The sequence below is a fragment of the Dermacentor albipictus genome, chromosome 7, assembly GCF_038994185.2.
Source record: "Dermacentor albipictus isolate Rhodes 1998 colony chromosome 7, USDA_Dalb.pri_finalv2, whole genome shotgun sequence".
NCBI lineage: Eukaryota > Metazoa > Arthropoda > Arachnida > Ixodida > Ixodidae > Dermacentor > Dermacentor albipictus.
The window spans coordinates 99151260-99223348 of NC_091827.1; the positions used below are offsets into that span (position 1 = coordinate 99151260).

A 72089-nucleotide genomic window follows, 5' to 3' on the forward strand; every position below is an offset into this window, starting at 1 on the left:
GGTTCGAGTCCCGGACCAGGGCAAAGTTTTCTTCAACTGCGGGCTTTTCTTTCGAGGAACCCGTATGGGTTTCCTTTGTAGCATTTCGCTACGAACGGGTGGATGTCTGATTTTCCCTTTATTAATTACTTCTCTCCACCTAGCGGGATTCCGCAGAACTATTACGTCATTTAGTGCATTCTAAACAGCGAATCTTGGTATATTTTGTATTCTGCGCTACTGAATGGTTATCAGGATGAATGAATCGATTCCCCATGTTTTAGACGCTGCGAAACATTCACAATTACAAAAGTGTTCTACAGCACTCAAGGAAATGTGCTTTCTGCCCTCCTACACTATCTACATGTTACGCAGCAAATTTTAACGCGCACAAAGAAAGCCAGCGGATTGTAAAAAAAAGGCTTCATCACCGGTTTTCGTAATATGCCTACCATTCGTTGCTCTAAAACTGACTATATATATATATTCAAATAAAATTCAAGTTTAAGGAGCTTGTATGCAACTACCTTGCACCTCTCTGACGGCACAGCTTCTATTCCTGGCTCTGTGGAAGGGTGCCGATATCGCCTTGTCTTGATTCTGTCCGATCGGGGTGCCGAAAAAATGGCTTTTATACAAAGTCCGCCGCGTCGTAACGCGAAAGACGCCGGCAACTTCGCCCATGCGGCTGCAATCGTAGGGGCAACATCTTCGGCTGCTTACGACAGTGGCTCACGTCCCGATTTGCGCATGTTGGCAGTGGTGAAAGTAATAAGGTCGCCTAAGCGTGTACGCAACGTAGTGACTTCTAAACAATTTCGCAACGCGACACCGGTAGGCGTTCACTCCATTCTTCTTTCCGGATTTGGTTTCGTCAAGGTCATCCCACCGAACCAACGCAGCATGGGGTACGACGCTCAACGGAGAGGCGTTACATCGATCAACACACTCCGCGTAGTGAGGCTGAGCGACCGCAGTTCCTGGCGGCGGTGCTACGGGATTATAGGTACAAATACTCCATAAATAGTCTCGTCGAAGACGGAGAACTGTAAGGTATTTGTTTGTGCCACGCTTGCTATAAATTTTTGTAATTTGCTGTTATGTGCTTGTAAGATGGTGCCCGAGTGAAACACTAGTGAGACATCGTCAAACAAAAAGCACTGCTCAACGCCGTGCTGTAGTTCAGTTGTCCAGACATCCTCTTGTTAACCAATCGAAATACACTTTAGAAAGCGGTAACTTAATTCGAAGCGGCCAGCTGCAGCCTTCCCTCCTGTCGCCCGTTTGCACTGTTTCCAACACCTCGTTACTTCATCGTAGGCACTGTTCCGCCTATATGCAAAAAAAAAAATTGAGTCCCGTACTCAGTCATTGCCCATGTGCAATGACGCCCGCCTCTTAATTATATGTTTAAATAGGCATTATCATGTAGCGTTAAAAATTAAATAAAGAAGGCAGTTGATTTTGCGTGCCTGTACTACCATCTCATTATGAGGCTCGTAGTGAGGGGGGGGGGAGGGAACAATTTCCACCACCTGGAGTTCTTCAATATGTACCTAAATCTATGCGCATGACCGCTTCTGCATTTCGATGCCGCCGAAATGCGGCCGGGGCTGCAAGAATCGCACCCGCGACCTTCCAGCTCGGCAGCGCAACATTCAGCTTTCCGTCTGTAGCGGCCAACGATGTCGCGACTGGCGTCCCGTATTTCCGAGTAGAGCGATGGTACGGCCGTTCCACGCACACGCCGCTACTGTGGCTACGTCATCGAGTAATTGCCGCATGTTGGCACCTGCTGCTGGTCCAGCATTTTTTATTGCGCTTCGTGTTGTGGTTGCTGTCGTTGCCAGCGCGTCACAAGTGCATCGGCACCCCTTGGCTGCGGCAGGTAAACCAGCGGCTGACCCTGCATCACCTCAGCACGTACGTGCGCAAAAAAATAAAAAATAAAAATAAAAAATAAGAACATCTTCAACTATACTGCAGCGTATTTTTGAAGGATCAGACTCATTTTTGTACGCCCATCTCATTGAAGCAAACGAGACGTCGTGTTTTTGCCAGAGTATTTCGGCCCACACACGATTAATCTTAGTATGCGCTTGCTTTTACAGCCCCCGCGCAATGAAATGCGAGCGGTAATTTATCTTTTCCGTGACGGGACCTCTTGGGTATATGGGCTGTGGAGACCATTATTGCGGATAATTCGAGAACATTGGCCCTATAACGTAAAACTATTCAAATATGTTTTTATTCCAATCTCGTGAGCACGTTAAAGAACCCCAGGTGGTAGAAATTTCCAGATTCCTCCACTACGGCGCGCCTCATAATCAGAAAGTGGTTTTGGCAGGTTAAACCCCATATTTAGTCTTTTTTCCACTCCCGTGACGTCAAATTTGCGTAGCCGCCGACGCAAGCATCGGGCGGTCACCCGCGGGGTTATCTGCACAGACCAATGAAATGCTCCCCTCGTTCATTGGAGGTCGGTTTGGTTTGCTTGAAAAACGAATGACATTGCCTACACGGAGCGGCTTGTCTTATCTAATTGGCTGACAATAGGCGAGGAGCACGCTCAAATTGAGAGGGATTCGATGGGGCCGAGCCACTGCTCGCAACGTCGATAACCGGATGAAGAGGGTGGTGCCGGCGTCTGCGATTGGTTCACTTTCCCTTACTAAGCTTGAGGTGGCTGGTCGAAAATCGCAGCGGCATGCAACGGAAGCTTAAGAATGCAGCTAAAAAGGATCCTCAGGAAAGAAAAGTTGGATGAGCGAGGTCGTAAACGTGCCGAAAGTGGTCGATAACGTTACACGGCCACGCAAGAAGCTTTATTGTACACACATAAACCCATGCTCTTGGGCAGGTGCGAGTAGCCAGTGCCTGAGCGATCGGCGGCAGCCATCTTTTATTCTTTTCGGAATGGGGCAGCCTGCGGCTATTCAGAAGAAAATTCAGTTTTGTTCGACATATTAATGCATCTTTAACGCGTAGACGTCACTTTGACGTGGGGAGATTTTGCGGTTTTGTGACGTCGCGTGACAGACAGGTGAACAGGGTGCGGCGCGAAAACTTTGGACCAATAGCCGATGGCTAATGGTGAAAAGGTGTCAAAAAGGTGTGTGAAAAGGAATCAGAAATCATTATTTTTCATTTGTTTGGTCATATCATGCATATTAAGTGTGTACACGTCATATCAGATGGGGAGCTATCACGGTTTTCGTGACGTCGAGCGACAGACAGGTGAAATGTGGGTGGTCAAAAAACGTTTTTGACCAATCTCGGAGGGCTTATTGCAGAATTAGAACAGAAAAGTGTGGAATAGTTTTACGTTATAGTACCCCATAACGCGGTTATTCAAGGCGGCATGCCAATCCGGTGGCTTCGATATCATTCGTAGGGATACACCACTCCTTATTTTTTCGCTTTTTAGACAAGGAAACAAAATCCATCTCAAGACTGTCTGAATAGAAATACCAACGACGTTGTTTGCTTCTTCATAGTAATTCTTTAGCGCGCACAATTGACAAGGACACAGTGAAGGGGGACACACGAGCGCTCCCCCTTCACTCGCTAACTATTCACTCGCTTCACTCGCTAACTCGCTAACTCACCTAACTATCATTTATGTAGGGCTCGGGCGGTTACCCTTCGACTTTTACAAGCCCGTGCGTACCCTAACCTCGCGGTTTTTCATGCCATATACCCCGAAAGATATCCCAGTGCGGACGGCCCTGTCTGTGGACTAAGGGCAACATTGGACCATGTGTTGTGGGAGTGTGAAGCCATCGGCTCATCCTTCAGCGAGGATAGGTGGGCTGCGCTCTTGGGCAGCCCCGAACTCAAAGACCAAACCTTGGCCGTCCAGAGTGCCCGCGATCGGGCTGTCAAGCTCGGCTTGGCGGTCCCTACGTGGGACTAGCCGGGTGGCGCGGGTTCTCCCCTGCGTCTTCTCTGGACAAAAATAAAGCTACTTCACTCACTCACTCACCTAACTATCAGTTCTGCTGCAGTCGTATGCTTCTCGCTCAGACTCACCAGTCCTCTAATCCTACGTCGGTGTAATATTTTCTTCGTGCTTCTTTTTTTATTGGTGTGAGCTGTGAGGGCTCATTCATGGTTGTTCACTATGCTCTCTGGCCCCATTGACCAAGTGCCTTGCAATTTTCGAGCGATAGACGAAGGTCGAAAAGGCCGGATATCGAACATAATCTATGCAGCAGTTTTGCAGACTTTGAGTAGGAAAAAGGCGAACACCGCAACTAAGTGGCAGCGTTCGTTCTGTGTACTTCTGTTCGTGTTGGCCCACTCCTTCATCGGTAATTCAAAGCTGACATTCGTTGCAATTACCTAATTGTAATTATAAAACTTGCAATAATCATTGCGCGATGAGTAGCCGTTAGTTGGCATACTCACTCACTAGTACGCTGACTCGCTCCACAGTGATTCAACAGGCGTGAAATGTGTGAGTGAAGAATGGTGTGAGTGGACGGGAGTGGGAACGAGGAGAAAGCGCCGGTGAAACTTGAGCACAGATAAAAAGTGGTGTCTGTTGGCGAGTGGAAGAGCACGAAAGTGGAAGGGCCCGAAGTGGACGCGAGCATGAGCGTGTGCGGGTGCCCATCACTGGTCACTCAAATCACTATGACCGCGAGTGAATGATGGCTCAATATGCCTGGCCGCCTGTTGGAACTTGGTAGTGTCTGCCAACGACTAGAAGCGCGCCTTAGTGTGAGGAATATGGTAGCCTGCTCATATATTGGTGAGCGAATGTGTGTATCTGCGTATTCTGCCGACCTATGTGTGAAAAGCGTAAGCGCACATCGGCAAGGGAGACTAGCACACTAGCGCCGTTTCCTAGTGTTGCCTGTCGTCTTTCGTGCCCTGTGGTCACTCTACCTCTCGCAGTACCATACCAATAACCCGTGAATATTTCCTTTTGCAGCAGTTGTATCCGGCAGTACCTAGGTGGGGGAAATCTTTAAACGGTCGACATATGCAGACAGAAAAATTATCGACTTCCAGGTACTGAATATACCTTTAGTCAACATTATGAAATACCATAAATACAGCGCGGTAAGATGCTATAACCAATTATTATTCCCTAAATTTTGCACTGAAGCTTATTGTAGGGAGTGAGCGCCACGGTAAACCAGCGTAAAGCCCTTCCAATCATTCTAGCACACTGTACAGAAGCACGTCAAGTCTTGAGTGAACACTTTTAAACTGCCACATTAGGAAAGAGAGGCTAAGAGTTTTCCTACAGCATTATTTCTTGATGGTTGGGAAATGCTGACTAAATATTATATGCAAATGCTCTTACCATTTAAAAGGCTGAAATTAAGTGTATGGTTAAAACAAAATTTATCCTACCACCGCGAGTGGCGTTGTAACTCATGGCACTGCTGTAATGTGCGCTTCCGAGCATGACCCCTGAACACTCCGCTGATGTGCAGCAATTTCTGCAAGGTGTAAGTCGAGCCTCACACAAACTGTCAGACTGGAGACGTTTTTGGAGGTATGGTGGAGGCCATCACAGGTAATAATTCACCCAAAAAGACAACTTTATGGACGTTGTGCTAATATTGTTCTTCCGGTGACAGCAATGTAAGCTGCGAGGTCCTGCTGCCGTCCCCATTATATGTCTTCGGTGCTGAAATATCGCTGAAGTACGTATGCAGATGTTTTCGCGCAATTAGCATTCTTCGCTTATCGAGGCACTTTTAAGTCTATCTATTTTACCCCTTACAGTGACCATGTAACCCGCGTTCTCTACTACATTGGACCACTAACTAGGTTCGAGCCTGAGGTCGCGATACCATCGTGATCATTCTATCGTCGTCATTTCAGTTTCGTAATCAGATTCTCCTGATGCCATAGTCGTCATGCCATCGTGGTCATGCAGTCATCGTAATCGCATTATCGTCATGCAATCGTCGTCATTAGTCGTCGTTGCACAACCATCGTCATACGTCTGTTGTCGTCATGTCTTCATGGTGCCGTCGTTGTCAATTCATCTTCATTTCATTCCAGCTTCTTCAACCTTTTCCTGTGATACCGTCGTCGTAAGGCAGTCGTTGCCAGTCATCATCGTTGTGCATATGTTGTCACACAATTCTCTACATGCTATCGTCAACAGTCTGTCGTCCTTATACAATCGTCATTTTTTTCAGAATAATCATTCCACTGGCATGAAGTCGTCGTCGTCATGCCACATTCGTCATTCTACCAACCTCATTCTTCCTCCGTCTTGGCATCGTCGTCACTGCGTCGGTGTCATACAGTCTTCGTCATGCCGTCATGGTAATGACATACTCTGGCGAGCGAGTGTCATAGAGAAGTTGACTGATGCTGCACACTGTGCATTGCATGTGGCCTAAGTAATGGATATCTAAGAACGACTGTTACATATGTTATGTGAACATGTCTCGAGGAATATGGTGTTTCGCAACATTGCTCGAGTGCTAACATCTTTAAGATCGACCATCAATGGTTGATAGGTCTTGTCGCAATTTTTTTTTCTATAAGGCTATATCGATTTCGTCATCTACGACTCGGGCTATGTTCAACCGTCCCACTTTCGCTTACGGTCTATTCGTTGGTCTCAAAACACATCAACGGGTGTCATGTCACTTAAGACTTTCTCTGTAACGCAAAACGAGTGCAGTGTAGATTTTGTAATATTTACCTGTTTTTGAAATATTAGAATACCGCACTCTACTCAGTTTCGATTAGTTCGAGAGCCCAATTTACCATTCTTTCTTTCCCTGAAAACATTATTTTTACTATGCATAATGGCTGTTGCATAATGGCTGTTGCATATGCATAATGGCATAATGGCTGTTTAATGCATATTTATATGTTCAGTTATTCTACTTTAAAATCGTTTTTCTTTTTTGTAGTTCTTGGCGTTACAGCTCGGCATATAACGTTATAATGACACGCATTATCACCCTTTTGTCGTGCTTAAAAGCACCGCTGACCACGCTGGCGTGGTACTTGCTTGTAATGCAGAGCCAGACCCTTCACTTGTCTTTCACTGTTCAGTTGCCTTTATATCCATGCTCAACCACGGCGCTGTCCTTCCGTCAGACGCGACAATGAAGGAGTAGCTATTAATGAAAGGAAAAGGAGGATACGTCAGCCTGGAGAGCATGTCTCAAGCCTGCTACTGCTCACCGCGGAAAGCTGAAAAACACGACAAAATCCCCTTGTAACAACTCTGTCATTTCTTGAATACACAACGACACCCTCTCTCAGAGCAGCCATGCTGGGTACACACCGAGGAACTAAAGCATCAGCATTGTAAACTTCCTCCGTGAATGCCACCTATTTGATTAATGAATTGGCTACAGTTAGTATTCACAGTATGGATCGCGGAGAGGATGTTCTAACGGAAAATATTGATATAAATTACACGTGGCAGATAAGGGACTAATTGGGTGGTTGCTATGAGAAAAAAATATAAATCAAATTACAAGACAAATCAATTGTAGATCAAATAATGTAATGGGAAATAAGGCTGTTTCCCGTTATTTTATTTGTCAACCTTAAAGGGCCCATGAAACATTTTGGACAAATTTTGTAGACGTGCAGGGTACAGATAAAGTTAATCATTCGCACCACAATTTGTGTTAAACGTCTCATATTAAGAGAGCTACGAACGATTAGAAGTTACCCTCCTCCATAGTCATGCATTTTCTCTTCAACTCTTTCGCCGAGTGATCGGGGCTAAGCTCCGCCTTCACTGGCCCTGCCTCATCGTGGCACGTCCTGTCGTCTACTTCCGTTTCTCTAGCAGTGAGCGCGCGTAGCCTCTCCAAACTCTCCGCCAGCTGCTTGGCAGTCGATCCCGAGCGAGAGCTATCGAATCAGCGTGCGATGCGAGCATTCTGTCGCAGCGCCGAATGTGTCTGGTATTCTGGTAACCACAGGCTAGCCGGGCATTTAGACGGAAAGGTGGAGACATAAACTCAAGTTGATTAAGAAACTTTAGCGTAGACGTGCCTTAGCTGCCTCATCGGTTCCACGGTCCAGCCACCCGTTGGTGCAGAGCTTAACCAGCCAAACAAACAGCTAATATTGCTCTAGCCAAGTGTAAAACATTTGAAACATTTGCGAAAACAACATGTTAACGACTACACTCCTGCGAAAAATTTATACCAGCAGCAAAGAAGAATACGTTTTGTTAGTGCTCCTGTCTGGTTGAGCGCTGTGCCACCAGGTGGCTGAACGGTGCAGACCATTCACGTTTGAGCTTCTGCTCATCCCGTGAAACGACACGTAAGGGGACACGGCCAGGCCCTGTTCCCTTGCGCTTGCGTTTACCCTAATACCGGACTCGCGAAACGCTATTGCGTTAGTAATCTTCCGGTGTAAAGTGACGGCCGCAAACGCGCAAGTCCTTGCGCCGATCGGATAGCGGCAGTCCGATGCGCTGCAGCCAGTCCTCTCGTCTGCTGCGTTGCAGAGGGACACGATGTCGCAGATTGACATATTGCCAGTCGCTACGTTTGCAGTCCACAAGGTAACAAAGTCGAATCATAGCGGTTGCGAAAAGATTGAGACCGACTCTCACCGCGGAGCTCTCGTCAATATGGAGCACGTTGTAACACAAGCAGATGACGCTTGCAGTGTGCCGGAAGTTTTTAAGTGTAGTTAGAAATTGTTAATTTCTTTTTATAGAAACAAATTAACTAACATTTGAACTATTACGAACATCATTTGTTCACCGTAAAGGTGGAAAAATTATAGATGACGCGCCCTAGGCAGCAAATCGGATAGCTCGCCCACATGACGTCAATTGGAAGATTATGTCATATGGGTACGGGCGGCTGAAAATTCCGCCGAGCAGTGGGCTGCAATCCACAGGGATGTACATTTTAAAACATCATAATAAATTACACGCCTTACGCGGAGCACTTGGATGCGTCAATTATTGATCAGAATGGCCTACTCTAACAACTCGCTACGTTTGTAGGAAATTGTCAAAATCGTTTCAGGGTCCTTTTGAAACCACGCCTACAACAAAAAAAGAATATGCGCCACTATTGCATCACTCACTTTTCAAACAAACAATTCTTAGTCTTCGGTTTTTATGGGATATGATTCCTAGTGTTAAGTCAAACATGAACTGAAATAAGGTCTGACTGACTACTTCGCATGATATATTTACTCTTCTTGGTTTCGTTCACTTATCATCAGTATTATGAGTTGGCTACACGGGAAATTGATAGGATTACGATGAGAATTTCCAAGCGCAATATACTGGCCCTTTCATGGTACACAAGCCACCAAAAGGGTGGTTCCTACGGGAACAAAAATATAAAAAACATACAAAAAATGGGTCATCGTAAATTATATAAAGTAATGCATAGTAGAGTAGTCAGCCTTCAAACAGCAAAAAAAAAAGAAATTTGCTACGTGGATTTGCTCTTTCGCTCTAGTCACAAATAAATCTTAGTACCTTAAACTAACAAGCCTCGAGAAAAACAAAATAGAAATCCCCGTTAGGAAAGGAGTTAAAACAGCCTTAAACCTGCCACCATGCACATCTACGCAGAGGATACTAAACATGGACATTTCAAACACCCTAGAAGAGTTCATCGAAGCCACGCTAGTCTCCCAGCAACAGAGGCTAATGAGAAGCAAAGCGGTATGAGAATTCTAGAGAAACTAGGATGCAAAACCCACAACATTGTAAGAAACACGGAAGCCATTCCATGACAAATCAGAGACAAGATACGCATACCACCACTCCCGAAGAACATGCATCTCAGTCACCACGAGGATAAGAGAAAAGACAGGGTTAAAGCATTAAAAAAATCGCTAGATAAAAAGCAAGGGGTGTTCTACACGAACGCAGCAGGATATGAAAGCAGAGCAGGTTTCGTCTCAGTGACGACACAGGCTAACAGTGAGAACTCAAAGAGCTGCAGTACCACGCAAAACGGAGTGGAGGTTGCAGAGTAGGTGGCCATAGCCCTAAATTTGACTCAAAAAGGGGTCAAAATGATAGTGTCAGATTCTAAAGCATCCATCATGAATTATACCGCAGCGAAAATCTCCAAAGAGGCACTCAACATATTGAAGAAAGGACCAATTCCAGAAGAATTAGTAAACCTTATATGGACTCCTGCCCATGATGGCTTGCCCGGTAACTACAAAGTGCACGCATTGGCCCGAGAGGTTATTTTCCGGTACACCAATGCAGCCTCTACAGCCAGGGAGCCCCACAAAAGAAGAAGGCATAAACACTTACAGCGAAATTCTCACTTAATATAGAATGGGAAGGAAAACACTGCCAGAGGTGCATAAGGACCTAAGTAAGCAAGAAGTGATAGCATGGAGGCAACTCCAAGTGGGGGTGATCTGCATCCCCTACATTCTAAAGAGATGGCACTGTAACACTCAGGACATGAATTGCAAACACTGCGACTCAAATGCGGACGTGATCCACATAATATGGACATGTGCTTGACACAATAAGTCAGATAGGGATACACAATCCTGGGAGACTTTAATGACTAGCTCAAAGGAATATGATAGAACAGAAGTCATCCGCATGGCCCTGGACACCCCTGAGCTCCAAGGAGCATCAGCCAGCTGTAAAGGGAGGAGGAAGCCGAAGAGGCAGGAAGACTCGACTCCTAGGGACTCTTTTTGCGCGTGAAAATAAACGTTTATTCTCTCTCTCTCTCTCTCTGTTGCGTTTTCAGACGATTTCATTGTGTTGATTCAAAACTAAACTGAAATAAGGTCCCACTGACTACTTACTGGGCAGATTTGTATACTGCTCTTGCTTTCATATATCTATCATTATTATTATAAATATCTTAAACGTAAATAATAAATTGCGCTAAAGAGTGGCACCAGATACTTGGCCAGTAGGCCATAGTGGGTCTGCTAGTTAGGTCTTCACTATCGCTTCGCTCTAACCATTGGTGTTTTTCTCTTTGAATGCCCGACTTTACACCAGCCTTCCAAACAGTTATTGGCGATGATTCTACTTCCACGAACACGTTCCAGATCCATTTCTTCAGCCCTAATCATAACCGAATCTTTATCCCCTTGTTCTACTCTATCAGTGCGGAATTCATGTACCATCCTCCGAGAATTTTATTCGTCTAATCCTCATAATTTATGCCTCATCAATCATAGCTCCGTATAGGTACCTGGACCCATGGTACTCACTAAACCAATCAACAGACACACACTGAGGATCGTTAGACCTTCGACTTAAATCCCTGCTGCAAGATTCAATATATATATATATATATATATATATATATATATATATATATATATATATATATATATATATATATATATATATATATATATATATATATATATATATACACATATATATCTATATATATATATATATATATATATATATATATATATATATATATATATATATATATATATATATATATATATATATGTCTCAATGTCTTTATTTCAATGGACCTCAGAGTGCCGAGTAGTTCTTTATAGAATACCATAGGTTCCACGTGCACAGCAAACGACTTTAAAAAGGTTCCCTTGGCCACTTGGATGGGTAACTACGCTATGATATTCTCTCTTAGGTCGTCGGCAGTAGGATACTGCAGTAGACAACTATGTGAAAGCATATTTATTTTGTAAGTGGAACAGGGAGACGGCCATGTCAATTTGATCTTTTTATTTTCCTCCTCTTGAAAACAAACATATTAACATCAAATATTCACATAATATTGCCTTAAGACTGATATTAACAATTAGTAATCATTTAGTACCTCCTTTCTAATTTACGAAACACTATTTAAGTGGTCTGATCTTTTTACCTAATGCCGCCCGATTCATGGCTGATGCCCGTAGCAGTTTGAGCCATACCCTTCGGGCACCACACCAAACCGAGCCGATGTTGCACAGTCAGGCCAGTTGCTGTCGCGTGAGAGGCCAGTTATGTGAGAAATCAGCTTTACCGCGGGAATGCCTGCATTTTCAAATTTCAATTTTCACTTCAAATTCGATGCCTCTGTGTGATTACATGGCGCAACTTACAACAGTGGGCAATTCCTTTCTAGCTACTTGTAGGAGGAATTTTCGTGGCGCAAGAGAATGTTATCCGCATTGCTGTCCTCGGGTTAAGGAGTCGCGCTTTTTTACATAAAAGCTGTTATTGTGATTGTATATCATAGACGATCTCCACTCCAAGACATGCAAAACATAGTTCGATGAAAATTTGGTTGGATGGCTTTTAAATCCAGCGCAGTCTAATTTCGAGGAGCGACAGGAATAGGTTAGGTTAAAAACGTCAACTGTGAATATCTGATGGTAGGCTTGAGAAACAATACGAAACATAGCAGAGTATTGATCACTGAGTTCTAGATTCATTGTAAGCCAATTGAGTTTGTCTAAAATTGCATTGAGATAGGTAAAATAATAGCGAGCGTAGAGCCAGATAACGGAAACGCGATTCGCAGACAAATAAAAATCGGGTGCTGCGCACACAACAGACAATATTGAGACGTCGCCGTGAAATAAATTCACGAGTTATACTCGGTCAAACAATGATCTGATCATGAGGACCGCCGTAATGGGGACGGTGGATTGAAATTTACCGCCTCGGTTTCGTTAACGTCCACCCAATGCCCAGTACACGAGCGCCATTCTATTCCGCCTCCCATAGAATAGGCAAGCAGAAGTCTGCAGTCCGGAGAGCAGCGCCGAATCCTTCACGCGCGGAGGTTCCGGCGTCGAGTTTCCGGCATCTTGTGTAGTGTCCGTGCGTGCGTGCGTACGCGCGCGCGCTTGTAGCTGATTTTCCGCAAGCCACGTGCGCAGCACTGATGTGTCGTTCAATCCCATATCGTCCTCAAAAACATGTGGGAGAACTGTCTATGTTCAGTGAGTGTCAGTTTCACCTCCGCCGCCTGGCAACCACTAGCGGCCCCTGTATGCCGCAAGAGGGCTTGTGTAAAATCAACATTGGTTCGTGTTGCGCGCGGACACGGGCGAGAGGCCACGCTCTTCCGAGGGAAACGGACACGCTCGCGGGGATTCTGCCACGCAGTCATGTGTACCTATTATATTATATAGTTAAAAAGTTCAATGTGACCATATAATCACCCTCTATATAAATGGTGACCCAGAGTTTTGAGAAGCGAGCGTTGGAGCCTTTAAAATTCTTGGACAGCTAGCCAGCACATCGAAAAAACGGCAGCGCTAAGCAAAATGGCGACCACCGACGCTACCACGACGGAGAGAACCTACGGAGCCCAGCAATATCCTGCAATCTCAGCCTTCGCTCTGAAGTTCCTGTGTTTCTGGCCTGCAGAGCCCGCTCTTTGGGTGGCGCGAGTGGAAGCTCAATTTTTAACCTGGACAATCGTGTCCAAAGAAACAAAGTTTCATTACGTTATTGCGACTCTAAAACGGAGCGAAGCAGCTGAGGTTCGCGACATTTGCCTCGCCCCTCCAACCCAGCAGCCCTACGATGCGCTGAAACGCGAACCGCCGCAATACCCTCTCCGAGAAGCGCCTGCAACAGCTCCTAAGGGCCTGCACACGCTCGAGCTTCCCATCGCTGCAAGCCACACCGCTCGAAGGCGGTCGGCGCAACGGGTCACAAAATTGCATTTATGCTGGGACCGCACGGTGCGGCGCTGCGGTGCGGTTCGCATGCGCCCTCTGGTTGGCCAAAGAGCCAACCAGAGCCTGGCAACATGCAACGTCGCGTTGGCAGCCTCGTGTGCTGAACGCCAGCAAAGTTTCACGCTATGCCAGGATTTTGTTCTTGAGTTTCCTTTCTTATCAGTTATTTTTGCGAGCTCAAGCGGTTATACATGCGAGCTCAAGCGGCTCGCATGTGCCGGCCCCCACACTGATTTGTGCACGCAACGACTTTTGATTGAAAGCTGGCAACCGTTCCGCAGAGCTAAGGAGTTCGAAGTCGGCAACTATCGCCAACAGCAGACGACTACTGGCATATTTTCGTCCATGTGAGTTCAAGCTGCCGCGTCAGGTCACCTGCGCGGCTTTATTTTTATCTTTGTAGCTACCGCACAATGTTGCAACATCAGTCATCGCTATGTACTCGGTTATGTCCGTCGTGATCGCACACTTTTTGTAAGTGTGCTAGCGAAAGTTTGCAAGAACGCGCGTGCACCCGAACACACATGCGTACATAAGGCAATGAAAAGGGGATCTGTCACGACAACAGCGTCGCTCACTGAAGCGCCGCAGTGTAAGATGTTTCTAGTATCGCGAAATACAGCTGGGTGTATCGACAAGTCACTTCTCTTGATCACCAACCATGTGTGTTAATTTTCAACTACGGCTTGTTAATTTACTTGCAATTTGCTGTTCACATTTGCTTTTGTACCTGTCAAGCCAGAAGTGAGTCTGCGATTTATTGCATGATGTAATTTTGTAGCGCACTTACAAACGATGACGTGACACAGGGAGAACAAACACGAGCGCTGTGTGTATATCACATAGAGCTCGTGTTTGTTCATTCTGTGTTACGTCACTGTGTCGAAGTCCGCTGCCCTAATAAAAGCTAACGCGCAAAACATATGCACCCCCACACAAGTCACTACCTAGAGAGCAGGAGCGATTCCTCCGAGCTCTACAGGTTAATACATTCCCGCACCCAACCAGAAATCACCTCATAGGCCCTACAAAATTCTCTCAGCAATGCCGCTTCTGCGCAGAGCCCGAGTCCCTCAGGCACATAGTAGGGGGTTGCAGAGCGGCACCATTAAATCCTCCGAACCCTTACCCCACTAACGAGCTTTTACCCACTTACCCTTACCTTTACCACACTAACGAGCATTAACGAGAGAGCCTTGGCCAGCTCCGACCTCGAGGATCAGCAACGGCTGATTGCGAGGGCCCAGGACGCGGCCCGAGCTCAAGGCATTCTGGAATGAGGACGCCTCTCCAAAGCTTCATTCACCGAATAAAAATGTTTATTCTCTCTCTCTCTCTCTCGCCGGTATTCCTCAGGACCATTAATAAAGTCCTTTGTCTGTCTGTCTGTCTCTCTCTCATGGCTAACCAACTCACCCACCAGTGCGTCTTAAGCCATTGCTCTCTCTTCCCCTTCTCCCATCTCCCATCGTTGGGTAGCTAACCAGACTATTTTACTGGTTAACATCTTTGCCTTCCTGCATTCCTCTGTCTCTCTCTCTCTCTTAATTACAATTGATTATAACAGACATAAAGGAGATATCTATGTATAATAACTACATTAGGCGGAGATGCTTCTCAGATGCATTTTCAAGAGCAGAATGTTTGCATGAAAACAAATATTAATTTTTATTGGTGAAGACTCCCCACATAGTTGCGAAATCAGGTAATGTAGACATTGATGCTAAAATATCCCTGCAAACAGAACTACTATTATCTCATTCATGCCTTAGGAGATGAGGGATGTTTACGAAGGCATGCAAGGCAGCAATGCCCGAGGAAAAAAGCCTACGTGGGCAATCTGCTGCCCCTTCACTATTTATCCATACCTCTGTCAGCATTTAAAAAATGTACAGCCTGTGGTCAAAGTGCATACCGGCATGTTTCCTCTCTCAGGAATGGTGACAGTGAAGGATGGTAGCCTTAAGACCATTTTCTGCGGTGAACGTGATTCATACACGTGTTCTCTTTCTATATTTTCCCTGGATAAAAAAGAAGCTTGCACACGATGCATAAAGTCAGTGAGCTATAGCAAACCAGTGAGGTTATTTGATGGAGTTGGGCATGAGCCAAATGGCAGTCATGTTGTGACAACCTAGCTAGCTAATGTAGAACCACATTAGAAATAGGAGGAGTGTATAGACTAACATAAACAGGCGCATAGTGTCTGTATTTCATCTCAAAGCAAACCAAGATTGAGGCCCCAAGCGCTTGGGGCCCCAATGATTGAGTCCGCCTAATCTAAACTTCTCTAATATGCTTTGTAATGAGTGCAGTGATATTCCATGCTAAATTTTCGACGTGTTGGTGATTTTTTATTTGATTTTCTTCATGAGTAACTGCTTAAATAGCTACATGACAGTGAAATGAAATGCTGGCTCGTATGGTGCACAAGACACAGAACCAAAAATGTGCCATGCCTGCAGTCACATCAATCCCAACATGCAGTAGTTTGTAGGCGATGAATGCATGTTCATTGTGTCAGTGCAACTTGCATCCACCTCTAATGAAAGAATAAAATGTCTGCATTATAGAGATTAGTTAATTAGCACCATGTGCAGGGCCGCACAAGAAAATAAGGGCACGTTTGTTGACTTTTTTTTTATTTTCGTAATCAACAAGTAGTTTCAGATAGTTTCCATAAGTAGTCACACACTTGCAGATAGCCCCATCAGCACTGTGAAACAGAACACACAAGCTTGCCATTAAGAAATCACAGTGACTCGGGCGCTGTTCTGTACATAAAATTGTTCTAGGATAAAAAATGCATAGTGGAAAATCGGTTACACATTCACACGTACCATACGAGTCCTTATATTACCAGTAATATTTCACTCGTTCTCGCATTGTTTTCAGCTGCACGAATCTTAGTGCAGCATTCTCTGTTGAGTAAAATAACCTTACAACTCAGAGCTACTTGTTCACTTTATTAACATATGTTAACCCCCAGGCTCTCCTGTATTCCGGCATGCATGGTACAATAGCATGGCTGTGCACAATCACATGTTTCCTTTCCACCCAAATGAACGCGTCATATATTTGCTACCAAAATGTGCTTTAAAGCATAACTGTTTATTATGCTTTAGGCCTCGGAGAATTAAGAATCGATGTTCAGCTTTGCTTGTTTGGCATTTCGTGAGTTCAACCGCACCATGATATTTTTAAACAAGGAATGAGGAAATTATGTAGTCCATCCATATCATTAGTATGACGGAGGTATTGCTTCCCCAAGAAATGCCACTGCCATCTTCTCGTATTCCGAAAGTACTTATACACTTTCAAGTTCTCTTTACAGAATGTGTGCAAAAAAATTTAACCAGATTAACAGAAGAGTCCATATATAATTGTCTTTATCACTATTATCTGGTACCTAGTCAGATTCTGTTTGTGTGTTTGATGAAGTGCACAAATCATTTTTCTTCCCTTCTGACCTGGTTGATACTGTCTTCTTTTATAATGAATGAGCAATACATTACTTAATGCGGTTCTGTGAGATCTCGAGCAATAACTAGCTTCACAGTAACATTGCACACGCACCCTCAGATAATATCATACGTATGTCTCTACAGATGTTATAGGCTGGCCACAATCAGCGTAATATTGAAAGCCAGGTGAACTGGGTGCGAGGTCATGGGCATCAAATGAATGTGCGTTACGTTGAGAGGCAGTGTATCTGTCTGCAGTATAATTATCAGTTCGCAATACATATGACACAAGAACACAATACACAAATCTACACAATCAAGTTCTCTCTGAAAAGCTGCTTTTCGCCACTATTACATGCCGCAAAGTATGACTTCAGAAAGCATAACTATGACTTGGATGCAAATTTGTGCACTGTATAAGACGTGGTGGTGGCCGATTCTTAATTTTTTCAAATACGAAATAAATAAAGATAGTAAGTATCATATACTGAATAGTCATACGATTACGTGCATACTTGCAGCAGCAATATCTATTTCCATATATTTAGGTACCACATCTTAACCAACTACTGCAAAAAGATGGCTAACTATCGGGGACAAAAGATTAGCTTTAAATTCGAGGCTACTAATTGTTATATTTAAAAAAATTCGTGAATAGTCTATCAACAACTTCTGAGCCTCATTCCAAAGAAGTTTTCCAAGAAAGAATGGCTGCTGTACGAAGAGCTTTCAAAAACGCGGAATAAATTAAAACCAGAAAGCCACTAAAGTCGGAGAAAAAAAATCTAATGAAGGGCTTAAGTTTCATTGCGCATGTAAAACAAGTTGCAAGGAAAACAGCACTGTCTTGTAGCATAAAATATAAATCCGCTAGATGAGGAGATGTGTGGCCGGCTTTTGCGCAAAAAAATCGCGTAGGAAAGTATTGTTGCCAATATGGCCGAAAGATCTTCATTACGTGCTTGCCTTTGGGAGGCTACATACGCTTGTTCACATAGAAGTACTTGTCACGTATTCGTTGTTAAAGTACTTCATTTCATATACGGACATGAGCGCCTCCTCCGATCATGGAAAATAGTAGTTCTGTTGTCATATATACAAAACATTTAGAACATCAAGGTACTCTTTTTCACATCATGCAAGTACTCTTGAGAGACTAGGCTACAAGAAACAGCACAACACTTTTTGCACAATCCATAACTGATTATGTCAATGAGCTTCCAATTTCTCGTGGCAATGTTGGGATGGCAGATGGGATGTCACATCGGTGATTCGGATATGCGTCATTGCGTCCGGGCACAAGTATTATACTGTTGGTCATTGTCTCAATAAAGAAATAACAAGCATCGATTCCAAGTATCTCATCATGTCACTTGCACCTGAAAAGTGACTATCATTTCAAGTCAAGCTTGCGCTTGGCAGACTTGTATTGAGCGTCCTGTTTATGTACCCATGTATGTTTACTCCATCTGTAATGAACCGTTGCTTTAATTTATGGCCAGTGTCATGTCCTGTACATAGTTGTAGTTTTGTATAATATGCCTATAAAACGTTTCATCATCATCGTAGTACTTTTCCTTGAACGTGCACATCGACTCTGTGTCACAACTCCCACTTCGCATCCATGATAAATGCTTCAGTCAGCAAAATAGAGTTTTAGACTAAGTTTCCTAAACTGCTTTCATTCCAGTAAACCCCAATGAAAGTTTAGGCTCTCGAGAACGCAAGTTATTTGCATCGTCTGTTTTAAGGCTGTTTTCTGCATGCAATGTTTTTAGGATTTCTGCTGTTTACACCAATGTCAACCTGATAAACAGTATGGCGGGCCAGGAATTTCAGTCGTGATACTAACTACTACAGGGGCCAGATTAACCTATGGTCTAAGAGACTGCAGCCCCACGCCCCTGACTGCTAGGGGGCCATATGAGAAAAGTGTTTCCTTGAGCTGAAATTTATTTCTTGCGTACAGCACACAGTAAAACAGCTGCACAAATGCATTTGGATCCCGAGTACAAGGGTAGTTGGTATCCTTAGCAAAACTATGTAAAGGAAGCAAAACATTTAAGATAGTATTAACACATGTACTTAACAAACTAAGCAACAGTAAACATTTTCCAACAGATAAATAAGTGAACACAGTACAAATAATGTTCCAAATGCAAACGGTAAATTTAACATTTAAAAATAAAGGAAAATTTCCGGGAAGAAAGGAAAAGGCAAGCGGTGAATATAAAAGTAAACATAGGAAAAAAAGATCGTGAAAATACACTTTTAATTTTTTTTGAAGATTAGCTGCATGTGTAAATTTTGTGAGGCAGAATGTTCCGCTCGACTATTCCAATAGTAAAAATTCTCCGCTGACATACACATTACGTGCTTTGGAACCAGAACATTTTTTTTGTGCACTGCGTGTAGAGCGTCTGGATTCGATAAAGTTTTTCGCAAACAGTGCGTAGTTGGTAACGATGTTATATTGATCATTACAAGAGTTTGAAATTTAGTAATCAGAAAGACGATAAAATGTTAACTTTTTGAAACAGCAATGTTGTGTTACCATTGTAATGTGAGGAAGTCGTAAAGCTGCCAGTCCTCTTTCGAAGTTTCGTAACTGGCTCAATGTATGAATTGCCCCTAGATCTAATAAAGTACGACAGATGGCTGTGGAAGAGGCTAAAATAAATTTCTCGAAGGGTTTCTGTATGGAAACAATTTTGGCACTTCAGCAGAATCTAAGAAGCGTTGCTCAGATTTTTCAAAGCTTATCAAAGTGAGGTATACAGTGAAACCACTCATGAAACAAGACCCCTGTATGCGTCCCTCAGCAATTTCAAAGAACCCTTCGCAACCGCCCGGTGGAAAATTTTAGCTATACTATAAAAGCTGTAAAGTTTCTTCCAGGGAGCCTTCTACCGTAAGAACTATGTGAAACAGCATAACAGTAGCCGGCAAGGAAGCAAAGAATATGTAGTATTAGGAGGTGACCTGCTCTTTGTGCACAGAGCCACTTTGTTCGTTCCTCGGCCAACATGCGAGGAACTTTCCCACTTGCCCATTCCCGAATAAGAGGCGAGGGTTTCCCTCTTCGACTTTATGCAAAACACCTGCCGCGTCCTTCTTCTTTTTTTTTCATTTAGGTCATCACAACGACACAATACAAACCCCTTATGTTCGCAAGTCGGCATGCAATGAGCTTGTTGACATGATCGCGGATAATTAACGTGAGGAGATGGATTGCTGCAGTGGAGCAAGAAGCTGAATATGTCTCCCTCGTCAATTTCACAGCATATATGTGTCTTATGTTCCCTAAGTTTCCGTTGTCCATTGGTACTGGCTACATGGTGGCGCTCAGAAAAGATTCAGTGGGTTTGTTCAAATTCCACAGTGGTGAACTCTTGGTGGCAAGTGTTTTGTTCAGGATAAAGGCATTTCAATCAATAGCTGTCATGGCCAGTCTCCTACGACGATGCCAGCCACATAGCTAGAGCATACTATACTATAAACGTGGCAGTGAAATACAAGGGCATGCAGGTGCACTTTGGATCACTTGGATTACCAACATGCCCAAGCGTACTTGCTTGGGCATGTTGGTAATCCAAGTGATAGCTTTCTCTTTTTTTGCGTACAAAAATTTCATGGGCCCTTCCACTCTGTGAAGAAGGATGAGCAGCAAAGCTGTGGGGTGTTTTACTTCAATTGACGCGTCTATGTATATTTAGGTACTACTACTACAAATTATTATTATTATTATTATTATTATTATTATTATTAGTGAATGACACAGACAATGACTACGTCTTTTGACTATGGAGTGATTTATTTTTATTCTTTTATAAAGTAGGGACCCGTGAAAGTACCGCCGCATGGCCGACGGGAATTCTGTAATGTTTACAACTTCACTGGAAACTAATTATGACAAGTTAATGAAGCTCGGCGTAATGATCGAGTCACCTTAGCGGCCAATTTCAGTATAATCTTTTCCCAGATAGCTACATTACATTGAGAGCTACAGAGCTTTGGCAAAAGGCTGGTGACGAAAACGTAGGTGGCATCCAACGCGGACGCTAGTGGAGAAAGCTCGAATTTTGTGTCGACGCGCGGACACAATCCTGGGGGATGTAGCCATTAGCCGGTCCGCTGAAAAAAGAACACAGGACGGAAAGGAAAGACGCGTACGTAGCGCTAACTTCCAATGGTTGGTGTATTTTCCGAAGTCATACACGCACACATCGGAAACAGATAGCAGCACATGCAGGAGTATTGGTGCAAGTTTTCGACTTTAAAAACAGCGAGGTGCATGTGGAGAACTAATATAAGATGAAGATGAAATCCTGCAGTCAATATACCACTGCGTTCACTTTGAACTAAGATTATTCACTTTGCAATTTGCATTAAGATTAGTAGGACACGGATTATATTAGGAAGAGAACGCTGCGAGTAGCACAGGTGGCGTGGACAACCTGTCTAGTGTGGCACATTACGAATGGAGTGACATGGCTAATCGGGAGATCGCGCGAAGCAGCGCGGGCAACCAGTGCGATTCACCAGAGCCGGCGCATATAGATCTGCGCTGATGCATTTGCTTTGTTTACATACGTTGCACAGATCGTCGCTGCACAACGCGTCTTGCACGGCACTACACTTCTCGCGATTTCAATCCACCAACGACAATAGCGGCCCCTCTTCGCAGGGAAGTCGGGCCACCAGTGTCAGTGGCAACCACACCCGAAGGAGCGTCACATCGAGCCTTACTCGCAGCCGCTCGCAATCACCCCGAGTAGGAGCAGTGATCCCTGTCACACACGCTGGCACCGCGGGCTGCCCTCATCAGCAGACGCCGCGGATGAGCCTAAAGCAGGAGACACACAGTACGATTCGGCGTCCGATCCGACGTGCCGCGCCGCATGCTCCGGCATGCGGCATACGACGATTCGAGGCACACGGTGCGTGCTTCCGAAAGATTGAGCGGCGCGTAAGCTTCGCCCAGATCCAGCTCCCCAGCTTGACTTCATAGCTACGTCGAGAAACGCAATATAAACAAGATGGGGGCGAAATGCGAAAACACCCGTGTGCTTAGATTTAGGTGCACGTTAAAGAACCCCAGGTGGTCAAAATTTCCGGAGTCCTCCACTACGGCGTGCCTCATAATCAGAAAGTGGTTTTGGCACGTAAAACCCCAAATATTATTATTATATTAATATAAACAACTCTGCACAACACTGCTTCGCTTTACGCGAACACCGTCATTAAAATTAGGCACCTGCGAGTGAAAGAACACTTCACGACGGCGCATTGTCCACTGACGACTCCGCTAACAGACAGCGATAGGGCCGGTAGGCCTAGCTAGGCAGACGCCGCGGCCGACTGCGCTTACGATCCAACCCGAGCTAGTCGAAGAGCGCTTATGTTTGCCAAAACAATTAACAGTGTACACTTAGGTCGCCCGTAATTAACTACAATTGGTTTACTCGACGCAGTCATTGCGAAGGGCAAACGTGCAAGCGAAGCGAGCAGCCTCGCTCAGACGGTCGATGTGTGCTGTCTGCCCGCGAAATGCCCTCGCGTCGCGGCTCCCGATCTCACCAGTAGCTTTGTGCTAGTGTACTAGGCGCTGCTTTGCATAATAGGCGCACGTTCGAGATAATTTTACTGAACTGGTAACTATTTCGTTTCGGAAACAAATTGCAGCAGGCAAGGAAAAAAAAAACTCTGCTAGAAACCGGCCAGCCAGCGCCGCCTCCGTGGAGGGAACGTCAGAAAACGTCACCTGCCAGCCGCGCTGTCATTGGCTGCGGCAAGACGACGGTGCGGTTGTCGGACGCGTCGGACGATGAAAATCTGCCCGGTTTGTCGCACGCCGGACGTCCGATCGGCGCTTCGGCACGGCAAAACACCTCGATTCCGGCTGCTGTTTCGGCGCGTTGGACGCCGGATCGGACAGCGGATAGGAACGTGTGTCTCCCCTTTGACCCTACCCTCCTCACGCTACCTTGGCCCCACCTCCTCCGGAAGCGAAGATGAGTATCCCACGTGCCTGCCGCCGCTAAATAAGCGCATGCGCACCCTCGGCTGTTCGCCTCATGCTTTCACTTTAGCCTCCTCTTCCGCTTTCCTCCTCACGTTGCCTTCGCTCTCACTCTCGAGAGCGAATAGTGTTCTGCTCGTTCGCTCGGTTACGCAGCCGACAACGAGGCTCGCCGGCATTCAACGCAGAACGGGCGTCTAAGACCTGCGCGATAAAGAGTTGCTACTGTACATTTTTCCTCGCTGTCAGCTCACTGATGAAGTGGAGCGGTTTTTGCCTACTTTCCGGGCTTTGGCATGGCTGCTTGACTGTTGGCCGTTGTAGCTATATTGCGGATATATTTCTGAAAGTATACACAACGCTAATATTAGTAAAGCACCACGGAAGTGGCTTAGTTAACCTTTGTATGCTTAGAAAGTACGCGCCGCACTTTTCTGTCAAACAAAAATGAACTGCTTACACAGAACATCAACACATAATCGCCTCACGTACATCTCTGAAGCACACTGATCTGTTAATCGAATGGCGAATCGTAGTTAGGAGATTATTTTGTTTGCTTTATTCTCTTTGATTTGAGAAGTCAGTTAATACTACGTTTATTGTCCAATCACCCATAACAGGCACGTAGCACAAACATTACTGCAGAAAATCTTGAAATACAAAGCTTGCTCCTAAATACCTCTAAAGCACACCGATCTGATATTCTAATGGTTACTTATATTTTATAAATACTATGATTAACATTGCTTTCTTTGACATGATTATTGGGTATGTCCCACGGAGGGCGTCCTGTTCATGGCCTATCCTCGAGAATGAATATGTCCCTCTGAGGTAGAATAGGTACTGAATCCTTAAATATTGATTCCTGCGTGTGGTACTTGTCTGTGTATATGCCAGCCAGGGTCATTATTCTTTCAACAAGTATGACAGATCGCTTTTCTGCTTGTGACATCGCTGCGTATGCGTCTCACGGTATGCATCCACCTTTCTTTGAAATTTGCATTTCGGAATGTCTTGTGAGAAATGCAGTGCTTAAATATCGGCACTATATGGCAACATTCCTGCGGCCTTTGAGGTGCATAAAGATAACCATTTGTTGACACTGCACGTAGTACATGATGAATGTAAACAAAATTGTATGTAATACAGTGAATAGAAAAACATTTGATTAGCCGCTTTACTTAAGCTTGGCTTCACATGGACTCCAACATGTGCATTCGATCTACATACACTTTATTTATTTATTTTATCTAGTGCGAAACAGGGTGCTGTAGAATAGCTGAAGGCACTGGGAGGTATTACCGATCTCAGATGTGAATTTGTACCCCCTCTCCTTTGATGTAATCACCCTAAGGTGTTCAGAAGCCTTTTTTATTGCCTGAATCAGTACGCTCAATAAAATAAAGACCGTCGATGTGATATGCTCGGGATAGTGCACGACATAGGGCCGGCCTGATCGACCAGGCCTATTGGATACCTGGAATTTTTTATTACGTTACAGGAGTTATGGCTGACGTTATTGTAGTCTCTTTCATACCTAAGTGAGACTGTGTGTGATTAGAAGGTGCAATTTGTTGTGCCTTCTAATACTTTCATATGTATTCTTTTTTTTGTGGGTCAACTGTTGCTTATTTTGCCACAGCAATTTGTTCTTTGTATGCGGCAAACCGTTCCTTTCAATCTTGTACTGTTCCGGCAACGTATTGGGAAGAAAGCCCGTAGGCTAGAACTGTTCGTGAGAGATAATTTCGGCGGCTCCTGATCCTAGACATATCACTACTTAAGGCGGTAGGCCAATGACACAGTCCAATTACAAAGAAAAAGCATAGTTAATTAGGCCAACTGCTTTTTCCCTCTCACCTGTCCTATTACGCTATGCATGCAACCCTACAACTTTTGCTAACTTTATGTTCTGGTAAGCTTCGTGGCTGTGTTTTCATAGATACTTTTGTCTGAGCATAGACTGCTGCCCGTCTTTTTCTTTCATGTATAATCATACTCCATAAACGTGAACAACACAAAATACAACGCAATAAAACAAGTCATCAGGTTAGTGGTTTATTGCGTTATTCCAAAAGTATACACAAAAATTCAGGGTGTACTTTGCTATTACCAATACAATCACCATCACCAAATAATAGGGAGCGCAACGCAGTGCCGCTAAATGTCGCTGCGCATTGTCTTCTGGCATATACATGACCTTAAGAGTGGTTCGAGGCTTCCTTGAGAATGTTTCTGAGCGTGTAACTGACTGTATCGTTCCAAAACTCCTTTGGAAGTTGCGGGATCAGCTTGGACAGGACAGCGACAGCGGTTCCCAAGAACTCTCCGGCGCCATTCAGGGACACGAAGGCATCGTCCACGTGCACCGGTATCGGGCCACTGTGGTGCACAAGTCTTGCTGCTCCACCGTTAGATTTTGCTTCCTCGCCATGGGGATCCACGACCTATGGGAGGAGCCAAAGCGCAGAATGCATTAGCAAGTTTGTGTCGTTTTGTTTACGGCAACCCTAAAAAAATATACTGCTAGTATACTATCACTTCTAATGATATTTAAAGCATGGATAATGATAGTAATAATTATGTGACTTTATTTTCTATTGTTATAATGAATGAGGTTTGGGATAAAACTACTAGTCAGAAAGCAGCTTGACAGAAGCTCAGAAACCCTTCTGTCCTGACATATCCAAACCATTGACGCAAAATGGTGAAACAAAATAAACCGCACTATATTAGCAAAAAAAAAAGAGAAACCTACAGTGGCTGTCACAACATAAATCTATGAAAACTGCATGTTTCTCATTTTCGTTTTTTGATATACTTGTAATAATTATCTCTGGAATATATTTCATAACTGACGCCCGAGCTTTTGCAATGGTCCGCCCGCATGGGAAAATGAGGCTGTGCAAGAGAACAAACTTGTCAGATAGGCTTGAACGGTGGCACTACGGGGAGATCCCGCGGGTCGCCGCAAGGTTTCATCACGTGACTAAAGATATGAGTAAGCCCGCATTTACCAGAAGGCTACAACATATTTAACAGCTTAGGCACAAAGGCGAACGGCCCCAGTGTTGATGCGTCATTCCTCATTTCAAATATTTGCACGTTGAATTTCGATTAATGGAGTCACGTTTCTATGCTGCGTTTATATTTATGTAAAAAAATTGTCAGTGCCACTGCCTGCCTATCCTCTCTGAAAACATATAGGTGCCATGGTGGTAGGCAAAAGCGAAAGCTGTCATTATATGAATGTGGACATATCATATTTGAAATTTAAATCACCCAGATGAGGTCACTGAAGTGCGCCGACGCTGTTAGGGCCGCATGCAGTCGGATACACATAGCGACAGACAAAATAATAGTGCGCAATTGTCCGGAACCCCATGAGTGTACTTGCCATCAGAGCGTGTTATGATTAGACTGGGACGTGCGCAACGAGTGGACGTGGGGGCGCCACCTTTTAACGTTGCGTTAACGCGTTCAGACTTGGCGAGAAGTAGGAGGCCTGGAATAATGGAAGAAAGCCCAACGTGTCAGTGCCATTATCGCAAAATTTTGCCAGGAAAATGCGACAATAGCCTTCGAGGGATCAAAAAAGAATGCTTTATCTTGATGGACAAGGCCGCGGAGTAGGTTGGTGAACCAAATGTGAGTCGAGTTACACAGACACATGCAGACTCATATCATCCCGGAATTTTAAATCGGCCCATGGAAGTCCCAGCGGGTGTGTGTGTGAGTATCAGGGAATCGGAGCGTGTGTGCGGTCAGAATTAGTTTATATATAGATTTGCATCAAGCATGACTTCAATTACAAGGTGGTAGCAAAACCTTTCCAGGCTACCTCCGCTTTCAGATAGGCACTATATTTATGTACAATGTCGCTGGACATAGTCCACTTTATCAGCACCACAACACTTTCACTATTTCTTGCTATTTTGTTAATATTGTATTGGAAGACTTTTGTTTTTTTTGCTCGAAATGTCCAGAACTTCCTGCGATGGGCACTTGATTTAGGGAATCTTGTAGGCGACCTTTCAGCTAGGTTCGCAATATTCAGGGGACAACAATATGAGTGGTTGTCAAATCTAGCAAATAAGCCGTCTTTCACTTCGATTAACATCATTGGGGATAGAACGTGGGCGTGCGCGCAGGGCTCCGAGACGAAGCAACATTTTATGCAGTGGAAAAGCCTCACGCCTCAACGACCGAAAAAACCCCTGGTAAGCCTGCAGCTAGACAAGCGTCATGTTCGTTCGTCTTTTCTCGACATCCGAAGCACTGCAGGTCGGTAATTTGTCCCGAATTGACAGACCGCGAAGAGCGAGTGTTACAGCCATGTTTAGGCGTGTCTGAGTGAGGTCGCTCAGCGGCAGAACAACACAATATATGATGCAGGATAATCTTGACGCTGCGCAACGACAGTTCACCTCGTCACAGAGCTTTCCACGCAAGCGGGCTTCTCGCAGAAAACGACGTGGTCTCTCTTCCGCACGCCCCAATGTGGACGAAATTGTCTCCTGCTGGCATCGCTCTCTTCTCAAACTTAGATGCTCCGCTCAAGGGTCGCCATTTTGAAACGATTTTTAAAAAAGCAAGTCATCTCAGAAACAGCTCGCCTCGCGCAGAAAAGGCCTTCCCGGAAATATTCGCTAAGTGGCAGAAACACTACAGCCACTGTAATTCCCAGGGGAGAGTGATTTAATATACATAAATAAAATGGCGTCTTGAAAACAGAGCCAGTCTCGAAATATTTTTTTGAACTGCGTAATTTTGCGTTCAGAACTCACGTCAGCCGCAGTGCACGTAAATACACGTCAATCTAACTTTCAGAACCCACACGCGACGTAGATTGGAACCTACATGCAGTTGAACTACTTGCTAAAGTTTCGTGATTGCGACCACGGAACGAAAGTCTAATGTTCACGCTGAGTATAAAACAATAATATCAGTGTCATTAACATGCCCTGACTAGGCTATCTTTCATGCCAATGAAATGTCTTTGAAAATTTTGTTGTTACTGAAATCCCCCTAGTATAATTTCATGAAATTAGTTTTTAGTATGGAAAGTAAGACTGAACAACTGAATAACCAGACGAAGCGATTACTTGCGTTCTTGCGAAGAATTCATATTTCTGTCTCAGTTATGAACTGCGCTCGGGCACGTTACTCTTTTTTTCTTTTATTTACCCTAAGGCCCATCGGGATCACGTAAGGAGGGAGGTGGAGGCTTATATACAATGAACACCGAAAGATTTAAAGCGCGCAGAAAACTTATAGCTGTGTAAAATTTTGGACTGCACTCCCAGGAAACATCACACAAAAACACCTGCATGCAGAAGTACAGGCTCACGTCTTCACTTACAGAGCTAGAAATTTACAAGAAAACGCTTGCATTTTAAAATGCCATAGAGCAATAAAAAGCAAATACAGAGGTACAATTATTTGATTGGAGCTAGAGAAAGAAAAGCTCAAAAATTCATCATGTAAGTTGCAAATTCCTTATCAACTCAAAGAGCTCAAAACCATCACGACACATTTTGCGTTTGTGCTTGCGGTGTCTTGATCCGCCAAAGAATTTGGTTCCGTGCCTATGAAAGTTTATCTGCATTCACTACATCACCTACTCATCGACCCAACTGATCCCACTCCAGCGAGATAAAGTAAAGGAACGATTATCAAAGTAGGTCATTACAGGCTCCTTCCTTTATTGTTGTTGTGGTATGACAGTAGAGTCCTGATACGCGCTATGAAAGAATGTTATTCGAGAAGTCGTCGGGTTGTTTTCTCGAGATTTAGGTACATAAATGAACAAGAAGAGTACACCGGTTTTGTTATGTGATGGTAATAATTTCTTCGTGAGATTAGTATAGCCTAACACATTGTCTCTGTTAATTCAGCATATGTATAGCTTTGGGTCCAATCAGGTAAGCGCCGCAGTGCTCTGGTTACAGACTGATGAAACCTCGACTGGTATACCCGAGTGGAGCAGTTGTGTAATGCAAATATGGCCCAGATGTCCTGAGGCTTCTTTCGCAATGCTGAGTCGCAATGTGCCGTGATTGTTCACACTAACCCGTTTAACGTTCACACCTGCTATTTCACTTACAGTTGGAATTGGATGTGACCCTTACATTTACACGTCAATAAACTTCAAACTTCGATAAGTGCCCCTGTGCATATATTGTTTCCAGCGTCAGGTAGCCTTTTCAATACAAGACATATTGCCAGATGAAATGTCCTCACTAGGGTTCGGAAGCCTGCAGCTTCCTCACGTGATGTCACTGTTTCATAAAGGTTTCGCCTACATACATGCAGAGAAAGTTTGTACATTGTCCCTTGTGCAGTCTATTTAACTTTACCACAACACTCCAGTTTAACTTAATGGGCTGCACTTTCAAAAAATTACACTTCGAAGGAGTCGGATAGTTTCAAGAAATTTTAAATCGCAACGTCGAGAGCACGCTCATTTTTACTACATGCGCTCACAAGTAAACGTTAGGGTAGGAAAAAGAAGAAACTTCTTTTCTTTGTCCTACAAAATATTTAGTTTGAGTGAAGTAATACTACATGAAGTGACAGCCTGGGTGTGTCTAATGATGCGCTGGTTATCGCTGTGGTTGCTTCGCAGCCGCGTACAACCGCAGCTTTCCTTGATTAACAGCAAAGTAAAAATCGTTGGCTTTTTTACTTTTAATTCACGTAAGCTTCTTGTAAAGTTGGTGAATGAACATGCCTTCAAGAGAACCGGCATCCAGTTTACTCTCGTGATATGTCCCCTTTTCAAACAGTTCATCTTTATACCTATGAGCACTTGCACATATTTTACGGCTGCGCGACAATAGTTTTAGAATAGGGGCCCAAAGTTTTGGGGCCCCAAAGGAATAGCGTCGAAGCCACTGCGCATGCGCGAGAAGCAAACTGCGTTTGGGTTTTGCGTTGGGAACGCTATTTCACCGATTTAGCGGGAGCCCAAACAGCGGCCCAAAAGGTTTGCGTCAGCAAACATGGCGGCACCCATCGAAGCGAAGGCTCTAACCTAGCATGAAACTGTGTTCGATTCGTGGTAACGCTTGAAATTCGCAAGCTAGGAAGTGTGAGAACGGTTATTGCTTTTTCTCAACTAGCGTGTGTTATGAAGATTGATTCATTAGGCGCCGCTGATTCCGAATTTGGTTGTGGATCTTAAGGCTCGTAGGCCTAACACGGCTAAGCTTGGCTGGTGAAGGCACGTAAAGTTGGTTAGCTCGAAACTAAGAGCAACTAATTGTTTGCTACTTATAGAATAATTAACCTCAAAATTGTAATTAAACGCGAATACACGCAAGTCAAGATTACTATTTCTATCACAAAATGGTATATTTTATTTAATTGTTTCTAATAGCTTTTCTTTGACGCCGTAGTGGCGCTGTCAGCGCAAGACGCTATCCCCAAACGTAAAACCCTATTGTAAAACTCTTCACTACAGCGTGCCCCAGCGACAACACCCGCGAAGCTCTTTGGGGCCCCAAACTATTGGGGCCCCTATTCTAAAACCATCTAATAACTGGTTTGGAGAGGTTACATTGATGAAGTGAAAGCAATTGGGAATGCGCACTCAAGAACACATATGTGCGTTAGAAATAGAATTCACGCCCCTTAGGGCTTCATTCGTGAAGTGCTCAGGGAACGATATGCGCGAATTTAGGCCTCACAAATTTCCGCGTCTACGTTTCCACCGTCTCCAGTTCCAGTTACAACGCTGTTTTGCCCTTATGCTTAGATTAGAGTTGATGCCACCTTCACCTACCAAATGCCTAGCAGCGTGACATTACGCTTTCGGGTTTGTGCAAAAACTTTCCTGCCACGTTTCGTTACATGCGTACTGCAATTCTCAGATTCATATTAAGTATTCGTGAAGCTTCCTTCTAAATATGTCGCACTACACACAAAAATACAACAAACCAATACAGTGGCTCATAAGCCCAATTTTGTATGCCTTTATGGTGCGCCTATGAGAGGACAAATTGAAACTTACCAGCTCGTAGATCCATGTCTCGTGCATTTACGCTCGAAATGATCACACAACACCCGCGTGGCGCAGGTACGTACGTTGTAATTACCTCGAATATAACGGTAACTCTGGCTCCCGTGTACGTCTCGATGGTTCCCTTCTGTCCTCCGCATGTCTTCCAAGAAATAATGGCTGCCAGCGGTCCGTGTGTGGTTGCCAGATCCACCTGTACCAGTCTGGTACCGTTGCGGCAGTAGCCCAGAGCGGCACCGTACGGTCGCAGTATGTCCACGCCCTTGAGGACAATGGAGCCCAAGTAGAGCCCAGGGACCACTTCGTCTGGCTTGGCGCTCTTGGTCGAGTATTCCGTAGGCAACTTGCCCATGATGTCATTCACCATAGCGTCGAGGTCCAAACCGGAGAAGTCGCAGTCACCTGGGGAATAGAAACAAAACCAGGCCTTCTTAATTAAATTATGGGGTTTTACGTGCCAAAACCACTTTCTGATTATGAGGCACGCCGTAGTGGAGGACTCCGGAAATTTCGACCACCTGGGGTTCTTTAACGTGCACCTAAATCTAAGCACACGGGTGTTTTCGCATTTCGCCCCCATCGAAATGCGGCCACCGTGGCCGGGATTCGATCCCGCGACCTCGTGCTCAGCAGCACAACACCATAGCCGCTGAGCAACCACGGCGGGTAAACCAGGCCTTCTGCTCACCGAGCGGTGCAAATGACGCCCATCAATAACAAAGCAGATGAGCTTGAGTACTGGGTGCGGCTTTGTCCACTTAAAAATATGCAAGAAAAAAATACGGATCCTTGAGACGATCAACAGCTGTCGAAATAGTGATTTCCCTGCAGTTAACGATTCTACAAAGGGGCGTGTCGCCATCCCTTTGCAAGACAAGCCCGCTTGTCGAAACGACGGCTATAGCGACATGATTTGTTCGACCATTTGTCCATAATGGTTTGATCACCATTGCATCAACTAGTTGAATTATCCTCCAGGCTATCAGGCGGGGCGCATATAACACTCGATTAAAAATGTATTCTACACTTACTCACCATGGGGCCTCATTGGCCACCTTTCATATTCGTTCTCTGACAATCGTATATATTACTCACTCTTGCTAGCTCTTGTAAGGCTGCCATATGCAAAATAAGTGAATGAATGAATAAATTATTACTTGGGTTTAAGATTGAATAACTTCAATCGCATGCAGTTCTTAAAGATGTGAACATATCTCACTTTTTGGAGCACTCTACAAACTGAATACAATTTTACACAGCGACATGAGATGCCGCTTTGCTGGGACTGCCAAACTGCGACCACGGAAGCCGTTCGGCTTCTTTAGACGAACGCCGCATCTATCATGAGGAAATGTAATCCTAGGGCGCTATAACGTAAAACTATTCCGAACTTTTCTATTCCAATTCTGCAATCAGCCCTCCGCGATTGGTTCAAAACTTTTTAGGACCAACCCACATCACTTGTCTGTCACGCGATGTCACGAAAACCGCGATAGCTCCCCATCTGATATGACGTGTACACACTGATTACGCATGATTTGACCGAACAAAAGAAAAAGAGTTACTTATCATTCGACGCCTTTTCGCCATTAGCCCTCGGCTATTGGTCAAAAGTTTTCGGGCTGCACCCACTTCACCTGCTTGTCACGCGACGTCACAAAACCGCAAAAACTCACCGCGTTGCAGTGACGCGTACGCATTAAAGATACATTAGTATGCCGAACAAAACTGAAATTTCTTTTGAATAGCCCCAGGCTGCCCCGTTCCAAAAGGAATAAAAGATGACTGCCGCCGATGGCTCAGGCACTGGCTACTCGCACCTGCTGGAGAGCATGCGTTTATTTTCATGTACTAAAACTTTTTGCGTGGCTGTGTAAGGCTAGCAAGCACTTTCGGCGTGTTTACGACCTCGTTCTGCCAACTCTTCTGTGCTGAGGGTCCGTTTTAGCGTCATTCTTAAGCTTCCGTTGCATGCCACCGCGATTTTTCATCAGCCACCCAAGCTAGCTGCTGACGCCGGCACCACCCTCTTCATCCGGTTATCGATTTTCAGTGCAGTCGCACGGCCCCATCGAATCCCTCTCCGCTTGAGCGTGTTCGTCGTCTCTTGTCAGCCAATTAGATAAGACAACCCGCTCAGTATAGGCTAGGTTATTTGTTTTTCAAGCAAACAGAAGCGACCTCCTATGAATGAGGAGAGCGTTTGATTGGTCTGTTCAGAAAACCCTGTGGGTGACCACACGATGCTTGGGTCGACCATTGCGCAAATTTGACGTGAGGAGATCCGAATAAAAACATATTGGAATAGATTATCGCAATAACACCCCTAGATACTATCTAGGGTCTAAGCTGTAGTGGTACAGCAGAGTAAACGTGGAAAAATTGATGGTCAAGACCAGTAAGTCGCACTTTGAGATTGGTTCCTACACTGTGATGATAACACTGATGAAAGCAGTGCGAGCTATTAAATTTTCCCTAGAACCTGGTGTGAACATTTTCCTATCTACACCAACAGAAATACACAAACATTGAACTATAAACGAAACACAAAATATTGTAGCTCGTATAGCCACCGTTTTTCAGTACGGATGGGCCTCGATCTTCTTACTGCACCATGTACCGAAACGTATATCGTGTTTTAGGAAGGAAAGTTCGAAATGCAGCGCTGAAGTCTTGGAACAACTGTGATGCCAGTCAGTTATTGTTTAATTTTCCTGCTCTGTGGCATAACATCGTTTTCAGACTCTTTTAGTGCCTTTTTGTCGTTATATAACTGGATTCGCGTGCAGCAGCTTCTATGTTTCTTTGCAGCAAGTATTGGATGTTTCACACCCAATTTCTTCTGTGGAATTTAGCGCTGCTAAAGTATATGGCAGAATTTGCGAGCCGGTGTGTCACTGAATCTGACTGGCATGTGAGCAGTGAAACACAGTTTCCATGCATTTATAATTTCTACAAATTTAAAAATGGTTGTACGTTTTATTGTTGAATAATAATCGATGGACAAGCTACATTTTAATGAGTTTTTTTCCTCCAACAACGATCGCCATCTACCGGGCAGGTATTTATTTTGTTAATGCGTCGCTCCCAGTTGTTTCACTTCACGAACGGCAAGCGCGTATCAGCGTCACATGGCGTTCATGACCGAAAAGTAGCTAAGAGTACGAAGAGCAAGGCATTTTATTATATTCGGCACAAGGCAAGCTTCAACGGGGGTAAGAATTTTCTCCTCTAAAGAACTCAAGTGAAAAGAAGGATTCTTCTAAATATTTTAAGACTCCAAGATGGCACAAAAAAGAAGTTCTTACTTTAAGCTTTTACATATGGCATGGTGCAGATTTGTAAATTATCCCGTTGTCTCGGTAGATCAGGGAGCTTGGCGCCATAACCTGCAAGAATACCTTGAGCTGGTTGCTGTGCGCTCCACAAGTGTGACATACGCCTGGATTCGCTGCGAAATTACGTTTGTTTCTTGCCTCGTTCGCATTTCTGCTTATATTGGCACGCGCTAGTTACGCGAGCTGTCGAGAAAGAAGAAGTGTGCGTGGTAGCTGCTGCGAAAAACGAACTGTAAACGGCCGTTCGCTTAGAACTGTCTGACTGGCTTTTCCTCTCGTGACAAACTGGTGGACGTGCTGGGTACGCATCCATCGTATGCCTACGGGTCCTCAACCAGAAGCTACCGACGCCAGTACCTCGGGGACGGCAGAAATCTATCGAAGCAGCCGTCGCCTCCAAGCTCTTCCACCGCAATACAGCCCCCTGGCAAGCTCCGTGAGGAAGATGTCAACAACTACCGCAAGCCAAACCGAGGGGATGCCAAATGCTGCCGTACCATGCATTCTCAGCGCGCCTCGCACGCCTAACCCGTTCCATGGCGACGCCTTTGAGGACGTTGAAGACTGGTTGGACCATTTCAACCGGGTCGCCGCCTTTAACGACTGGGACGATCGCCGTAAGTTGAATAACGTCTAATTTTCCCTTTTAGACGCGGCGAGAGTATGGTACGAAAACCACGAAGCCTCGTTTACCAGCTGGCAGGAGTTTTACCGACTGCTTTGCGAAGCCTTCAGCACTCCCGAAAGGAAAGAAAGAGCCGAACAGGCACTGTCTTCGAGGTTCCAAATGCCAAACGAAACCGTCGCCATGTTCGTCGAAGACATGACGCGATTATTCCGTCGGGCCGATCCACTAATGCCAGAAGACAAGAAGGTGCGTTTGTTAATGCGAGGCGTAAAAGAACAGCTTTTCGCGGGCCTCGTGCGCAATCCTCCTACAACAGTCTCTCAGTTCATTCGTGAGGCAACTGTCATGGAACGTATGCTTCGGCAGCGGCTCTCGCAGTATGAACGCCAGACCACCATGACTGCTGCATGCTCTCTCGTACCTGCAAATGATGACAGGGAGTCCCTTACCGAGCTAATACGACAAATCGTTCGAGAAGAACTGCAGAAGTCCTATGCATCAGCTCCGGCACCTACCAGTGCCGCGGTTCTTACGGATGTCATTCGGGAAGAAATCGGCAAAGTCGTTCATCCCTCGCCACCAACACGACCCGAACCTCCCACGTTCTCGTACGCGGATGCTCTTCGGGCTTCCGCGCCGTCGACGGGCCGTTTTTCGCAGCCGCCTGCTGGGATTTCTCGACGCTCCCCAAGTCCGATCCACCGCACGAACCCGCAAGCACCTTTTCATCCTGGTCCGCGCAAATCTACAGTATGGCGCGCCCCCGACAACAGTCCGTTGTGCTATCACTGCGGGGAGGCTGGTCACATGTATCGCGACTGCCAGTACCGACGGATTGGTCTGCGGGGATACCATCCGGACGCCCGTTGCCCGCGCTATGGCGAACGCCCGCACGACATCGAGCAATACCTAGAAAGTAACCGGCTTCCTCCTGCCCAACAGCGAAGACAGTCACGGTCGCCTTCACCTCGTCGGTACGCGTCACCAAACCGTGCTCGACCCGCCTTTGATTCCGCTGGAGTCAACGGTGGAAGCCCGCGCCGGGGAAACTGAAAACGGCGACCTCCGGGGGTGAGGCCGCTGTCATGCGAACCGTCAAATATCCTCCGCCGACGCCATCCCCTCGCGACGTACCGCTGACGCCTTCATTCGAAACTGCAAAAAGAACTTCTGCTGTTATTACTGCTTCAATCGACGGTTATCCGGTAACTGCACTTGTTGATACGGGAGCTGACTACTCGGTTATGAGTGCCTCACTGGCCACTCGGCTACGCAAGGTGCTGACAGCGTGGGACGGCCCACATCTGATTACGGCCGGAGGACACCTCGTGTCACCCATTGGACGATGCACCGCCCGACTTGCAATTTCTACTTCGACTTTCGTAGCGTCTTTCCTTGTGCTGCCCAAGTGTTCTCGACTAGTTATACTGGGCATGGATTTTCTCCAGGAGTATGGGGCGATCATTAACCTTCGTGACTTGTTCGTGACTTTTTCTAACTACGTTTCTTCGGATTCGAGTGTGGAGGATGAACATCACCGCGCGGCTTTACGCGTGGTCGATGACTGCGTGACGTTACCGCCTCGAAGTAGCATCTTCGTCCTCGTTGAATGCCCCCAAGAACAACTAGGAATAGGCATTGCCGAAGGTAACCTCGCCATATTGCTGGATCGCGAAGTCGGCGTCGCACGAGGTCTCGTAGAGCTCCAACATAGGCAAACCACGATTCTAGTTACCAACTTCAGTGGCGAATACAAGCACTTTGCGAGGCATACCACCATGGCCTACTTTGAAACGGTGGCCGATTCCAACGCCTGTGCTTCGGTAACGACAATCTCGATTCCGGAACCCAGCGATGTGGACTTGACCAGTCACATCAACGTCAACCCACAGCTAGACCAAAATGAGAAGCAGAGGCTCCTCACTCTGCTATCGTCATTTAGCGACTGTTTCGCCACCACGTCGAAGGTCAAACAGACTCCTTTAATCAAACACAGAATCATCACTGAACCGACCGTCCAACCTGTTCGCCAACACGCTTATCGCGTGTCGCAAAGAGAACAGGATGCTATTCGTCATCAAGTTAAACAAATGCTCGACGATGATGTCATTCAACCATCGACAAGTCCTTGGTCTTCACCTGTTGTATTAGTTAAAAAGAAAGATGGTTCACTACGCTTCTGTGTAGATTACCGCAAACTGAACAAGGTCACGAAAAAAGACGTTTACCCACTTCCTCGAATTGACGACTCCTTGGATCGCCTGCGACATGCCCGTTACTTTTCTTCAATGGATCTGCGTAGTGGGTACTGGCAAATTGAAGTTGACGAACGGGACCAGGAAAAAACGGCGTTTATAACACCCGATGGTCTCTATCAATTTAAGGTCCTCCCTTTTGGATTGTGTTCCGCTCCGGCCACATTTCAACGCATGATGGACACAGTTTTATCTGACCTCAAGTGGAACTCGTGTTTAGTCTACTTAGACGATGTAGTTGTTTTTTCCACCACGTTTGAACAACACATCCAGCGGCTTGAGGCGGTTCTTCAAGCTATCCGCACCGCCGGCCTCTCCCTGAAGCCCGAAAAATGTCACTTTGGCTACGAGGAGCTCAAATTTCTAGGTCATATTGTCAGCAGCACCGGTGTGCGCCCTGACCCTGACAAAGCCATGGCAGTCGCTCTGTTCCCGATACCGAAGACAAAACACGATGTCCGCCGATTTTTAGGGCTTTGCGCGTATTACCGGCGTTTTGTACCCAATTTTTGTGAAATTGCCGAACCTTTGCAACGACTCATCAAGAACGACGTCACATTTGTTTGGGGCCCTGCACAATCCGACGCCTTCCACGACCTTCAGCAACGTCTACAGACACCACCGATCCTTGGTCACTTTGACACCGAGGCTGACACAGAAGTGCATACTGATGCTAGTAACGTTGGTCTCGGAGCGACACTCGTACAGTTTCAAGCTGGTGTTGAGCGCGTTATTGCGTATGCCAGCCGAACCTTGTCTGCTGCTGAAAAAAACTACTCAGCAACTGAAAAAGAATGTCTGGCAGTCATATGGTCTCTCCAGAAGTTCCGCCCATACCTGTACGGACGCCCCTTCCGTGTCGTCAGCGACCACCACTCTCTCTGCTGGCTGGCGAATCTCAAAAATCCTTCAGGCCGTCTCGCAAGATGGAGCCTTCGGCTGCAGGAATTTGATGTGACCATCGTCTATAAGTCTGGCCAGAAACACACTGACGCCGACTGTCTCTCTCGCGCCCCCGTCGAACCCGCACCACTAGATACTGACGACGATTCGGGTTTTCTTTGTACTCTTCCGTCTTTAAACCTTGCTCAACAGCAACGCCACGATTCCGAGCTCCAGCCCTTGATTGAATACCTTGAAGGAAGCCGCCCACAACCCCCACGGCAGTTCGCGCGTCACTTGTCATCTTTCTGCCTACGTGGCGACATCCTATACAAGCAGAACTTTCACCCTACGGCAACCGCTTTCCTGCTCGTTGTTCCCGCTACTCTCCGCGACGACGTTATACGTGCATGCCACGACGAACCAACGTCTGGGCATCTTGGTTTCACGCGTACTCTCGCGAGGATCAAGCAGAAGTACTATTGGCAAAAACTCACAAAAACCGTGAAGCAGTACGTCAGAAGTTGTCGAGATTGCCAGCGTCGCAAAGTTCCACCTCTGAAACCAGCCGGTCTACTTCAGCCTGTCCGACCTCCTTGCTCACCTTTTGAACAAGTTGGGATGGATTTACTCGGCCCATTTCCCAAGTCTTCGGCTGATAACCGCTGGATCGTCGTCGCCACCGATTACCTCACTCGATACTGCGAAACACAAGCCGTTCAACGAGCTACTGCTTCAGATGTTGCTAACTTGTTCATCAAAAATATCGTCCTTCGACATGGTGCTCCCGCTGTCGTCATCACAGACCGTGGTACGGCCTTCACTGCCCAGTTGATCCGAAATATCCTGCAGCTGAGCGGGACAACGCACCGTACGGCAACTGCGTATCACCCGCAGGCTAACGGTTTAACTGAGCGTCTCAACAAAACGATCGCGGATATGCTTTCCATGTATGTTGCCACGGACCATAAAAATTGGGACGAACTGCTCCCGTATGTGACATTCGCGTACAACACTGCCCTACAAGAAACCACCGGGTTTCCTCCTTTTCGTCTGGTCTACGGACGCGACGTCACCACTATGCTCGACGTGATGCTCCTACCAACTTCGTCGCAACATACCGCACCAGATACAGACGCCTTTGTTCAGCGTGCCGAAGCAGCGCGGCACCTTGCGCGGCAACGAATTCTATCCCGACAACGTCAAGATGCTCGTCGATACAACCTATGTCATCGAGACATCACATACAACCCGGGAGATCTTGTATGGGTTTGGACCCCTATACGTCAAAGAGGCCGGTCAGAAAAATTATTGCGCCGATACTTTGGACCCTACATTGTTTTGCGTCGTCTAAGTCCTGTTAACTACGAAGTTATTCCAGCCGACAGTTCGCACCACTCCCGTAGACCACGTTCCTCTGACATTGTTCACGTTACCAGGATGAAGCCCTACCATTCGCGCTGACTCTCATCCACAAACTTTGTGATTCGGCCCCTGTCGTCTCGTCCGTTGTCTTTCTCATTTCTTTTATTTTTTCTTGTGGCATTTAACATCTCCCCAACTTTATTTATTTATTTATTTATTTATTTATTTATTTTTGTTTTTTTGGAGGGAGGGGTAATGGCACGCGCTAGTTACGCGAGCTGTCGAGAAAGAAGAAGTGTGCGTGGTAGCTGCTGCGAAAAACGAACTGTAAACGGCCGTTCGCTTAGAACTGTCTGACTGGCTTTTCCTCTCGTGACAATATGTTTATGTGCGTTAACAGAAAGTAAATGCTGAGCAATGGCTAAGACTAAAAATATCTCTACTCAGACGTAGTTACTTCTGAGTGCTGAGAATAAAAGAATAATTCACTTCGGTGTGGAACTTTTGGTGCTCGTGTAAATTGCCATTACGCGTATCTCATATGCACCGTAAGCTCCAAAAGATAATGGAGGCAACATCCAACACAGATGAGTGGCGCTCGACAGTATTAATCATTTGTTTGCATTTTTCCTCTTAAGAAAACTCGGGATAGTTTTACGGGGGCATTCGGAGAATAAAATGATTTCACTCGGGCGATACGCCAAATTTCTGAGAACTAATCAGCTTCGTAAAGATAAACAAGAACGCCAGAAATATGCAGACTCTTTCATAAGCAATAATTTTAAACAGATATACAGGTTTTGCCACCTAATGTGGACAGAACTGTTACAAAAGCTGGTAAAATATATAATTATGAAGCCTACGGCGCTCGGCCATCATTCCTTTAAAGCCAGTGGAATAATTATTGTGCCACTAACTGCATGACCAATTCGACAAAAAAGTACCAATATTTGTGTCTTTGAATTAAGGGTGTGAGTTCTAATGTGAAGCTATAATGCAAGCTAAAATCCTGCATTAAGTCGTTGGTATTGCGCCATATCCTGTGTAATAAGTTTTTGTGCGCTTTACCCTTAGCGCAAGAACTGCAAAAACTGCCGTGTGATTGCACCCCTACGCGGCGCATCCCTGCAGCGGCTCTTACCGTGAGCTGAGGGTACTACCTCCGATTGTTGCCAGACGCGCCACCATTGTTGATAACCCCAAAAAAGAAATTTTCTGGTCGTGGTCCGCAAAACTTCATTTTTTTAGTGAAAATGTAGGTGAGCAATGATAAGGACTCGCTGGAATTAGGCGCTTTAATTTAAAATTCTTCTACAGCATTTTTTCTGCTCTAGCTTTTGTTGCCACCTGCGATGGGGGGACAACAGTGAAAAGGAAACACAACCCCGAATTTTCTGCAACGTTATCAGACTTGGACGACATTCAGAGACGTCACTGATAAGCTCTTCGGTACATCTTTAGAAAATCGTTCTAAAGACTGTTTACGTATTTTGTGGTGTCTCTTAGTCCCATAACGATAATGTGTTATCTTTATTTCGTACGTTTTGTTTTAACCCGGCACTACCGGGTCACGGGCGACATGCACATTATCAGCGTGAGATTGCATTCTTGACAGGAATGTACCGAAACCAGACTTTTGCAAGCAATATAATTGACGCTTATTGGGAGGAACAAAAATATGCCCCAAAGTATGCAAAATTATCGGAAGAGGGGCATTTGATGCGATCTGACACACAGAACTTATACAGTGCACTTTGAAGAATTTTGATAGTATATACACGTTTTTAACAGTCACTTAGACTACAAAAGACAATGTTGCCATGAAAGTGACTAAAGCTCACAACAATTAAGGACCTTTTGACTAACTTGTAATTATGATTCTGACCAGCCTTCAGCAAGCTTCTTGTTATTACGGAGGCGGTGATCGTCAAGCGGAACAAACAACTTGCTATCAGTGGAAGGTAGCACAAACACCGACCACCTCTGACTTTCAAGCGATTTGTGAGCTATTTACAAGGCTACCTGATTTTCCTTCTCGCCTTCCCTCTTTGTTCGAGTTCGATTTAACACGCATCTCCCTGATATCTCAGTTCTAGAAGCATATATACATATACTGCGTCCTCCTATGTAATAGATTGACAAAACCTCGCCTGGGCAAATAGCAGTTTTCAATAACTGGAAATGTTTTATACAAATTTAACAAGGAAACAATATGGGCTCCACAATATAAATAGTAATTTTGACTTCGTCATGCAACTTGCTAAACTTGAATTACTATAATCTCAGTTTCTTCTTTTGCTAGTGTGCGACAGACGTATATCATTGCTAGAGGCTGTACACAAAGCAATAGACCCCTGAGCCTTGCGATCGGCCTACCTGTTGGCACATACGGTAGGGGAACAGCGGCGGCCATGCCAACGCTCACCAACATCAGAGCAGTGATGAATGGCGTCCTCATCTTGCGGCAACGCTGTGAACAGGAAAGATCATTGAATTAGGCAGAAAAGCTAAGAAATCGTACTGATGAATAAGGAACTTCTCTTATGGGCCCTTTAACACAGATTTCCTTACGTTACTAACAAAACACGTTAACAGAAAATTTGAAACCTCTGCAGCAATGCATCAGCCATTGAAAGTGAAATGAATGAAAACATTCGTGGGGAAATGCTTAAAATTTCAGACAACAGCTCTTTAAATTCATAGTTGATTGCCGTCTAAGAAGTAATGGCACATTCGCCTGTAACAGTTCAACTGTAAAAATTTTATAATTAAAAACATTTTGGTGTCTCCGAAGTCTAGACATAGCGCACCCTAAATCACACGCACACAGTAGGTAGTTGCCGTGTAACAGGGTCCAACCAGAGAGTTTTGAAGCGGTATGCCTCCTGCCGCCTCATTTCAATTATATGAAAAACATATGTTTGCTTTTAGAGAAAGAGAAATAACTACAATAAAAAAGCTAATAAATACTACAATTCATGCACGCAAGAGCAACCAATAGCACATACAGCATAAAAGAAATTATAAAAAGACGAAACACCAACCTAGAACGTGATTCACTCTGCAATATCGTCGAGGTTGTTTTGAACACATGTGTCTAATAATAACGTATTTCACTGCACTGAAAGCTGTTCCTTGAAGGCCACTACCGGGCCATGGTCCAAGCATGGTCCCCACTGACAGTGGATGATGGGCCATACCCCTGAGTTTGTGTTGCCTCTGCTGGTCATACAAGGCACACTCCAGCAACACGTGGGCTTTGTCCACGTCTGCCGCTCAACACACGCACGACGAGAAACGTGCACGATGGCTTTAGGGACAAAGTGCTTACTGTAGGTCACGGCCATACCAAATATGCCAACTGTAGTAAATTTATATTCCCGTACTATTTTAGTCATAGATACTTATAATGATGTCCAGATTTCAACTGCCCAAATTAGCCTCACTTTAGGTTTCAGTGCTGCGCATCTGCCCGTAGCCTAGAAGTGAAAACGTGATTCGAGAATAATTGAAACATTAACCGGAATATCCACCAGGTACATGCGTGCTCCTTCTACAAACTGCTCTAGCTAAACTAAATGATAATTTAGAGATAAGCCGGCGCACCATAGGACGACGCCACAAATAAAATAAGTTTGTGCACTCTAAACAGCGAATCACGGTATGTTTTGTATTCAGCGTGACTGAATGGGTAATGAATCGATTTCCCAGGTTTTAGAGGCTGCGAAACATTTCATCATCATCATCATGATCAGCCTGTTTTGTGTCCACTGCCAGACGAAGGCCTCTCCCTGCGATCTCCAATCACCCCTGTCCTGCGCCAACCGATTCCAACTAGCGCACGCAATTTTCCTAATTTCATGGCCCCACCTCGTCTTCTTTCATCCTCGACTGCGTTTCTCTTCTCTTCGTACCCATTCTGTAACCCTAATGGTCAAACAGTCATCTACCCGGCGCATTACATGACCTGCCCAGCTGCATCTTTTTTCTTTTGATGTCAATTCGAATATGGTCTATACCCGTTTGCTCTCTGATCAAAATGACTTTCTTTCAGTCTCTTAACGTTATGCCTAGCAATCTTTGTTCCATCTCTCATTGCGCGGTCCCTAACTTCTTCTCAAGCTTCTTGGTCTGCCTCCAAGTCTTTGCCCCATATGTCAGCACTGGTAAAATGCACTGATTGTACACCTTCCTTCTCAATATTAATGGTAAGCTTCTAGTCAGGAGCTGACAACGTCTGCCGTATGCGATACAAACCATTCTTATTCTTATGTGAACTTCCTTCTCATGATCAGGGTTCCACGTGCATAATTGACCAAGGTCAACGTACTTGTTCACAGATTCTAGAGGCTAACTGGCGATCTTAAACTCTTGTTCCCTTGCGCGGCTATTGATCAGTATCTTTGTCTTCTGCATATTAATCTTCAACCCTACTCTTTTTTACAATTTGCACATTTACAATTACACAAATAGTTCTACAGCACTCCAAGAGACGTGCTCTCAGCCCTCTTGCACAATCCACATGTTATGCGGTAAATTTCAACGCGTTTAAAGAAAGCCGGCGCATTGTAAAGAAGACCATATGTGATCCCTAGTTTTCGCAGTATGGCCACGATTCATTGCTCTAATGCTCACTACGGGAAAACATAGACCACTTTCAACCTAGTGCGCTTTCACTGAGGCATTTTAGTGGCTCCGATGATGAAGTTGGCTGTCACATTCACGCCTGCCATCAGTCCCGCTTGCGCTGTGCTTCGGGTACGCATCTTTTTTTTTATCTATTGCAGCTTTCTTTCTTTTACAACGCGGAAAAATTGATTGCTCGCAAGCTAAACAATAGATAAAAAGGCTTTCATAAAACGCTCAACAACATTTCCGTTTGAGGTTCCCAGTAAAATTAATGCTTGCGAAGTGGTTCATTATTTGAATAAATATGGAGCTGGAAAGAATACAACAATACACAACGAATCTCTCCGTAGATATGTCAGCAATTTGAGTCGCGCCGTCTGATACCGCACTACTCTACATTTAATTTTTAACTAATATTCCCTAGCACGTTCTATATATATATATAATGGTTAACTTTTGGCCAAGTTACATAAAATTCATGTTTAAGGAGATTGTATGTTACTACCGTGTACCTGTCTGATGACACCGCTTCTATTCCTGGCTCTCTGGAAGGGTGCTGATATCGCCTTGTCTTGATTCTGTCCGATCGGGGTGCCGAAAAAATGGCTTTTATACAAAGTGCGCCTAGCCGTACCGCGAAAGACGCCGGCAACTTCGCCCATGCGGCTGCAATCGTAGGGGCAACATCTTCGGCTGCGTACGACAATGGCTCACGTCCCAATTTACGCATGTTGGCATCAGTCAAAGTAATTAGGTCGCAAAACCATGTACGCCACGTGGCAACGAGAGCTTCTAAACAATTTCGCAACGCGACACCGGTAGGCATTCGCTCCATTCTCGTTTCCCTATTTTCGTTTCGTCAAGGTCATCCCACCGAGCCGAGGCCGTCGGTGGTACGACGCTCAACGGAGAGGCGTTACTTCGATCAACACAGTCCGCGAAGAGAGGCTGTGTGACTGCAATTCCTGGCTGCGGTGCTGAGGGATTAACGGCACAAATATTCCGTAAAAACAGCCTCGTCGAAAACGGAGAACTGTGAGGTTTGTGTTTGTGCCGCTATAAATTGCTATAAATTCTAAGTCTATATCATTGCTATAATGTTGTGCTATTTGCTGTGATGTGCTTGTAAGGAGCTGCCCGAGGAATACACTTGTGAGACATCGTCATACACTAAGCGCCATCAGCGCCGTGTTGTGTTTCAGTTGTCGGGACATCGTCTCGTTAACCAATCGAAATGCACTTTAAATAGCGTTAAAATAATTCGAAGGAGCTTGCTGCAGCAGTCTCTCCTGTCGCACGTTGCACTGTTTCCCACACCTCGTTTCTTCATCGTAGGCACTGTTCCGCCTATATGCACAAAAGAAGTACCGCACTCAAACAGCCGTCGCGCATGTGCAATGGTGCCCGCCTCTTGATCAAATAAAATGCCTTAATAAGCATTATAATATAGCGTTAAAAATTATATAAAGAAGGCAATCGATTTTGTGTGTCAGAACTACGATGTCATTATGAGGCCCGTCGTGAGGGGGGTTGTGCATCAATTTTCACCACCTGGAGTTATTCATCATCATCATCATCATCATCATCATAATCATCGCCATCGTCATCATCGTCAGCCTGGCTACGCCCACTGTAGGGCAAAAGCCCTCTCCCATACTTCTCCTACTACCCTGGTCATGCGCTAATTGTGCCCTTGTTGTCCCTGCAAACTTCCTGATCTCATCCGTCCACCTAACTATCTGCCGCCCCTGCTACGCTTCCATTCTCTTGGAATCCAGTCCGTAATGCTTCATGGCCACCGGTTGTCTTCCCTCCTCGTTACATGCCCTGCACATGCCCATTTCTTATTCTTGATTTCAAGTAAGATATCATTAACTCTCGTTTGTTCCCTCACTCAATGTGCTCTCTTATTATCCCCACCTTAACGTTACCCCCATCATTCTTTTCATAGCTTGCTGTGTCGTCCTCCTTTTAAGAAGAACCTTTTTCTTCTGCCCCGTAGGTGAGTACTGGTAGGACACAGCTGTATATACACTTTTTTTATGGATAATGGTAACCTCCTGTTCATGATCGGAGAATGCCTGCCAAACGCACCCCAGCCCATTCTTATTCTTCTGATCGTTTCGGTCTCATGATCCGGATCCGCGGTCACTCCCTGCCCTAAGTAGATGTGTTCCCTTACCACTTCCAGTGCTTCGCCGCCTGTCGTAAATTGCTGTTCTCTTCCGAGACTGTTAAACATTACTTTAGTTTTCTGCAGATTAATTTTTTAGACCCACTCTTCTGCTTTGCCTGTCCGGGTGAGTGAGCATGCATTGCAATTCAACATGCACCAACATTGAGTTCTTCAAGAGGCACCTAAATCTATGCGCACGACCATTTCTACATTTCGGTGCCACCGAAATGCGGCGGGGGTTGCAAGCTCGGCAGCGCAATATTCAGATTTCCGGCTGCAGCGGCCAACGATGCCGCGATTGACGTCCAGTATTTCCGACTTGAACGACGGTACGGCCGTTCCACGCACACGCCGCTACTGTGGCCAAATCATCGACTAATTGCCGAGTGTTGGCACGAGCTGCTTGTGCAGCCTTTCATATTCCGCTTCGCGTTGTGGTTGTTGTCGTTGCCGGCACGTCACAACTTCATCGGCACCCCTTGGCCGTGGCAGGTACCGGCGGCTGCCCCTGCATCACCTCAGCCCCTAAGTGTGCCAAAAATAAACATGTGCAACTATACTGCAACGTATTTTTGAAGGATCAGATTTAGTTTGTGCGCCCATCTCTTTGAAGCAAACGGAACGTCGTGTTTTTGCCAGAGTATGTCGGAACACACGTGCATAACTTAAGTATGCACTCGCTTTTACAGAACCCGCGCAATCAAATACGAGTGGTAATTTATGTTATTCGTGACGGTTCTTCTCGGGTGTATCCGCTGCGGAACCCATAATTGCAGATACGCCGAGAAGATAACGCAGGTATTCAAGGCAGTATGCCAATCCGGAGGCTTCGATGTCACTCGTAGGGGATATTCTGCTGCTCATTTTTGTGACTCTTTACACAAGGCTCCATCACAAGACTGTCAAAAAAGTACCACCGATGTCGTTTGCGTCTTGTTTAAGTTCACCAATCGTCATTTCCTACGCTGGTGTAATATTTGCTTTCTTTTAACACATGAGCAGCGAGGGCACATCCATGGCCGTTCACTATCCTCTCTGTTCTCATTGACCAAATTCCTGGCAATTTGCGAGCGATAGAGGAAGGTCAAAAAGACAGAATATCGAACTCGCAAGTCTATGCACAATATGAACAGCCCTCGAGTAGGAAAAAAAACATCGCAAAAAAATGGCAGCGCTCTTTCCTTCTACTGCTCTTCGGGTTGCCGACGCCTTCCTCGCCAATTTTAAGCTAGCGTTCGTTGCAACCATCCCAGCTTTCTAACTTATTGTAATTATAAAACGTGCAATAATCATTACGCGATGCGTAGCCGTTGGTAGACACAGTCACCCACTAGTACACTGACTCTCTCCACAGTGATTTAGCCGGCGTGAAATGAGTGAGTCAAGAACGGTGTGACTGGACGGGAGTGAGAACGGGGAGAAAGCGCCGGTAAATCGTGAGCACGAACCAAAGGTAGTGACTGTCGGCGAGTTTAAATGGACACGAGCATGAGCGTGTGTGGGTGCGCCTTAGTGTCCATCAACATCACTATCGCCGTGAGTAAACGCTGCGTCAATATGCCTGGTCAATAAAGGGAACGTGGGTGTCTGCCAACGAGCATAAATGCGCATCAGTGTGAGTTATGTTGCAGCCTGCTTAAATATTGGTGAGCGAAAGTGAGTACCAGCGTATTCTTCCTACCTACGCGTGCATATAACGCAAGTGCGCGACGATAAAGACTAGCACACAAGCAAGCGCTGCTTCTTAGTCTTCCCTATCGCCTTTCATGCCCTGTTATCACTATTCCTCGCGCAATGACATAGCAACAACATGTAAATATTTTACTTTGCAATAATTTTCTCCGGTAGTCCATAATTGCGGGTGTTCTTCGAACGATCGACATATGCAGACAAGAAAAATGATCAACTTCCAGGTATTGAATATACCTTTAGTCAACACTACGAAAAACGATCAATACTACGCGGTAAGATGCTAGAAGCAATAATTATTCACTATATCTTGCGCTGAAACTTGTTGGAGGGAGTGGTCGCCACGGTCAACCAGCGTAAAGCCCCTCCAACTATTCTAGCGCACTGTTCATGAAACCCTCCAGTCTTGAGTCAACACGTTCAACCTGCCACAAGGAAAGACGGGCAAAGAGTTTTCCTGCAGCATAATTTCTCCATGGTGGTGAAATTCCCGCTAAATAATATATGGAAATGTTCTTGGAAAAATTAAGGTGATCCCACGCACTGTGGGAATCGATGTAAGCGATTGTGCGATGTGCTGTTCGCTTTGATTTATGACAATTAGCGGTGTCGTTGACGGCGAATGTTTAATTTCTTCATCGTTTTGTCCAACATGAGAGTGGTGAGTCGATGTTAAACGTTACCTGGCGTGCACCCCATGCTGTTTGTCCGCGTAGTACACAAAACACAAAGGGAGAGATGTTTGCTTGAAGCGTTTTTGTGCGCCATATTTCATAGCCTCTGAGAGGGTTTAGTATTGCCATTGCCTCACATGGCACATCGCTTCGTGACAGAAGCATTAAACTTGAATTTTGTAATGGGACTGTACGTGCCAAAGCCACAACTGCATTAGGAGGAGGCAGGCCGTAGTGACAGACTGCGGATTAATTTTGGCCCCCATGTGTTCTTTAACGTGTCCCTAAATCGAAGTGCACGAGCGTTCTTTTTTTTATTTCGCCCCCGTCGAAATGCAACTGCCTCTGTCGGGATCAAATCCACGACCTAGAGCAGTGCCATAGCTGCGAATCTACCACGGTGGGCACAGAAGTGTTGATCTGACATCCGACCCTTTCCGTTGTGCCGCCTAGACCCTGCAGTGCACTTTAATTATTGCGGCTCGGTTTCTGCGCGCCCTGCGCAAGTTTTCCAATGAATATATTTCCATCGTAAATTTTTTTTTTCAGAAATAGCAGAAACGCTCCGTAACGTACGTTGACTTTAAGTTTATCCAGTGCCACCTTCCCTTCTCACATCACCTTTTCCCTATGCCCCCCTCCCCCTGTATTTGTAGGGCGACTGAAAGTAAAGAGTGGCAAGGCTGTTATTCAGTCGTTTCACGACTGCGTCAGATATACACATTCTTTGGCTCCTCTCCCCCCTCCTCTCTTGCGTTCTATCTAGCTTCCCTCAGGACTTGTCCGTTACTCTAAAGATAAGCGCTTGCGGTGTTTCACGGATGAGTACAGCTGTCAAGAGGCTAATGGGGTGACGCCGAGGGAGGTCCGGAGGGCATTGTGCACATTCGACCGTAATGAAAGACACACCGCTATAGGGATACAATAGTAACGAGGTGCTTCGAGGTATGTCGAAATGTGTAATGGTTCCAGGACTTACATTTGGAAGTGCGATTGTGTGCTTGAAATGAGGGGTTACAATCAGGACATGATGGCAACCAAAGGTCAATGGGACGCCTCGCATTAGACGCTCACGGGTAGACTACAAATGAAGCGGTGCAGGGTGATATGGGCTGCACTAGTTTTGAAGTGAGGGAAGCTTGCACCAAAATTGATTATGAATGACTGAGGAATATGGAGTAAAGTAAATGGGCTGGGACAGTGTTGAGTTATATGTACAGGAAAAACATTGATTCACAGTGGAGGAAAAGAACTAGGAAGCTTACTAGCAAGTATGCGGCCTGTAGGGTGGGCAACACAGCAACAAAGAACGCCAAGCGCAAAGTCAGAGAGACTGAAATAATCTCATGGGTGGCGGCAATGGAAAAGACACCTGCCATAAGTAACTGCTTAAGAGGAGAAAACGAAATCAGAAAAGAAACAATTTATGGTAACTCAAAGGGAAGCTCATTACTTTTGGAAGCGAGATCGGGATGACTTAGAACACGCACCTATAAAGCGAGTTATCAGAAGGAAGAAGAAGCATGTGCTTTCTGCGGTAAAGCTAGGGAAACTATGGAGCATGTTTTATTAGAATGTGAAGATATCTGCCCAGCGGCCGATTTAGGCAGCACTGGCCTCCTTGAAGCCTTTGGGTTCAGCGAGAGCAGGAGGAAAGTAAACATGTCCGCAATGGAGATTAGTAAGAGATATTGGAAAATTGGTAGAAGTAGGGAAACGACAACAACGAAGACGTACAAAAACAAAGTTAAAAATAGGGGGTCAGAAAATTTCCTAATAAGGGTATTTTTTCTTTCTTTTTTTTGTTTTTCAATCTAAGCAGGTCATCAGGCAGTATATTAGCAAGAGCTTCGTGGCGCAACCCACCACCCCGTTCAAAAGGGGGTGCTCATAACATTCATCAATCCGTACATCAATCGCGGTGCGGTGCAAACAAGTTTCTTGGGTCGCTTTTTTTTTGACACACTCCTTCCATGTATACACAAGCTCTTAACCACCCCCTGACACGGTGTGCCAGAGAGCAGCAGCATCTGTGGGAAAGTCGAAGGAAGAGGCAAAGAAAGCCTAGATTTAAGAACAGTGAGTAATAGGCCTCAGGCGATGAGGTTTCTTCTGGCTTACCAGTTAAAAGTTTGAAATCAAGTATATGGTGAAAAGAAACTTTATCCCACCGCCGCGAGTGGCGTTGTAACACATGGCAGTGCTGTAGTGTGCACTTCCGAGCATGACCACTAAACACTGCACTAATGTTCAGGATTTAAGCTTGGTAATATGCGCAAGGCATCAAGCTTCACAGATGCTGTCAGACTGGTGACCTTTTTCGAAGTATTTCGGAGGCCATCACAGTTAGTACTTTACTGAAAGAAGACAACTTTATGGCGTTGCGCTGATATGGCTTCAGGTGATGGCAGTGCAAGCAGTGAGGTCCTGCTGCTTTCACATTAAATGTGTTCGGTGCTGAGGTATCGCTGAAGTAGTTATGCAGACGTTTTCACGCAAGTGACCTTCGCAGCCTAGCCAGGCACTTTATCTATCTTGCCCCTTTGATGGCACTATGCCCAAAGTTGTCCACTATATGGGGCCACTAGGTATGAGCTTGTGGTCGCAATGCCATCGTGACCATTCCATCGTCGTCATTTAAGTTTCGCCATAGGATTCTCGTAGTGCCGTCGTCGGCGCACCGCCTTCATCGTTCCGTTGACTTTACTCCATCGTCAATCCGTCGTATACATGCAGTCAGTACTTAATAGTTTTTCCGCCGTTGCCATGCCATCGTCATCATTAGTCGTCGTTGTACAGCCAGCATCGTGCATCCGTTGGCCTGTCGTCATGGTGCCGTCATGGTCGTTCAAACATCATTTCGTTCCAGCCTCTTCATCCTTTCCATGTGATACCTTCGTCGTAATGCCGTTGTTGTCACGCCATCATCATCATATATTCGCCGTCGTGCCATTGCCTTCATGTTATTGTCATCATTCTGTTCATCATCATCATCCTCACCCTGGTTGCGCCCACTGCAGGGCAAAGGCCTCTCCCATGCTTCTCCAACAACCCCGGTCATGTACTAATTGTGGCCATGCCGTGCCTGCAAACTTCTTAATCTCATCCGCCCACCTAACTTTCTGCCGCCCCCTGCTACGCTTCCCTTCCCTTGGGATCCAGTCCGTAACCCTTAATGACCACCGGTTATCTTCCCTCCTCATTACATGTCCTGCCCATGCCCATTTCTTTTTCTTGATTTCAACTAAGAGGTCATTAACTCGCCTTTGTTCCCTCACCCAATCTGCTCTTTTCTTATCCCTTAACGTTACACCTATCATTCTGTTGTCCTTGTACAACTTCCATTTTTGTTTCAGAATCGTCATTCCATTGGGGTCAGGTCACTTTCGTCATTCTACCAACATCATTCTTTATCCGTCCTTGCATCGTTGTCACTGAGTCGTTTTTACACAGTCGTCGTCATGCCGTCATGGTAACGGTCAACTCTTGCGAGCGAGTGTCATAGAGACGTAGGCTGATGCTTGCGACAGTGTGTGTCGCATGTAGCCAAAGTAATGGATATCTCAGAATGACCACTACATATACTATATGAAGGTTTCTTCAGAAACACATTACCCGCAACATCACTCGAGCGCTAATATCTTTAGGATCGACCGTCATTTGCTGATAGGTCCGGTCGCAAATTTTTGTCTGCCCTGCCATCAGTTATCAATAAAAATAACAGGCTTGACCAGTTTCATCATCTATGGCTCGCGCGAATTTCGACGGTCCAACTTTCTCGTACGGTCTATTCGTTAGTCTTAAATCACACCAACGAGTATCTTGTCGCAAACAATTTTTTCTGTCAAACGAAACGAGTGCAGTGTTATATTCTTAAACATTTACCTGCATTTTAAACCTTAGAACAGCGCAATGTGCTAAATTTCGACTATTTATGTAAGATTTACTATCAATAATTATTCCTCTCCCTTTAAGTATTATACTAACTACCTTTCAACATACAGTAGTAATAGATATTTAATTAAAATTTATGGGTTTGGTTATCCTACTTTATAACCATTTTCGTTCTTTGTAGTTCTTGGCATTCCAGCTAGGCATATCTATCTATCTAGCCTTATAATGACGCACGCATTCTCTCCCGTTTGTCGTGCTTAAAAGCACTGCCGATCAAGCTGGTGCGCTTCCTGCTTGCAATGTAGAACCGGGCATTTGCTCTTCACTGTTCTGTTGCCGTTATGTCTATGGTCAATCGCAACGCTGTCCCCCCGCTAGATATGACACAATCCCACTGTGACAGCTCTGTCAGTTCTTGAATGCACAACGCTACCCTCTCTCAGAGCAGCCATGCTGGGTACACACAAAGGAACTAAAGCATCACCATGGTAAACCTCCTGCATGAATGCCACCTATTTCAGTAATGAGTTCACTGCAATTGGGATTGACAGTATGACGCGATAACGATCTTCTAACGTAACATATTGGCCCGAATTCTCCGTGATACATAAGCCATCAATATTACAGTTGCTACGCCAACAAACATAGAAACATATGTATATATATATATATATATATATATATATATATATATATATATATATATATATATATATATATATATATATATATACATATATATATATATATATATATATATATATATATATATATATATATATATATATATATATATATATATATATATATATATATATACAAAAGATGGTTCGTAAATTAAAGAAAGTAATACATAGTAGAGTAGTCAGTCTTGGAACAGCAACAACAACAAAGAAGAATAGCTACGTGTATTAGCCCTCCCGCTTTTGTAACAACTAAATCAACTTGGATTTTAGGAGATTTTTTGGTGTTGATTGAACACTAATCTGAGATAAGTTCCGAGTGACTACTTATTCGGTCGATTTATTTACTGCTCTTGCTTTTATTTATTTATGATTTTTATTATCCACATATTAAATTCAAATATATAATATAGCACTTAGGAGTGCCACTTGATACTTGCCCAGTCGACCATAGTGGGTCTGCCATTTAGCTCTTCGTCGTCCTTTCAATCCATCCATAGGTCTTGCTCTCTTCCGATTCCCGAGTTTACACCAACATTCCAGGCAGAGCTAGTGGCAATCATTCTAGCACTACGAAAACTTTTTATGACTATTTCTGCAACCTTAATCATAACCAAATCCATGTCTATTTGTTATGCTCTATCAGCGCCGAATTCATTTACAATTCTCCCATACTTTCATTCATCTATCCCTCATCATTTATGCCTCATCATTCATGCCTCGGTATGGGTACCAGGGCACATGAAACTCGCTTTAAACGAGTCAGCAGACACACTAGCGATGGCATCTCCTAAAGGCCCCGTACTGAGTCTCCTAAAACCTTCGGCTATGTACGCCGAGGAATGCCGCCAACAGACAGACAGACAGACAATGAACTTTAATGAGGTCCTGAGGGACTAGCCGGTGGAGACCCGTTGGGGCCCCCGGCTCGCCGCTGGCTGCTCCCATGTCGGAATCGGGAGGCCAAGCCTCTCCGCTCTTTCACGGGCCCTCTGGACGGCCATGGACTGGAACTTGAGTTGCGTACTAGATATGGCCTCGTCCCAGTCCTGTTCGCTGGTGAGGGACGTATCCCGTAACGCAGGACACTGCCAGAGCATATGAGGTAGCGTGCTAACCTCCCCACAATCCGGGCACTGTGGGTCAATTTCTGGATAAATCCTGCTTAAGAAACTTCGCGAGGGATATGACCTCGTCTGAAGCATCCTAAGCGTGATCGATTGTGATCTGCATAGATTTGGATGTGGAGGCGGGAAGCGCCTGCGTTCCTCTTTATAATGGGAGACAATCTCGTGAAATGTTAATAACGGGTCGCTGTGGCCGAGCTCCTCCGGATCCAATGTAGCCCCATCGCCGTCGCGGCGCGTTAATTCTCGCGCACGGCGGTGAGCAATTTCATTGGGGTTCGGACAGCCCGGCAGCACGTTGTCGCCCATGTGAGCTGGGAACCATGTAATATAATTCACGGGGTCACAATTAGTACCGTACTTGTTTTTCAGAATCACCTCCACCTGTCTCGCCACCATTCCCGAAGCGAAAGCCCTGACGGCCGCGCGTGAGTCAGTGTAGATATACGGCCTTTTTGAATCCTGCATCGCCAGCGCCACCGCCACCTGTTCTGCCACGTCGGCCGTCACAGCGCCTACCGAGGCCGCAGATAGGAGCTCGCCCTTTTCGCTGACCGCCGTGACCGTGAATTTACCAGAGCGCCCATATTGAGCTGCGTCCACGAAGGCTTCCATGCCGACCGTTTTCTTCAATATCGCCCTGGCACGAGCTGCTCGCCTGCCCGCATTATGTTGCGGGTGAACGTTTCTAGGGAACGGACTGACGACGTAGGTCCCTCTGGAGTTCTCGTCCAGCTGAACCACCTCGCTGTGATTGAAACGTGGCTGCAAGCCCGCAGCCTCCAAGAGGCGCCTACCGGCGCTGGAGCCCGAAAGCCTCGTGATCTGCGCCGCTCGTTGCGCCTCTATGAGTTCGAGGGTCGTGTTATGAACGCCGAGCTGCATTAGCCTGTCCGTGCTCGCCATGATCGGAATACCCAGTACCTTCTTGACGCTTTTCCGCATCAACGTGTCAAGCTTGTCCCTTTCAGTCTTTGTCCACTGCAGGGCCGAGAGCACATAGTTAATGTGGCTCATAAGAAAAGCGTGATGCACCCTAAGTAGGTTGTCCTCGCCTAGGCCCCCCTTCTTATTGGAGACTCTCATGATTAATCTGAGAATATTCTCGGTTCCAGCAAGCCCGCGTTTTTCCGATTGAAGTCTAATGAAAGCAAAAGTTCCGTAGCGATGACGACCGATCCACTAGCGCATATCAGCCGGATTCTTTTTTCTGGTCCTGGATGCCCTTAGCCACTCTTGGTCTTTCCTGTAAACTCCTCGCCAAGTACCACGGTCTCTACCGCGTCTTGCAACAGATGTCCCTTTTCAATTACCTCGTCGAGCCTCACACGCTGTCCACAGACTTTAAGGCGCAGCAAACGCGACAATGTGCATGTACGTCAACTCAAACCATACTATGATCCTGTGGTCCTCCCCTACCCTTGAGTCGCTAGGATGGCGCTCAAGGGGAGCGGAGTTCTTTCCTCGAGCTCTGGCGTTGCTCGAGGACAGAGCTTGTGCGCTCGGTGCCTGGCACTCGACTAACAGAACTGCGTGTTCATCCTTCGGGCTTTCTAGTTAAACCACGTCACAACTCATTACATTTTACGTAACGTCAAATTGTAATAGCCAATTAGTATTGGCCGCATAATATTCCTCACCGGCAAGATATATTCCTACATGACTATGATATTATTTTGCGGTATATGTAGTGCTCCTTAGGTAACACAGATACGTAAACACTCTTCAGAAACACGAAGACGTTCCGCTTCGCGTTCAATTTTCTGACTTAGCCACCTAAGAAGCACTCATTACACAATAAAGTTAGGAAGGCTCATGGGTTCCTCGAGAGCTGGAAAAACCGGCTCTGCTCGCATCGCTAGAAAGACTTAAACAAGGAGCATACCAAACGTCGAAGCCTCTTTGCACCAAACTATTCGTCTCTTTTATTTTATTTATATTTTTTTGCTGCAGCACATAACACCAGTTAGCTGAAGGAAGACAACTTGAAAAAAAAAACGACCTTCTTATTTAATGGCGATGAGCCTACTACGAACCAGTGCTAACTCTGCTTACTCGAAGTATCATGCTGCAAGTTTTTTTTTGCTTTTATGTTTATGGCATTTATTTCTTTTCCCTTTCATTTCTGCAGTAGATGTTCTTTTCCTATGCTACATTACCAGACCTGGTACGGAGAGCTCTTTCCAATAAGAGCGAATTACTTGATGCGTGAAGCCAGTGTGTGTGTGGGGGGGGGTGGTATTAGGTAGGTGCTGCTTTAGCGTAGACAGACGGTTGAATAGTTACATTGTTATTATCATCATCATCATTTATTAAGCCTTAAGGACCCTTCACAGGGCATTACATAAGGGGCGGGGGGGGGGGGGGGGAGGCCGTATTGAAATAACATATAAAGGAGCGAATGCTATATAACAATGAATCAACTAGGTTACAAGTAGAGAGCGCGCACACAAGAAGGATACAGTAAAGAGCAGTGGAAAACACAAGGGAAAAAAGAAGGTAAAAGACACATTCTTCCATAAAAAGATGGGCTGGAGCAAGTAATTAGGAATAAGTTAACAAACGAAGATATACTCTGTAATAAAAGGTTGGCACCCAAACAGACATTGAGATACAAGACAAAGTATACAAAGCATAATGGAAATCAATTAGAGAACGCCTGTATCGTAAAAATGGTGTGAGAAAACAAAAATGCCTAGTTCAAGTTATTAAACAAAAATCTAAGTTCGTTGTTCAAGTTATTTAACAAAAAGCTCAGGTAAGGACTTCCTGAATTTTTCTGGATTTCTCTCAAGAGCAACTGCTTCGGGAAGGCAATTCCAGTCTTCAGTGGCTGTGAGAAGAAACGATTTATTGAATGCGAGAGTCGAACATGAAGCCGTTGGACGCTGTTGGAGTTGAACAGGCGGCGAGAAGTTCGAGCGGGTGGCAGTAACAGTGTACCATGCAGGTTAGAAAAGTTGTGATATAGCTTATGGAATAGGTTCAGACGTGAGATTCTGCGTCTTACTGCTAAAGGGGGCAGTTAAAGAGTTCATTTAATGTGGGTTACGCTGACGTGTGTATCATAGTTTGATGAAATAAATCGGGCAGCACAATCTTGGAACGACTCGAGAGGAGTAATTAAATAATCTTAGAAAGGACTCCAAATGAGAGAGGCATATTCGCGTTTGCTCCTAACGAAGGTTTCGTAGGCCATTTTCCTGATTTCCTGGGGAGACAGACGTAGTGTTCTTCTTAAGTAACCTAGCGACCTTGAGGTATCAGTTACAACATTCGAGATATGCTCTGACCATGTCCGTTTACATTTAATGAGGACGCCTAAATATGATTAAGAGCTAGCATGTGATAAAGCTGTCGAATTAAGGGAATACTGAAAAATCAGATGAGTTTTTTTGCATGAAACAACCATGCATTTGCATTTTGAGGTATTAGGCTCCATCAACCAGCACGAGCACCACGTTTGCATTAGGTCTCGGTCGCGTTGTACTAATGATTGATCACTACTGTTTGAGATTCGGCGATATACAACGCAACCATCAGCAAAGAGGCGAATAGATGGCGTTATTCCAGATGGCAAGTCATTTATGAAGATAAGAAAGAGAAGCGGGCCAAGAACTGATGCCTGAGGGACGCCGGATACTTCTTGTGCTGCTGTTGAAAGCTTACCGCCAATGACTGTGAACTGAGATCGTGCTGTTAGTAAGCTTTTGATCCATGACAAGGTAAGCGGGTCAAGATTAGGACCACTGAGTTTGGCCATGAGACGACGATGAGCAACACGATCAAACGCCTTTGAAAAATCGATGTAGATGACGTCGGTCAAGAAAAGACGAATCCAACTTCAAGTGAAGGTCTGTAGTGAATTCGAATAATTGTGTTTCACATGATAACCCGGGGCAAAAGCCGTGCTGCTTGCGGAAAAAGAAAGAATTATTATCGAGATGACTGGCGACGTGGGAATATATGATGTGTTCCATTAGTTTGCATGCAACGCATGTCAGCGATATAGGCCGATAATTTGACGGGTCAGAGCGGTTGCCCTTTTTGAAAACCGCGGTTACTTTCGCAGTGTTCCAGTCGTGCGGAATTTCCCGTTCTAAAAGGGACTGCGCAAAAAGTACCTGCAAGATGCGACTCGACACGTCCTTAGTACTTATTGTGGTTTCATTTCGTGGTGAATATTCAATTGTACGTCATACTGAAGTTCTTCTCGGTGGCTCGGTAGCGCACACTCATACACGTACTCCTCCCGACGACGACGACCATGCCACTGGCTCGGAGCCGAAGACGCACTGCAAAGCACCAATCTTAATCTTACATGCGCCCCAGTGACGACAAGAAAACTGACGTTTCGCCATTACAGACTCTGTATAGGCCACTATGGTCACGTTTGGACAGACATTTACATGGCCTTTGGAGTAAAGCGCGTCGTCCTCCTTAGCACCGATTTGAGGCGCAAGAGACGCACGATTTGAGGTGCAAGAGACGCACGACTACCCAGAAATAAGCACTCACAGAGGCATTATTCCTCAACAAAAATTGGAGGACGCTTAAGCTTCGCCTTCAAGAGTGGAACCCGACAGCGTTCCCGTCGACCCGCCAAGGGGTGTAAGACAATGGACTACAGGGCAGCCATCACTTACGAGGTGCCCCGCATCGGACGCGGTGAGCGTCGAGCCATATGGTCGAGCAACGCGGCGTTTGGCGCAGCAACGAAACGTGCGCCTGAGCAAGCGGAACGAACCGAAGAACTCGGTATCTCGGAGGGGGAAAAAATGGCTGTGGCTTAGGTAAGGTTAAGCCCAGGATGCGAAGCATACTAGCCTTTATTTTAGTTGTTGAACCACTGTTTAGCCTGGTGAACTGCTGTTGCTTGGCTATATTTGGTTCGGCTAGACGAAGAAACAACTCATGCATTACTTTTTCGCCTTCAAGAGTGGAACGCGACAGCGTTCCCGTCGACCCGCCAAGGGGTGTAAGACAATGGGCTACAGGGCAGCGACTACGCGTCCCGCATTGGACGCGGTGAGCGTCGAGCAAAGCAGCGTTCGGCGCGGCAACGAAATGTGCGCCTGAGCAAGCGACGCACGCCTTAGAAACAGCTCGTTTCTAAGGCAACACCGCATTCACTAGAGGCGCTTTTGTACCGCTTTGAAGCGTTGTACTCGTGGCTCAGTGGTAGCGTCTCCGTCCCACACTCCGGAGACCCTGGTTCGATTCCCACCCAGCCCGTCTTGCAAGAGTTGAGCCAAAGCCACTTCTCCTCTGTCGTGACGTCACGGTGTCACGTGATTTCATGGTCACCGCCGCGCCTAAGGAGCTGGGTTGAGCCCTCGTAATATGCTTCGCATAAAAGGGGAGGGCCAAACGTCGTGATCGGCACGGGCAGAGAGATAGACAGATAGCGATCTAAAGAAAGGAAGGACGCTTGATTCTCCAGAGGGAGCAAGGCGAAGCGTTGTCAGGGGAGAGAGTACGGGCCGCGAACCGCCTCGCACCGGTCCTCGCAGCTCCAATGCGCGCGTGGCGCGCCATCTGTCCGGGCAGCGCCGTACATGGAGAGGAGGGGGTCTTATGTGTTTGCCGCAAGATGGCTCTGCGTGTGCGGAAAGCGCAGAAGAAATGCAGCGGAAACGCACTTCGCTACTCGTGTAATTGCGACTTCTGTAAGTTACATGTTCATAATTACCGATATACACCGCAGTATAACTTTCCACGGCTAGTTTCGAAGGCAACACCGCATTCACTAGAGGCGCGTTTGTACCGCTTGGAAGCATCGAACTCGTGGCTGAGTGGTAGCGTCTCCGTCTCACACTCTGGAGACCCTGGTTCGATTCCCACCCAGCACATCTTGGAAGTTGCTTTTTATTTATGAAGTGCCTGCCGTGATTTATCGCTCACGGTCAACGCCGCGGACGCCGACACCGACGCCGACGACACCGGCTTTTCTGCGACACGAGCTCCTTAACGCTATCGCGTTAAAATGTCCCCACATTTCTCACTGGAGACTTTTGGTCGGTCAAACGCGAGAAAGAATCTTCCGTGTGTCAGGCCGCTTCGACGACGGATGATCACGGATAAATTTGCATCGCCTTAGAGATCGCTTTCCGCATAGCACGTTTGGATGCCTAGCAAACGGAATATGGTAAGGCAAGGCCACCTATGAACGAAACAAAGAGCTAAGCACGGCGGTGCATGGCGTCCGAGATCAGAGAGGCTCGAAAACCACAGGCTGCAAACTTGTACTGATTTCGCCACGTTAAAAGACGATACGCTCCCACCAGTTATTGCACTGCTTCTCGCACTTCTCGCGCGCACGCACATGCAAGATTTGACGAATAAATAAGATAAATCATGACCACAATGTATGCGAATAGAGAACTGCCGAATAAATTTCCCAGGACGTGAAATCATTCTCACGTTATACTAAAATTCGCTGTCCTTAAAGATCGTTTGCGGATCGGCAACACTATTTATATTATGCCCTCTATTATGCTAACGTTACAATAAAAATCTTCCATGAAGCCAGAGAAAACGTAAGGGACGCTAATTGTCATGCACAATGGAAATGCAGACAAAATCACGTAAATGCAAATTAAAGTCGTCGAAAAGATCACTTTGCTGCAGGTGAGGAAGAAAAACACTCACATCTTCCCCATTACGCGTCCGGTGCCTTGAAGGGAAGCTGAAGAGTCTGTCGAATTCAATAAGACGCTCATATACGGATGCGGGAACCTTATAAACCATGAAGTTAAAATTTTGGGGGGGATTTCTCACTTAGGAGCGACGCAATCGTCAGGTAAAATTGCGCTGTAGCTCCGCCCCCCCGTCGAGCGCCGCGCGCTGCTGCTGACGCTGACGATGCGAGCGGAGACCGGAAACCGCGGCTTAGTGACGTCAACACTGGTGTTCCGCTCCTTCGCAGTCTCCGCGACCGTGCTTGACCGGGCTTATTTCGGCGTGCGTGCCATCCTAATCTGCTTCGCTCGACCCTACATTCCTTTATTTGTGTGTATATAGGAGGGGTAGTTGACATGCGCAGCATCAATTGAACTTGTAGGCCGATCATGCCGGCGTTCTGTGCAGCCTACGCTTGCACGAACACCAGCGGCCGCGACGATGTTCCGATGTTCCATTAGTTCCTGCAATACAAGAAGCTTTCCGCTAAGTGGGAGGCTGCTGTGAAGCGAAACAACTTCAAGCGCTCAAGAACAAGTGTTGTGTTCTAACCACTTCCGTGACGATTACTACCGGAGTTTATCAATAATGCGTGCTTTGGGTTCTCCTAAAGAAAAAAATTGTTAGCAAGCTGAACGGAAGGTGCATGTTTATCGCCCACCCTTGACGCAGGTTTCATCGCCAAGCGCCGCGAATTTGCTATTCGCATGTGCGTTGTGAAACAGCCTGCATGCAGTTACCATACCGCAGTGCAAGCGTAAAGTTTGCATGTGTTGGAAAGCCTGCTCACACCAAGACGCTGCACTCCCCCTTCTCTCACACGCATAAGAAACCGACCATCTCACGTAGCCGACGGAATTCGCCGGTTACGAGTAGCGTGCGGGTGGCGCGCTGATGAAGGTTCTATACTACACGTGCTACAACAGCCGGTAAACGTTTCTCGCGCTTAAGCCGTCTGTGTAGATTGCCGACAGCTTTGGGGCAGCGCACAAATGCTGAAGATCGAAGCACCGCTTAAGTTCTGCGAGGAGGCATGCAGGAACATAACACTACAGTTGTTTGCCCGGAAACATACTCACTGGAACGCTGAATGCAGCTTAGCAAAAAACATACTCGCCAAAAAACATTTCCAACACAAGGAGATATTAACACTTCGCCTTCGTTCGCGTGGAAAGCAGTGCTGGCACCAGCACTTTTTGCTTCTTGGAGAGGTTGGCTCTTCGCAATCGGCTCGTACATGTAGGATGTACAAGTATGTACATACGTGTAGTGTGTACAAGTATAAACCCCTTACAAGTAATCTTGCACGCGACAGCGACAGCGCTGCAAGCGGGGCGATGGCTGTCACGTCACGGGGCGCCCAACCAATCACAGGCTAAAACGAGGCGCGCAAGCTGGGCGTGTCTGCTGCTGCACTTTTCGTCGAAATAAAATATGTTTGCGCTTTCTTTCACTCAACTTCGATGCGATATTTGAATTCAGAGGGTTGAAAACCATGGCGTACTGCTCTTCACTCATTTTTTCTGGGAAACCTTTCAGCTAGGCTACCGCCAGCCCCATCCTCTCGTCCACTTTCTAGGGCCACTGTGTACAAACTTAGCACTTGGAGTGTTAGCCAACGCCGCTCACGGCCAAGGCGTCTCGTGAGAGTGAAGGGATTTCGTAAGCCCTGCATTTACTTCTTGCATGCTGTCCCAGCGCTTGGATCTCTAGGAGAACGAAGTTCCAGAAGCAGCGTCGTCACGTGTAAGCTTCTTACCGGGCGCCAGTTATAGCGCTCTACTGATGCCGCATTCGCTTTCGCCTTCCACTGACCGCTGAAGTAAAGATGAACCGGAGTTGCGTGGCCGCCATTTTGCGCATTCCCCCGGCGTCTTTGATGGCTGGCCTGCTTAATTGCAGGGACTGGATGATGAAAGGGGCTTGTTCATCAACGAAATGCATTACTATATAGCACATTTCCAGACGTTGTGCGATACAAAGCGCACATTGCCCGTGATTCCCGATTTGCACTAAGCAATCGTCTAAAGCAACGTCGCGGTTTACTACAGCTTCCATGTAGCCAGTCTCACCTTCGGACCGCCAAATGGGTGAAGCATTCGCGAGAGTAGATACTTGCGCTTGTTAGTATAGACCGCTTTCCTACTTCGCAGGTATATTACACCTATGCCATATTTTTTACACCTAATTACACCTGTATTACACATTTTCCAGACTATTCGCGGCACCAATCGTGCTTCAAATGAAGATTACATGCTCGTTGCACGTATTGGGGCTCATGTCTTGCGGGTTGCTTCGTCAAAAGAGCCACGTGTATACCACTTCCATATCATAAAATAAAGCTTACTATATTCGTACGCATTGTTCGCGAAAAACGAGTACTCTTCCATTACCTCGCCGAACTGTCTCGCAGAAAAGCTAGCTTTACAGATGCAAAAATGGTGCGTTCAGCGTTCACTGCGCTCGACTTCCAGCAATTAGTTTTTCAACAATATACGCGCGAAAATATATTAAACCTGCCATTATCCCCTGCGGGCAGCCGCTATGAACCACAGCACCTTTACCAAAATCAAGAATATGCTCATGCATAACTCGCATGCTAATTTCTCCTGCCAGAGCAATCGAGTGGATGCAGACATTTCCATTTCTACAACTGCCTAAACTGTGCCCCAGTTGGCGTCATGAAGAGGTAGCTCTAGCCGGGTGACAACTCGGGCTTCCTATTTAAAAGCTTGTAAGATAACATAAATGCCCTCGTTAGAAAAATTTCGAAGCGACTTAATTTTGCAGCTGTAAGAGAGCAATCTCAGGTCTGCCGATTGCATGTTGTAAAATTTTAATGGGAGCCATCAATATTTTAGGCGAGATGGCCATAAATCGGTAGGTATAAATAAAACAGGAAATATGTTCACAAATGTGTAATTGCACAAAAAACAGCAATTCCTGCGCTTTATACGGTGTCCTTTAGAACATCTAAAGCGAACAGATATGATATGTCAGTAAATAGTTTTTGAATTTCTTGCAGTGTTTGCGAGGCCTTGGCAACAGTCCCAGTCTGATGTGCACTTGAGAGAGGTGCATATTATATCATTTACAGCTTCACCCGATTCGGATGTCTCACTGGGTGCAGTCTACAAAGTCAGAAATATGCCTTTTTCTTTTAGTTAGTGGCAAGTTAGAAAACTCTAAGCTTGATTCTACAGTTTCTTTTAAATTTTTCGATATGCATAAATTATTATAAGGAATTATGAAGGCTTAAACAAAAATGGCTGTGGCTTAGCTAAGGTTAAGCCCAGGATGCGAAGCATACTAGCCTTTATTTTAGTTGTTGAACCACTGTTTAGCCTGGTGAACTGCTGTTGCTTGGCTATATTTGGTTCGGCTAGACGAAGAAACAACTCATGCGTTACTCTGCTTCGCCTTCAAGAGTGGAACGCGACAGCGTTCCCGTCGACCCGCCAAGGGGTGTACGACAATGGGCTACGGCGCAGCGACTACGCGCCCCGCATTGGACGCGGTGAGCGTCGAGCAACGCAGCGTTCGGCGCGGCAACGAAATGTGCGCCTGAGCAAGAGACGCACGCCTGAGAAACAGCTCGTTTCTAAGGCAACACCGCATTCACTAGAGGCGCTTTTGTACCGCTTCGAAGCATCGTACTCGTGGCTTAGTGGTAGCGTCTCCGTCTCACACTCCGGAGGCCCTGGTTCGATTCCCACCCAGCCCATCTTGCAAGAGTTGAGCCAAAGCCACTTCTCCTCTGTCGTGACGTCACGGTGTCACGTGGTATTGAAGGCGACACCGCCGCGCCTGAGGAGCTGGTTTGAGCTCTCGTAATATGCTTCGCATAAAAAGCTGGTGCGTGCACTCGGTAGCTCCCAAATTTTAGCTTTAAATGAAAGGAACCTTATCAAAATTGATCAGTGGTTCCCAAGGAAAACAATTTCTCGGTGTACGTTTATCTATATAAGACTGCTGGAGGGAACGCTTCCTCGGGGGCGACGTCCTCTTTGCAAAAAGAAAGGATTGTATGCCGCCGTCCTCTACAAGTGTGTCGTTTATCTCTAGCGGCTCAAGGCTGGTAGTTTTCCCAGTATACACTAATGATTTGATTATTGTTTCGAAGTGTCCCGCGGAGGTGTTTATATACAGTTGCCAAAAATGTTTAAGCGTGCTGCGTTTAGTAATATAAACATAGATATAAACAATATAAACAGCAACTCTGTTTATATTGATCAATTGTGCTTTCTGAACTCTACTCTCGGTAACTTTGCGGTGTCCAGGTTATTGCTAGAATAAAAAAATTGTTCACAGTTTCGAACATTGCGCTAAAACCGCACCGCCTGCACGTCACTGTGGCTGCACAAACCTGAACATAAGTTTTCGTAGTCGAGGCGTTGTGGTGAGATCAAAGTTTTTGAAACTTGCAATGTTCATTCTTTGGCTGGAATATATTGAAGTCAATCTTCACTCATAAAACAAACACTAATGAAGTCACTGCGAACTGTTGCGGGAACTTGAAGGTGGCATGGCCACCTGTCCTTCGCACTCCTGTCTTTTTTTGGCAAAAAGAAATATCTTCTCGCAGTCTTTGTCGACGCGGCTCAGTACGGCAACTCTAGCACGTTCGCTTTGGCAATCATTGACGGCAAAGGGGAATTACGCTCCTCGGCGTCGGTTAGGTTTGCTTCAAGTGGAGTCGCGGAACAGGTCGCCATAGCCCTGGCCATGACCGACCCCTCGCGCACTAACGTTTTCACCGACTCACGAGCGGCCATCAAAGCTTTCGAATCGGGTAACCTAGCCCACGAGGCTGCCTCCATTCTGGAAAAGAGAACAAACCCTGGCACTCACTTCATCTCTTGGTTTCCCGCCCATATGGGTGCGGACGTTCATCAGAACATACCTAACCTCAACGAGCTTGCCCATGACCGTGCGCGAGATCTAACACGCCGCGGCGGCATGGAGGCCTTATGGGGACAGGATGAAATCCAGCAGAACGATCCGCTCCTTACTTTTCACGAGATAACATCTCACTATCGGCTTAGCAGAAGGGCCTATCCTCTTCCACACCCGAAGTTAGACAGGTCTCAGACAGTTTTATTTAGAATGCTCCAGACGGGCTCATTCCCTTCGCTGTGCTTTCTCAGCCGTATCTACAGAGACGTCGATTCGAGCTGTCCGGATTGTAATGAGATCTATTGTTCCTTAGCGCACATGCTCTGGCAATGCCCCGCGTTACCTAACGGCCCTCTCTCCAGCGAAGCCGACTGGGAAGAGGCACTCCGGAGCCCATCGCTCCAGACACAACTAGAGGCAATCCAGAGGGCCCGAGAAAGGGCGGAACATCACGGCGTTCCTGCCCCGACTTGGACGCGGCCAGCGGCTTCCGCGGGTCCCCGATAGGGGCCTCCGCTGAAGCTCCTCATGATCAAATAAAGTTCATTGTCTGTCTGTCTGTCTGTCGCAGTTAGAGTGCCCCTTTAATAGTGTTGAAGGGTAATTATGCCCGAGTCCCTCGGGCAAGTGTAGTGTCCCTCTGAGAAAATGCGCTTGTGTGCCCTGGATGCCACTTTGGCGGTGCGCTACTATGCGACAATAAGAACACCCTTTGGAAATGGTTGCGACGGCAATGGGATAATCAGTAGCCACAGCATATACGAGTATGTGTTATATTAATCAATTTCTGCAAATATTACTGCGTTATAGTTTAAAATAGCCTCCCTAATAAACTTAGGTTAAGATTAACTGAAGTATTTCAACCGTATTGACGTCATTGCTCATCAGGATCCAAGACAAAACATCGTAACATTTAGGGCGAGAAGAGGAATAATGGCGAATTCTGTTGCATGTGGGACGCAAACACTTACGACATTTGTAATCACAAAACAAAGTGGTCTTAGTATTGGCGCTCACCCATCGTTGAATATTTCTTATACATTTTGAAAGCACTGCCATCGAGGCTACGCACTTCATCGTAACGGAATGAGTTCGCTACACGTCCTCGCTGGCGAGTACATACCGCAGGAAGTGTGACTAAACTTGTCCATCTGGCAATCTGTGAATGATGCTAATGGCGGGGTGAGTTCACTGAAAGCGACAACAAGCTTGCCTCTTGTGACACGGGTATTATAAATAGGGATCGGCTAATTTTTACGTCTTGGGACCCTTTAACAAATAAGCTGTGCCAGTTGACCGGATTAAAGTTCGGTTTGCAATCATACGCGAAAGAAGATGGAAAGCGGAAAGAGGTACAACGGACAACGTCGGAAAACGTGTTCTCACGGCGAAGCAAGCATTTCTGCCACAAATTGTTTTGTGACTTGAAGAAAGAACATATATCGGCGGGACGTGAGGCGTTCATTTCTGAAAATATGTCAGTAAACTACGTGTCGGGTCCAATAACGGAATATCGCGACCAGGTGGAAAGACGTGCTTGCGGCCGTACATGTTAAGAACACTGCCTAGTCACAGTCATAATTCTCAGTGCCAATCGGCGTACACAACTTCAAGCACACGTGTCGACGAAGCAGTGACCAATCCAAGGGCAATATTGGACGCGGGAGTTTGCGATTAGTCGTGTGCAGGACACGATCAACTGTTAACGTTACTCTGTCAGGAAAATTTAACCAAGGAAACTCACGTAAGACTGAACGGTAAAAGAGCTATGCCGGCTATGAAAATAGCTCTATGTTTCTTAATTTCTCGGTGCCGACCCGAAGTGTGTAATATGTAGGGCTTAGTGCGATTAGTGAGGGAATGCACCCGTCCTGTTAAGAAACGTGTGGTTTTGTCCTCCTTGAAGCTGTCGGTTTGCGAAAACTTAAACCACGCTGGATGCGCTAATGACTGGGTCGGCTAACTTTTGCGGGGAGGGGCTACCTGTAGTCTTGTACGCGTCAATTTGATTTTATTTCTGCACTGACATAAGATTTTCTGTCAAATACTAACTGGAAGCTAGCAACGGCTTCTCACAAGCTTTACTTATATCTTAGTAAGTGTAGGTAGTAGTGGCGCCGGTAGTAACAATTACATCTCAAACAACTTATTACACCAGAGAAGCACAGGTACTTTAGTAAGAAGAGGTAGTAACTGTACCTTCAATGACATCCACTACCCAATGCGTTAGTGGTGGGTACTGTTTGATTTGCGAGTGACATTTCCACGGCCAAATATTATTGCGTCTCGTTTCTTGTAACGCTATAATAAAGTAAATTAAAAGAAAACAAATGAATATAGAACGGCATAGCCTAGCTATTTAGGTGTCATCTATGACAATAGTAAATAGAGTCACACTTCCCCGGAACACAAAATGAGGAGCAAGGACACTGTATAGAAATGGACCAACTATGAAGGCCAACAACGCATCGCGGAATAGAGATAGAGATAGAGAGCGAGCAAATGATAAATGAAAGGTAAGGAGGTTAACCAGGACTGAGCCAGGTTGGCCAGCCTACACTAGCGAAAGGTAAAAGGGGCTGAAATATTAAAAGAAGAAGAGAAAGTCCCCTTGGGATATCATTCGGCCCCTCAGTCCGGATCACAGACGCTGACTCAATGCGGTAGCTTTCAAATATCGCAGCAGCGCTTTTGTAGCCTTTTGTAGCTGCGTTATGAGAGGCCATGGTCCCAAGATCTTGTTCAACGTGAACGGCTTTCTATCTAACTGATTGAGAGCTGTGCAGAGGTCACGTCTTTCATGTTCAAAAGGTGGGCAGTAGCACAGATAGATGTTCTATAGTTTCCTCGACACCGCAGGCATTGCACTCGGCGCTATCAGCCATTCCAATCAAACAAGTATATGCATTTGTGAATACGACGCCCAAGCGTAAGCGGCACAGCATTGTTTCCTCGTTCCGCGGAATCACTGGTAACAGTTGCAATTGCATATATAGATCGAGGAACTGCAATCGATGTTGAGTGAATTCAGGTGTGTGCCACTTCTCCAATGTCATATGGCCCGCTACTTTGCTTAAGTTTTGGGCTGCGTCAGTTCGCGATAAAGGTACAGAAACAAGGGTTGCTTCTTCGTGTGCTTTCCTAGCAGCTTCGTCAGCGATGTCGTTGCCGGAGATACCGCAATGTATCCACTGAAGCACAGAAGCACGACATCGTGTCCTTTCGCGATCATGTGATGGTACATTTCTCGTATCTCCGACACGAGTTGTTCACAGTACCAGCGACGAAGAGATGACAGAAGACATTGTAAGGCCGCCTTCGAATCGCAGCATATGGCTCACCGATTAGCCGGTTGGTTGCTAATATAATCAACGGCACCTCGGAGGGCAAGAAGCTCCAAATCGGTGGATGTTGTCAAGTGAGAAATCTTGTATCGGATGCTTATTGATCGTGATGGTATAACCACTGCGCCGGTGGAGCTGGCCTGAGTGGAAGAGCCCTCCATATATATGTGCACTCGGTCAAAGTAGAAAGTGTGCAAACAATCCAGAGCTGCTTGCTTCAAGGTCAACGTAGGCAGGTCGGTCTCCTTTCTTATCTCTGGAACCGTAAGACGCACTTGAGGTCGTTTTAAACCCAACAAAGCGGTTGAGGTTGAACGTCGTTGATGAGGTTGAACGTGCTGAGGCTGTCAAACCCCATGGTAAGATGGCACGATGGATGCTGACCTCGTTGAAGAAGGACGCCTGTGGTCGTCGTTCTGGCAGGCAGGCAAGAGAGCTTGACTGCATCCGTGAAACATGACGAACATAGGCCCCAAGCGTGTCGGTGCTAATGGAAGTCGTGATCGGATGGTCTTGAGCCATTATAATGGTTCCTATTGTTGAGGGACTCCTCGGAATGCCTAAACAAACACATATTGTGTGTGCTTGCACGTTCTAAAGTTCTCGAAGATTTGCTTGCATGTTTTAGTAAGCATGGGAGAGCTATAGCGTAGGAATCCGATAAAAAAGTGATCGATATAACTGTAGCATGGAGCCCACTGACGATCCCCATATTTTGCCGGCGATGAACTGAAGACGCGAACAATAGATGTGAGCTTCTTCTTCAACTGGGCAACCTGAGGGCTCCAAGAGAGGTCCCGGTCAACAATGATGCCCAAAAACCGATGATTTCTCTTGTAGGAGATAGAATGACCGGTGCACTATGCAAAGTGTTTTTGGGGACGACCTTCTATGCATGTACAATGTGTTTCAGCGAATGCTATCGAAAACTGTTAAAGGTTGGCTGTGGCAGATAGCGTAATTATAGTTCATGAAGTGGTCTACTCGAAGCGGTGGACATCATTTGCACAAAAAGTTGAAATGCATACTCGTCTAATTATAGAAAATTATTTAATTAACTTTTTAAGTAAGTAATTAAGTAATTTCAGAAGAAACGGAATGAGGGAGGCGAGTCCCACACGACTCATACACTCTTTCGTTATGTGACATATTGCGTACTTCGCGGCATTCCACAACTGGTACAAGGGAGAACAAGCCTAGATTAACGTCCTCATCCGCAGGGTGTACTACATAGCACTAGGTCTACCTGAGTCCACCAGCACGCACCGCTTGCTCCAGCTCGGGCTTCACAACACGCTTAGCGAAATCGCCGAGGCGCAGCGCACTTCACAACTAGAAAGATTAGCGGGCACGAGAGCGAGACGCCAGATCATGGAAAGTCTCGGCATCCGTCACCACGCACGACAAGACTAGAAAGTCGCCGTTCCCAACGCGATCAGACAAACGCTAAGAGTCGACTTCATTCCACGGAACGTCCACCCGGAACACAACCGGGGAAGAAGAATGGCCAGGGCCAGAGCTTTCCTACACATCCACGGAGACGAAACGGGGACACGGTTCGTTGACAACGCCGAAAATGCAGAACGCTCGCGATTTGCGGTTGCGGTCATCGATTAGAGTGGCAGAACGCGCATAACGGCAAGTGTAGCGTGCGAGCACGCAGAAGAAGCGGAGGAAGCGGCGGTGGCACTCGCCCTCGCTGATCCGACGTGCACGACGATTCGCTGCGACTCGCGACAAGCGCTCAGAAACTTTGCCAGAGGATGGATCTCGCAGAGAGCGGCCCGAGTTCTGAGCCGTAGACAAGTCAAGCGGGAGGTAGATTTTCAAACCAGAATCCAGTGGTTCCCGGCGCACATGGGAGAAGTGTCGAAAACATATCGCAACCGAAACGAGATGACACACGCCAAGGCGCGCGATCTCGCGAACCGCGCCGGCGACCGTGGTCTGTGGGACAGCACCAAAGACTGCTTGACCAGCTACAACGAAATTACCAATGCCCTCTGCCTCACTCGCCGAACCTTCTCTCCGTCCAGCGACAAGCTGGACAGGGTGCAGGTGGTGGCCCTCAGACAACTGCAGTTGCTCACGTATCCTAACCCGGCCCAATACCACAGGCTCTACCCCGGCACATACCCATATATGCAAGGTCTGCCACACTGATATAGCTACTTTAGCTCACATGCTCTGGGACTGTAACGAAAACCCACGCGGTGCTAACTCTGGAACCCTTCCGCCGCGGTGGGCCGCTGCCTTGCGCAGCCCCAGCCTCGGCGACCAACTCTAGGCCGTCTAGCAGGTCCGCGAGGCGGCGGCGAGGGAACACCTCGACGTCCCCACGTGGGAGACCTAAGGCCCCGTCGGCGAAAGCTCTGCAGTACTAAAGTTTTTAGCAACCAAATTACTATATGGCCCATATTAGTCTACAAATTATAGCTGTGGTGTTTGCAAGACGGATCCACTTGGAACGAATTCTCAGGACGACGCCAGTTTCGAGATATTAGTTCACGATCTTTGCGGAGAAATGCATTGGCATTCCATTTACTTTTTTCAGAAAACGTCGTTTTATGCATTGAACCACAAAAGTAACTGGAACGCCCATGCAGTTCTCCGCAATGTTCATGAACTAATGTCTCGAAACTGGTGTCATTCTTAGAATTCGTTCCAAATTGATGCATCTTATGAATTCCACGGCTAGAATT

General features: G+C 46.0%; 1 protein-coding gene across 1 annotated transcript; it reads right to left on the minus strand.

Moving 5' to 3' along the window:
* Nucleotides 1–25210: 25210 nt before the first annotated feature.
* LOC135916862 (uncharacterized) lies at nucleotides 25211–44784 on the minus strand. Its single transcript, XM_065450287.1, has 4 exons — nucleotides 44736–44784; nucleotides 41971–42064; nucleotides 31203–31528; nucleotides 25211–25550 (listed from the first exon to the last, which is right to left on the minus strand). The coding sequence occupies exons 2-4, from the start codon at nucleotides 42050–42052 to the stop codon at nucleotides 25305–25307; spliced, it is 654 nt and encodes a 217-aa protein (XP_065306359.1). The 5' UTR covers nucleotides 42053–42064; nucleotides 44736–44784; the 3' UTR covers nucleotides 25211–25304.
* Nucleotides 44785–72089: the final 27305 nt, after the last annotated feature.

What these genes read in the sequence shown, in the direction of transcription:
- LOC135916862 (XM_065450287.1), bottom strand. Translation starts at nt 42,052, where the DNA reads ATGAGGACGCCATTCATCACTGCTCTGATGTTGGTGAGCGTTGGCATG. An exon ending in CCTACCGTATGTGCCAACAG is followed by an intron (nt 31,529 to 41,970) that starts GTAGGCCGATCG and finishes TCTATTCCCCAG; the next exon opens with GTGACTGCGACTTCTCCGGT. An exon ending in GAGTTACCGTTATATTCGAG is followed by an intron (nt 25,551 to 31,202) that starts GTAATTACAACG and finishes CTCCTCCCATAG; the next exon opens with GTCGTGGATCCCCATGGCGA.